At 36.0% G+C, this 72,089-nt stretch overlaps 1 protein-coding gene across 2 annotated transcripts; it reads right to left on the bottom strand.

Annotated features, from left to right (window-relative positions):
• Positions 1-25,053: 25,053 nt before the first annotated feature.
• On the bottom strand, positions 25,054-31,720 carry SDE3 (P-loop containing nucleoside triphosphate hydrolases superfamily protein). Of its 2 annotated transcripts, XM_089833326.1 has the most exons (6): positions 31,591-31,720; positions 28,975-31,230; positions 28,707-28,865; positions 27,132-28,592; positions 25,624-25,810; positions 25,054-25,150 (listed from the first exon to the last, which is right to left on the bottom strand). In XM_089833326.1, exons 2-5 carry the CDS (start codon positions 31,153-31,155, stop codon positions 25,631-25,633), a joined length of 3,981 nt encoding a protein of 1,326 aa, XP_089689452.1. In that variant the 5' UTR covers positions 31,156-31,230; positions 31,591-31,720; the 3' UTR covers positions 25,054-25,150; positions 25,624-25,630. The 2 variants fall into 2 exon arrangements, with proteins under 2 accessions (XP_089689452.1, XP_089689451.1); XM_089833325.1 differs by lacking the exon at positions 25,054-25,150 and having other exon boundaries at positions 25,425-25,810.
• Positions 31,721-72,089: the final 40,369 nt, after the last annotated feature.

Raw genomic sequence — 72,089 nt, 5'->3', positions numbered from 1 at the left:
GAAGATGGATGTAAGAGTCATGAGTGGGCTTGTAAGAGTCTTTTATGGTTTGTAAGAGCACTCATGACTTGGTGGTTGGGATTTTTGAGGGGAGACTTTGGTTTGGTTTAGGAAAGTCTTAAACTTGTTTAGGGAATGTGACAACATTAGGGGGTGGATTAGGCTTGGGTTTAGGATTAGATTAGGAATGTTAGAGATGTGCAAGTGGATGGCATTAATGAGAGTGGGTGAGTTAGTGGCTAAGCTTGGTTAGTATGGGTGGATGGGGTGGATTATGCTAAATGGAGGATTAGGGATAGGTTAGGGGTTTTTGGATTTGAAGATTTTATTTATCAAATAGATTTATTTAATAAATGGGGATTTTTGGAATTAGATAGAAGAATAGGATTTAATTGATAAATAATAGGTTTATTTGATTTATCAATTAGGACTATAGATGATTAATTAAATTAATCAGCTAGGGATGGCAAAGGATTAATTAAATAAGAATTTAATTAATGATGCTTTTAGAGATGGCTAAATTAGATTACCAAAGCGGTGTAATCAAATTTAGGTGTCTACATTTTGCCCCTCTTTGACATAGTGTTGAGACAACACTATTTCAAAGAAGTTTGAATGAAGACGACACGAAGAAGATGTTTTAGGAACAAGGTTTCCCCAGTCTTGGATAAGAAGAAGAGAGACTAGACTTAGATGATGCCCCCTCAAGAAGGCGGCGAAGAGATAAAAGAGGCTCGACGACTTCTTGAAAAGTACAAGAATCCGAGATGAGCAAGGAGACTCAGATTGGCCTAAGAGAAGAGGTTTAGTTAGCTCAAACTCTCACTATGGGAGAATGATAAAGGGAAAATTAGAGGCACAAGAGTAAAGCAAGCTTAAGACTTTCTAGGATTAGGGGGGGGATGGAGAAGCGGAGCACTATAAAAGGAATCCATGGATAGGGGGATGAATGATGGAATGATAAAGCTGATGCAACAGGATTTCAAAGAGTCAGATTGGCAGAAGATGGGTTTTCAGAGATCCCTAGGACTAGGATTGTGGATCTCGAAAAATAAGGCTTGATGGATTAATTTGATTGGTGGATCCCTAAGACTAGGATTTTGGATCCCTAAAGCTAAGTTTGAGGAGTGATCCAAAGAGATACTGATGCATAAGTTGGGATAGGTGCTAGATATGGATGGGGGATAATGGAGATGAAGGGAATCCATTGAAGCTTTTTGAGCGGGGGGATACTTCAAAGAGAAGTACCACCATGTAGTTGAGTACTAGATTTGCTATAGGACTGTTGGTTAATTGCCAAGGTTACCAAGAACATCAAGGCTTTTTCACCAACCGTCCAAAGGATTGACGAACTGACTCGAAACAAACACGCAAGGATTTCCCCAGTATCACACATGAATCCCAAAGGAAGCAGCATGGAAATGACACTAGGTAACCCACAAGCAAAAAAAGAAAACAAGCAAAAGACCTGATCAAGACCTTATGCTCTAATTGTCCCATTCATAGCATACCATGATATGGAAGATCGTGGCAACCTTGAGGAGGGAACAAGGAGATTTCTTGGAAAAGATATTTTAAGACCCAAAACAAAAGATTCCAAATCAAAAGAAAGTGAAAATCCAAAAGAGAACCATTTTCCCACAAGATGGGTAGGACGAGGTACTAACAGACCAAGATCAGACATGAGGAAAGCTATATCCTACAAGGACCTATCGCAGAGCACCTAAGCTGGTGGATTTGGATGAGTGATGCATCTGGCAAGCTGAACTAAGAAGGATAACACGTTGGTGACAAAAAATCTAGCTAAAGGATGCATTGGAATAGCTAACCAAGGGTTGTGCGATGTGTGCAAGATGCTGATCAAGGAGGAACTGACACGAAAGCTGGATAGATACAATGGTACTAAGCTAAAAAGGCTGTACAAGCTTATGGACCAAGATATGTTACAAATGTACAAGTTTGTTCATGTTTTGGTTTTTTGTGAGATGGAAATGTTTGTGAAGGATGGGATGTCTGCCATAGTTGATAGGTGGATAGTTAGATGATTTGTAAAAATCTTAAGTGAAAATGGGGTTCTTTGTGTGCATGTGATAGGATACAAGCTAGGATACAAGATTATTTACAAGTTGGAATATGTTACAAGCTTTGGACAAGATTCGGATATACAAGGTATGATACAAGGGATTTACAAGGTATAATACAAACTTTGGTACAAGATTTTACAAGCTGAGGTACAGGATTTACAAGCTGAGGTACAAGATTTACAAGTTGTACAAGAGGTATTTACAAGCTCCATCAGATTTTGGATATTTGGTTGGAACACCAAGGGAACAAGCAGGTATTTTATGGGATGGTGGGTGGATGGATGAGGGATAGGATAGTGATAGATAATGGATTAGTCTTTAGTACACAAGGTGCCTGAATTACCAAGTTTTCACCAAGGTACCTATCCAAGGCACCTAAATTGCCAAGTTTTCACCATTGGACGCTTATTTCTCTTTACTATTTTTTTGTATTTTTCAAAAGCTGGGTATACCAAAGATCTTCAAGCATAGAACTTCTTGAGATGAATGATGTTAGTAGGATCATTCAAGAGTTCCCCTTCTGGTGTAGATAACTAATAGGCTCCGGAGCCAAAGGATGCAGTGACAACATAAGGACCGAGCCATGTGGATTCAAACTTGCCTTTCTTTTCTCGATCTGCTTGGACTTTCATGTTTTCTTTGAGGACCATGTCACCTAGCTAAAAGTGTCGTGGGAGCACCTTTTTATTGAAATTTCTTTTGAGACGAGTTTGGTAGACTGTGAGATGGTCATAGGCTTGTTGTCTCTTCTCATCTAAGAGATCTAGCTTGGTGAGACGAGCTACTCTGTATTCTTCATCTAATATTTGCCCTCGCAAAGATATGCGTAGTGAGGGAAGTTCAACTTCTATAGGTAATACCGCTTCGGCACCATAGACTAGGGAGTATGGAGTTGTGCCTGTGGATGTACGAAAGGAAGTTTGATAGGCCCATAGGGATGGATTTATTTGTAGGTGCCAATCACGGCCGGAATCATTGACAACTTTCTTTAGGATTTTGAGGAGGGTTTTGTTAGTTGCCTCTGCCTGGTCGTTACCTTGTGGGAAATATGGGCTAAAAAAGCGATGATGAATGCGGAGGGAAGTGCATAATTCTTCCATGTTGAGATTTTCAAAGTTACCTCCGTGGTCAGTGAAGATGGTGGATGGGATGCCGAAGCCACAAACAATGTGGTATAAGATGAACTTGGAGACCTAAACTCCTGTAGCTGAGACTAGGGGGACTGCTTCCACCCATTTAGTGAAATAGTCTGTAGCTATTATTATCCATTTATGTCCATCAGATGAGAGAGGTGTGATAGTTCCAACTAGATCAAGGCCCCAACAAGCAAAAGGCCAAGGTGGTGCAATAGTCTGTAGATCTTGTGCTAGAGCGTGCACAAGATTTGTGTGCTGCTGACATGGGAGACACTTTCTAACAAAGTCACAAGAGTCTTCTTTAATGGTAGGCCAATAGTAACCTGCTCTAAGGATTTGTCATGCTAGGACAATACCACTCGTGTGGGCACCGCAAAGTCTGGAGTGTACTTCTTTTAACGTCATCACGGCCTCATTTTTATCTAAACATCGAGAGAGAGTATCGTGATAACCTCGAAGATATAGGGTATTGGCTATGATAACATAGCGGGATGATTTTCGGATAAGGTTTTGGCGTTGGGTGTGTGTGAGATGAGGGGATATGATACCATCTTGTAAGTAAGCGTGAATTTCATGGTACCAAGGGGATTGGGGACCAACCAAGATACAAACATGGTTTGAATCCTCATTCGCATAAGCGGGTGTGAGGAGCTACGCGACTAAAAACTCATACTGCGTAGCTTCTTGGGGAATTTCCAAGAGCGAGCCGATAGTGGCCATGGCGTATGTTGCCTTGTTCTATATTCGTGGCACTTGTGTAAACTAAAGCTTTGTAAAATGCTGAGTTAGTTGATCAACTAGCTCTTTGTAGGGTAATAGCTTTTCGTCTTTGGTTTGATATTCATTTAGGACTTTCTTGATGATGAGCTAAGAATCACCAAAGATTTGTAACTCGGTGATATTCCATTCTGCAGCTATCTTTAATCCTGCTACAAGAGCTTCATATTCTGCTATATTGTTGGTGCTAGGGAATTGTAGCTTGAAGGCTTTTGAGATGTAATCTCCTTGAGGTGTAACCAACAATATTCCTGCCCCTGATCCATGAGATGTGTATGAGCCATCAAAATAAAGCTTCCATGGGGGTTGTTCTTCAATTAGGTAGATATTCTTGTCTAGAAATTCGGTGAGCAAAGGATATGCATCTACTAGAGGTGCATCAGCTAGGTGATCTGCTATAGCTTGCCCTTTGATTTCCTTTCTGTCCACATACTGGATGTCAAATTTGCTAAGGAGCATAACCCATTTGGCCAAATGGCCTGTAAGTGCTATTCTTGAGAGCATATACTTGAGAGGGTCAATCTTGGAGACTAGTTGGATGGTATGACTTAGCATGTAATGGCGAAGCTTTTGAGTTGAGAAAATAACTTCCAAACAAGCTTTTTCCATAGGAGTGTAATTGAGTTCATAACCAACTAGGGTTCTACTGATGTAGTAGATGGCTCTTTCTCTATTGTAGTCATCGAGCTGTGCTAGAAGTGCCCCTAGAGCAGTAGGTGTTGCTGATATGTACAAAATCAAGGGACGACCAAGAACTGGTGGAACCAAGATAAGGGGATTAGCTAGATACTGCTTGAGCTGATCGAAGCTGCATTGACATAAAGCATCCCACTTGAAGTTCTCATTCTTCTTTAGCAAATGTGAAAATGGTGTACACTTATCTGCAAGCTGGGAGATGAAGCGCTGGACAGATTGAAGCTTTCCCTAAAGAGAGTGAAGCTGTCGCAGTGTTTGGGGAGGAGGCATGTCTAAGATAGCCTTGACCTTTTTGGGGTCGATCTCTATACCTTGTTTAGAAACTATGAAGCCTAGAAGCTTGCCAGATGTGACCCCAAAGACACACTTCTTGGGATTTAGCATGAGATGATATTGGGCTAACCTATCAAAGACTTTCTCGAGGTCAGCAAAATGATCCATGAAGGTGTGAGATTTGACTAGGATATCGTCCACATAATCTTCCAAAATGCTATGGATAAGATCATGGAAAATGGCTGTCATAGCTCTTTGATAGGTAGCCCCAGCATTCTTTAGGCCAAAAGGCATCATGGTGTAGCAAAAGGTTCCCCAGGGGGTAGTGAATGTTGTCTTATGATGATCCTCTTCTACAATCTTGATCTGATTATACCTAGAAAATCCATCCATAAGGGACAGAATTTCATGTCCAGCTGTAAGATCTACAATCATATCTATGTTGGGCAAGGGAAAATCATCCTTTGGACAAGCTTTGTTAAGATCTTTGAAATTAGTGCAGATTCTGATGTCACCGGAAGGCTTAGTGACAAGGACCATGTTGGAGATCCACTCTGAGTAGTCGATAGGTCGGATAACCTTAGTAGCTAACATTCTTTCTAATTCAGCTTTGACAAGTAATGCCACCTTGGGGTGCATTTTTCTAAGCTTTTGTTTGACGGGCTTGATCTTTGGGTCGACTGCAAGATGGTGAACTACAAGCTTTGGATCCAATCCCAGCATGTCCTGATATGACCATGCAAATCGGCCAATATTCTCTCTTAAGACCTCAAAGAGGAGGTCGGCTTGGTCTTGTGATAGGGATGCAGCAATGTGAACAAGTCTAGGGATCTCTAAAGAACCGATGTTGACTTCTCTAGTATCCTCTATTAGAATAGATGACACCTCTGGACGATTATCTTGAGGAGGCAATACTTAATCCTCATGTTCTGCTTGTGGCTCTGGATTTTCTCGCTGAGGGGCTTTCTTCGTTGCATTAGCTAGTGCTAGTTTCACCTTAGTTCCAATTTTGGGTGCATCGGAACTAGGTTTGGGATTTTCTTCAAAATACCCCTTGGGATCTAGCTTATAGATATAGGGAAAATCTGGCTTTGTCTACTTGTGAGGTGTTTCAGCTCCCATAAATCTTGGAAGCACTTCCTCTGATGTGAATCCATCAATGTATATGATGCTTGGTTGGTCCCAATCTATGAGTTGTGGATGAGCGAGTGGTAGGTCAATGAGATGGATGGATAGTTCTCGGAGAACAGAGTCTCCTAGGAAGATTTGGTCTAGGATATCGTCATAGGCTCTCTTTTCAACTTCCTCGAGAATGTCTTCGATTTCGACAAGGTCGTGGTGAATGTTCAAAAAAGCATGACCACTCTTGTTGGTGCCCCCAGTTGTGGGTATGCCAAAGCCAAGACCTGACTTCATTTCCCACTTATGTGCTTCGATGGGACATTGCATGCCCCTTTCTTCTGGTCCTAGTCCACCACCTTGATAGTTCCATTTTTCAGTGATGAGCTTATTTTCTTGGGGATACTTCAGGCTGAAGTGATCAAGGCGTGCTTGATTTCTTGGAGGTGCATCCTTATGTAACCAATTGTTGATATCTGGAGTGAGCTCCTCATGAAGAGGGGTTTTTGAGGATACAAAGGTTGTTGGGCCAAACTGTTTGTATCGAGGAGGTGGAATCTCCTTAGCTTTGTGATATGTCGGTCGTCCATGGGTATGTGGATAAAGTGGGATTGCTCCGACAGCAAATGCATCTGACAAACTATATTCTCCACAACCTTTGTTGTTGATCTTTACGGTAGATAGGGTGGAGGCGAGGATGGTTTCTGCATCATTACAAGTGTGGGATGAGCTGGCGATGGTTGTGCCGATATCAATTCCAGGGCAATGATTTGTATATGAAGCTTCAACCGCATTGCAGTAAGCAAAGGGTTCTTGATCGGCATGGATGGTCACCTCAGTGCCTTGATGCGAAAATTTGATGCACTGATGGTAGGTGGATGGAACAGCCTTCATAGCATGAATCCATGGGCGACCGAGGAGGATGTTAAATGGTAGGTTTAGATCAAAAACATGGCAAACTATCTTCTGGATGACCGGCCCAACCTTGATTGGTAACAAAATAGTCCCTTCTATGGTTCTTTCCAAGTTGTCATAAGCTTTGATGGTGATAACCTCAATGATCATATCTGCCTCAGTATACCCAGCTTGTTTTATGAATTTTAGGGTGCAAATGTTCAAGGCTGATCCATTATCTATCATTACTCTTTTCACGGCGAAATTGGATACCATGATGGCTATGCGAAGCGAAAGGGTGTGATCTAGCTCAACTGCAGGTATGTCGGTGGGTTTGAAAGATAGGGCACATGAGGATGAAAGGTGTCCAACAAGATTACGAAAATCAGTAGCATTGATATCAGAAGGGATGCGGGATTCTATGAGAGCACTGTCAAGGATGTCTTTGTACACAGGACTAGTGCGGAGAAGGTCTAAAATGGAGATTTGGGCTGGCATGTTCCCAAGGTGTTCCAAGATATTGTACCAGCTTTTTGATGGAGCTGATGGTGCTGATGAACTTGGTGGGCCTACGATGTTAAATTGCGCTCTTCGAGTGGTAACTGCACACTCATTGTCTGGTCCTTGGATATTGATAACATTGACAGAAGGCTCTTTCTCGGATATACAACCTATAAGGCTACCATAGTCTATATAGGATGAAGTGTGGTCATTGTTCTTCTCATGTTGTTGGTTTGGCTGGCGGTTGTTGGTGTTGTTTTGGATAGGTGCTTTTCCAAGACTTTGGTTGTTGTGTGGAGGAAAAGCATTTTGATAAATTTGTAAGCCTGCATTGGGAGAGGTTTGGGCACCAACAGTGATTTCTTTCTGATCAATGAGGTCCTACACATAATCTTTCAGTTTCATGCATCTGAGGGTGGTGTGACCATTTACCCTATGGAACTTGCAATACTCATTGTCTTTGTACCATGCAGCTTTGGATTGGCTTGGATAAATTTGCTGGGTAAGAGGAAATTTGATGAGGTTTTCCTTAGCCAATTTCTCAAAAATAACATCCAATGGCTCACCAAGGGGTGTATAGTTTCAAGGTGCGGGTTGGAATCTGGGTTTTTACCCTACAGCTACATTGATGGCATTAGCTTGATTGTTAGACCATTGAAAGTTGGGTCTTGTATTGTGGTTTTGATAGCTTTGGTTATTCTGTTGTTGGTAATTGATAGCTTGTTGGTTGTTTGGTTGATATGGTGGGTTAGACTGGTTTTGAGAAGGACCAACAATATTCACATGTCTGGTGTCAGTAACCCCATCTGTTACAACATGCTTGTTTTTGTTCCAATACCTAGACTTGTCATTGGAATGTGATTGATTTTGGTTGGCCTCTTTGTAAATCTTGACCACACCATCTTTAATGAGTCCTTGTTCAAGGATCATTCCTTTCTCTTTGATGTCCTTATAGGTCTGCAAACAGTTCATGGTCATGTGGTAAGCCAAGCTGGGATGGGCATTATCAACAAACATTTTAACCACATGGCATTCTGGCAAGGTGCATGATATGCGGGTGGTAAGGGTTTTCCATCTTTGCAGGTATTCAGCAAGGCTTTCTCCACCTTTTTGCTTGGTGTGGACAAGATCAACTATTGATAGCTCTGTTTCAACCAGATGGGCATATTGGGCTACGAATGCCTCAGATAATTCAACAAAGTTTTTAATTGTGCCATAGGGGATTCTATAAAACCATTCAAGAGCTGGTCCAGCCAAGCTTTTGGGAAAAAGGCGCAAGAGGAAGACATCATTGTATGCCACGTCCTGGCAATGCATGTAAAATTCTTTGATATGTGTGACATGGTCTCCTTTTCCTCTGAATTTGTCAAATTTGGGTACTTCAAAGTGTTTGGGAAATGGTGTCATGGTAATGGCTCTGTCAAATGGGTAAGGACACACATTCTCAAACTTGAATGTCTTCGGATCATTCCCTTCTTGGATGGCTTTCAGAGCTGTCTTCATTTGCTCCCATTCTGAATTGATAGGTGGCGGCTGGGGTGCCCCCAATATAGGAGTGCCTTGAGGTAGGTATGCACTAGATGGGGCCACTGAATATGGATGGCTGTGAGGGATTTTCTGATAGGGATTGTACATTGTTTGGGCAACTGCATGGTGGATGACGGGTTGTTGAGGGGGAGGTGGCGCATATTTTTGCATGTGTTGCGAGGCTTTCTGTTGATATGGGATTTGAGGTTGGGATTGAGGAACATAAGCTAGCTGTGGGATAAATGGATTGCTTTGTGGAGGTAAGGTATAAGATGGTTGTGAAGCTTGGGGAAAGGATCGGGGGGCTTGTGGGGTTTGACCAATATATGTTGGTTGCGCCCCCATTTGGGATGGTACCTGCAAATAATTGGTGGTTGGCTGGATTGGTGGATTACCTCCTAGAAGTGGCATTGAAAAGTAGTTGGTAATAGGAGGTAATGGATTAGTTGGTGGTGGGGGTGGTGCAAATTGAAAGCTTGGGAATGGAACTGATGGGGTTTGATAGCTTGGTGGCTGCATTTGGAAGCTTGGTAGAGTGGTGGCGGGAGCTGGGGTCACTTGGGAGCTTGGTAGAAAATTGGCAGTAGCTTGTGGGATTTGATAGCTTTGTAGAGTGAAGGTAGTAGCTTGTGGATTTGTGGCTGATGGTATTGAGCTCCCAAGACCTAATAGAAATGATGAGATTGTGCTTTGAGCTGTGGTGAACAAGCTGGGGGTAATGAGAGGTTAATTACTTGGCCCCATGGGTGGCATCCCTGTTGTATATTGTTGAGGTTGGCCAAAGATACTAGCACTGATTTGGGAGATGGGTGGATTTGGAAGGCTAGGTTGGGGAGCAGCAGCAATAGTGAAGGGGGTGAACGGCGAGGTGTTTTGGGTAAAGGGGGTTTGAAGTGGAGAGGTATGAACCAAGGAAGGAGTGGTGGTGGTTGGGTTTGCTTGCGGCATGGAGATTTCAACTTGGGTGGATGATGGTATGTTTGGGTCTGTTGGATCATATGGATTGGTTGGAGGCTCTTCTTTTGGCATATATTGAGGATGATTTGGATCATAAGAGCCTATGGGTGGTGGCAGCTACCCAAACAATGGGTGAAATGGATCTAATAATGGAGGGGGTCTTCCAAAGTCAAAGGTTCCTACATTGTCCCTTCAAAAATTAGCCATGATTATCTCTTTGTTCTTGTCTATAATGGCATTTACCAATACTGCATTTTCTGGTTGGTTCATGAAAGCTTCAATGTCAGTAGGTGATGGCATAGCTTTTTCTGGGCTGAAGGATGGTTGAGTGCTCAAGGGGGGTGATGTTGTTCAGTCCAAATGATAGGGCTCCATTGTTTCTTTCTTCTTGGCTAAACGAGTGACGGGTGGCATGAAGATGCAGAATGTTCCTAGGGATGAGATGCAACAAATGTTGGTGGATGCAAAAGGGGGGAAGGCTTTTCTATGCAAATGATTTCCTAGGTTGAGGCAAAGCTATATGAAAAAACCTAAGGAGGATTGGGTTGGGGATTCTAACTTCAAAGATATGTTGCCAAAGCACAAAAGGTTTTCTTTCCTATGTGCAAGCTTAGTGGTGATTGTGTCAACTTAAGGATAGACTGATGATCCTTTAGGAAGAACACGAGATTGACCACTTGTGGATCCCAACCTTTAGCTCAAGGTGATGAGGGATAACAAGTGACAAAGCTAGATTACCCTAGACAAAGCTTTTTCAAAGGGATAACCTTGGTGAGATTGGTGGATTTGAAAGATTTTAGGAATGGCAAACTTTTGGCAAGGTGACAACAAATTTTGAAGGCTTGGATGTGCAGATTTTGGATTGCTGGCTAGATGGTTTGATTCTAAATGAGATGGATGAGCTAATAATGCTTAAGGGGATAACCTAAGATGGCTGGCTTTTCTAAAAATATGACTCTAAAGTGAAGCTTATCCAAGAAGATGTGGAGAAACAAGGGTGTCTAATCATAGAAATCATGCCTAGTTGGTAAGGTATAAGCAGGATTAACTCCTGGATGTTGGCTAAATTTGATGGTGCGCTTTAACCAGGCCTCTTGAAGTGCTTCGTCGACAGCTTTGTCTTCTATTTTGTGGAGTTTGGCAATTCGTGGGCTTGGTGTTATTTCTTTTCTCTTGGCTGAAAGTTCTTGGTATGCCAAAGATGGCTTGATTTTGACTTTGTGAAACTTCTGTTTCAGTTTGGGTTGTTCCGACATAAATTCTTGAATTTTCTTGGCTTTGAGAGATCTCAGTTGTTTTGCTTCGACTCATTCAACTTCTAAAATAGGCAGTGACTACGCTAAGTGTGCCCTAAGCTAGTATTGACCAAGTTTGGCAAACATTCATTCAACAAGTAAAATAAAATCAAGCAATAGATAGGAACATTCAGATAGAAGTTTGTGGCTCTCAGAATGTGATACTTGCGCTGAGGAGTGTGTATGTTCTACAAATGTTTTGATCAGTCATTTCAAACACATTAACATCCTAGATGGTTGTCTACAAGGCTGACAGTTGGTTTAGGTAGGGAGTCCTCGATATACGCAAGGTACGTGAGGCCCAAATCCATAGATGAGACCAAAAAGATGTCACACAGCCAAGAGGAGCGGTAACCCACTTCTCCTCTTTCACTTCTCAAGGGTATAAAGTTCCTTGAGGCTTAGCCCGAGTGAGAAAATCTTGATCCCAAGAGAGGTGTCTTTCGATTCACCTCCTGATTCTTATACTCCGCCGGAATGCTGGAGTTGAGGTCGTCCAAGGGGTGATGAAATCCCCAAGTTGGCCTCCTAAAAAGAAACAAAGTTTTGGATCCTAATCTTATGCACCCAAGATGGCTTCGAAAGACGACAAGGGGAGAGAAGACTTGGATGACCTTGGGCTAAAAAAACTGCTTGTTCTTTTACCAACTGACTCTTATGTGTGCTAATCTAGACTTTGCAAGCACTCATGTTTAAGAGACAATGTTCAATTCCAACTTGAAGCGCCAACAAAAGTAAATCGATCGAAGAATGCAAACAATAAGAAGAGTTACGGTCAACAAAAGAAAACTCGCGTGCCCGGAGGCCCTCCACGTCAAGTATCGATTAATTTTCTTTAAGGCATTCAAGATTGAGTGTGAGTTTGTTTTAAACCCAAAACAAAAGTGTGTGAGATTCGATTTCAAGCGCGCGCCCGGAGGCTCTCCACGTCAGTTGTTGTTCAATTTTAGTGCCCAAATTTGAAGTGTGATCGATTTAATCTAGAGTTTTGGTCATTTAAGAATTTTGATAAAGTTAAAGCAAACGTTCAAAGACCAAGTGAGTTAGTTAGATTGTGGAACATTTAACACATTTTTCAAGTAGAACCATCCCCATAAATGGCGCTGAGATTGCAACCAATGGTTGAATTGATGGGTGATTAGAAAAGAGGTGAGTCCAAGGAACTACTCAAACTGATTTTTGCAAATTTGTATTTAACTTAACAAAGTTTCTTAATTGTCCAAAAATTAAACTTTACCTAAATTGCATGTGAAAAAAAGATTTGTTTTGTTCAATTTTAGAAGATCCAAATGAAGTGTTTGATATTGCAATGGTTAATTGATCCTTGGCATTCAAGATTGGATTTGTTGTTTTAAGTATGCATTTCAAAGAAAATTGATTTTAATCCATGGCATTCAAGAGTGTGTTTTGAGCAACATTCATTCAATGAAAAATGTGTTTAACCATTCAAGTTCATTTTAGCAACATGCATTCAAAGACAAATGGTTAAACATTCAAGTTCATTTTTTTAGCAACATGAGAACCTGCAAGAAACATGGTTAGTGGTTCCATATGTGCTCCAACCTGCAATGAGACAAAAAAAAAGAAATTTAGTTAGTTACCCAAAATCTTCAAAAATGAAAGCTTAACTATGGGAAAAAAAATTCAACTTTTTTTGTTGTTTTTCCTATGCGTAAAAATGCTTAAAATGGTCTAAATCCTACGGAACCACTAAAAGTCAAATTTTGATTTATACACTTTTTTTTATATAACTACAAGGTGCAGAAATAAAGATTTTAAAACAGAAGTGCAACAGAGACAGGCGAAGATGACAGTTCATCAGGTGCAGACGCCAAACTGCAAAGACGCTGATCTGCGGAGACGCTAATCTGCAGAGACGACAGTTTGATGGCTGGCGACAGCGAAGACGGAGATGACAGTTTGACTGATGGCGACAGCGGAGATGACAGTTCAGGTTGCGGAGACGACAAAGTAGCCGACGGAGGCGCTGATCTGCGGAGACAACAGTCCAGGATGCGTAGACGACAGTCAGAGACGTCAAACTGCAGAGACGACAATTTGGTTGTGGAGACAATAGAGTAGCTCACAAGAGAAAACACTCCATACTTTCTTGATTTTGCAAATGTGTCCTTTGATGTGGATGTATGCTCAAGATGCTCAAAGCTACTTCAATGGAGGTGGGTAATGGAAAATTGGTAGCTTTGTGAGCTCTCAATTTGGCATTATAAAGGTAAGATTGATGGCTTTGGTTCTCAAAATAGCATGGTAACTTTAGCTCAAAGATTGTTGTTGAAATGGCTTGGGATGGGATTCAATTTATAGGCCAAGGGATAGAGGGATGGAGGGCTTAGATGCAAGGATGGGGAGATGGTTAAGAAGAGTTAAGATGCACTCAAAGGGGAGCACATGGATTGTGTTTTTTTAGCACCAATGGAAAGGTGACACTTGTCACAAGGAGGATGAGTGTGAGAGGGTAGGGTAAAGGGTTGGTTAAAGGCATGATGAGTGGGGTTGAGCATGTAAGAGAGATGTAAGAGGAATGAGTGTTGAAGAGGGAAGAGTGTGGAAGATGGATGTAAGAGTCATGAGTGGGCTTGTAAGAGTCTTTTATGGTTTGTAAGAGCACTCATGACTTGGTGGTTGGGATTTTTGAGGGGAGACTTTGGTTTGGTTTAGGAAAGTCTTAAACTTGTTTAGGGAATGTGACAACATTAGGGGGTGGATTAGGCTTGGGTTTAGGATTAGATTAGGAATGTTAGAGATGTGCAAGTGGATGGCATTAATGAGAGTGGGTGAGTTAGTGGCTAAGCTTGGTTAGTATGGGTGGATGGGGTGGATTAGGCTAAATGGAGGATTAGGGATAGGTTAGGGGTTTTTGGATTTGAGAATTTTATTTATCAAATAGATTTATTTAATAAATGGGGATTTTTTGAATTAGATAGAAGAATAGGATTTAATTGATAAATAATAGGTTTATTTGATTTATCAATTAGGACTATAGATGATTAATTAAATTAATCAGCTAGGGATGGCAAAGGATTAATTAAATAAGAATTTAATTAATGATGCCTTTAGAGATGGCTAAATTAGATTACCAAAGCGGTGTAATCAAATTTAGGTGTCTACACTTTCCAGTTTGTAACTCAACCATTGCTTTAAATTCTTTGAAACGACTGAAATCTTTAAATTTACTCCTAAGAAAATAAACCCATGTTCTTCTACTGAAATCATCAATGAAAGAAACATAATAAACTGATCTACCAATAGAAGGAACATCAATTGGACCAAATACATCCGAATGGATTAGATCCAAAATACATGAGGACTTATGAGAACTTGAGTAAAACTGAACACAATTTTATTTACCATAGATACAATGTTCACAAAAATCAAACTCAAGATTGTAGTCATTCAACCCATCAACAAGATTTTTACTTTTTAAGGTTTGTAGACCCTTCTCACCTATGTGACCAAGTCTCTAGTGCCATAACATAGTCTTCTCTGCAGGCAACTTTGATTTAATAGATAGAGCACCCTTGGGTACCCAAAAACCATGACCATATGTTGAAAGAGAAACCCTCTCCTTCTCCAAAAAAGTAGTCCTCTTCACAATCTTATTAGAAGTACTATTGTACTCAACCGTGCATGCATCAAGCTAGTACAATGTACCCAATTTGCTTACTTTTTCTATTACCATAGCACCTCTCACAATTTTCACATCTACTTTAGAAAATTGTACATGCAAACTCACATCTATTAGTTTGCTAACAGATAAAAAATTCCTCGCTAGTCCTGAGATATGCAAGACACCATCAAATCTTCTAATTCTACCATTAGAAAATTTCACACAAATACTTCCACGACCAACAATATCAAAAATTGAGTTATCACCCAAATACACCTTACCACCATCAAACATTTCATACTTACTAAACCAATTTCTATTAGGAGTCGTGAAAAGATGCACCTGAGTCTATCAACCATGCATTGTCACCTACATGAGTGGCCAAGGCTGGGACGAAAACATTTCATCTTCCTTCTCAGACTCATAATCAAAATCTTGCTTCTTCTTTTTCTTCTTCTCCTCTTTGCTGTCCTTTCAGAAGTGCCCAGGTTTGCCATAGTTCCAGCAGATCGTCTTGGACTTACCAAGAGATCTTGATCTCCCCTTATTCTTGGACTTAGAATGGCCATGCTGCTTTTCGTTTTTGCCTCTTTCTTTTGGTCTTCCTCGAACACTTAAAGCCTCTTTGGCATTCGGAGAGACCTTCCTTCTCATCTCCTTAGAAAGTAGAGAACCAACAATGTCCTCCATTTCAAGACAACTGAAGTACTCCCTATGGCCATGACAAGGTTGTCCCATGAGTCTGGAAACAAACATAGCAAGATTTGGCACCTTTATTCTTCATCCATCAATGTCATGTCCCCTTTTCAAATAATTAAAAAATAATAATCTTTGCTAAGACAGGCAGGCCCAAGAAAGTGAAGTTTCGGAAAAAGGGAGTTAATCTTTGGAAACCGTTGGACTAATAAATGATAATTATTATTAAAATATGTTTCATTAACCTCTCTTGGACATGAGTTACAGTTATGCCCTTTTTAAAGAGGTTTGGAGGCATTTTGGGGGGGGATTCCAGAACTTGATTTTTGCTCATTCTTTGTTATTCTTCAGAGGCTACCAAACTTGTGGAGAAGGAGACCCAAGAACGGGAGTTTGCAGGTTTCCAAGGAGACCCAAGAACGGGAGTTTGCAGGTTTCCAAGAAGGCTAAGGATGGGAGTTTGAAGCCATTCCATGTGCATGCTCATACAGAGTTTGCCTTTGTGCTGAACAGTGCAGATTTGTGAGTTTTCGGGTGTGTTTTTTGTATGAGTTTGGTGTTTACAGTTGAGTATTTCATATCATTTTGGGTTGCTGCTGTATATCAGACTTTTAAATGTTAAAATAGAGCTGAATATATATATTGGGACGTGATTAAACTTCTGAGATAGATTATTAGTGTTTTTGTGGTGTTTTCGGGCATATTTTGTGCTATTTCGGGAGCCCGATGAGCATAGTTTTGGTCCTACATTTTTGAGCTATTGTGTAAAGGCTATACGGATCTGGAAATGTCAATTTGTAGGCTTTTATGCTGCTGAAAGTTCTGTAAAAATTTCCATTTTCAGATTTATTAATAATTTGTGAAGTTGTGAAGCTTTTAGCACTATTTTCAGCATACCCGATTTGGGGTTTCTTGAGGAATTTGGTGGATCTTTGGGATATAAGTTGTTTGATTTTAAAGATCTGATTTGAGGCTTGAAATACCATGAAAAATCAGAAAAGGGACATTTCAGTGGTATCAGAGCCTTGATCTTGCTAGCCTAAGGGTTTGTAGAAGTTTGCAGGTCAGTTTTGACAACTACCCAGATCTTGCATTTCAGTTTTGAGAACTACCCAAATCTTGCATGTCATAATTTATGATTGCATGTTGCTTCTAATCACCTACATATCAAAATTTATGGTTGCATGCTACTTCTAATCATTTTCATGTTAGTTCTTGGTGAATTTGGTGGTTGTAGAAGTTTGCATTTCAGTTTTGACAAGTACCCAGATCTTGTATGTCAGTTTTGACAACTACCCAGATCTTGCATGTCATAATTTGGTGGTTGCATGTTGCTTCTAATCAGTTGCATGTCCAAATCTATGGTTTCATGCTACTTCTAATCATTTTCATGTTAGTTCTTGGTGAATTTGGTGGTTGTAGAAGTTTGCATGTCAGTTTTGACAACTACCCAGATTTTGCATGTCAGTTTTGACAACTACCCAGATCTTGCATGTCATAATTTGGTGGTTTCATGTTGCTTCTAATCAGTTGCATGTCCAAATCTATGGTTGCATGCTACTTCTAATCATTTGCATGTTAGTTCTTGGTGTTTGAAGAAGTTATATCCTATTGGGGTTACACTCTACTTTATCCAGAATGGACAGGTATAGTATAGAGTCTCAGAGGGAACGATCTTGGACAATTGATAGCCAGAGTCAAAATAGTAGAAAGGATGGTTATTTAGACATTCGAGATAAACTTATGAAAATAAGCCATGACATGTCTAAACAGTTGGTTGAGCACCACCGTATAATGAATGACATGTTATCTGACCCAGCTAAGGTGGATAAGTTGACTGGATTTCTATTTGGCAGATTTTTTCACAGGACAGATGATACAATTCCCAAGAACTTGCATGAGGAGTTTGAGAAACTAGCTGATAGCCAGGTAGAGGTCTCAGATTCTACTTTGCCACAGGAGGTGGTGGGAAAGGATATTACACAGATTGATAGTAATAGTCAACTTGATACTCAAATTGAGACAACTGTTTACAGGTTGTCAAAGGGTGATGCCACAGGTATTCAGGATGGTATAGTTACAACAGGCAGTGACTACAGTGTAGTGGGTTCAGATGATGATTATGAGGATGTTGTTGTGCAGGATGGTGAGATACCTGGTAGAGATGAGCAGACATTGAGCATTCATGACTTTGCTGAGAAAGAGTACCAGGCGCAGTTAGATGCTTCATCACATGAGGTTGAGGCAGGTAGTACTTCACATGATTTATCCCGCCAGCTGAAGGTGAGTGAAGATAGTATTGTGACTTCATTACCTCATCATGACAAGTATGTGGAGTTAGTTGGTATTGGTCATATTACTCAGGTGAGGAGTTTGCTTGAGTTACCAGTTGATTCTAGTTTACGGATATGGACTCGAGATTGTTATATTGGTGTTTGGGATTCAGTTGACTGGAGATCTTTAACACTTTTTGGTAGCAGTGTTTGTTTGGGTGCTATCATGGATTTGATTAGCAGATTACACGGTGTTGTCTTTTCTTGTGCCAGTATCTTGTCTGATGTTGGTATTAGTTTTTATACACCGGTGTTGGGCTTTGTTCATATATCCAGTCGACTATACTTGCTGGAATGTGTTGATGATCTTTCATATTTGGCAGTGTGTACAGATGAGTCCCAGGATCATATTGGCATTGATGACATCCAGGAGGATGTAGTGGGCAATTTTGAAGACTTAGTTTCTTTGGGTATAGAGGAGTTGGACAGCAGTGCTACAGTTTTTGATACTCTGTATGTTGATATGAGCTTTAGAGTTGATTCACGGGACATGGATGGTAATACTCTAGAGACTAGTAACTTTGAGGATACTCCTTTAGACAGTGCATCAAAGGAAGTTTGTAGGAGACAGTCAAGCCAATGCCATCATGTGTCTAATCAGTTGAGAGTTAGTGACCGAGACATTGCTATCACTTGCCAACATTTTGATGCTGCTCGTCAGTTATTAGCAGTTTATGGATGGGGTTCTCCTACTAGTGATGAGCAGGAAGGAAGTTATCTTTCCTTGACAGAGATCCACTCTTTATGGGAGGCTATTCGGATTTTGAGACAGAATTATATGCAGTTGGTAGCTGACAGAGATTATCTTATGGAGTGGGGTAGTACAGCATATGATGCATTGTTGGCCAAGGAAGATGAGGTGAGTGAGCTTACTGAGCAGCTTGAGGTGACTTCTGAGATTCTTGAGAGTACACAGTTGGCTTTCAAGGAGTCACAGTTTCATTTGGCTAAGGTGACCATGGAGTTAGAGCGACTACAGTCTTTATCTGATTCTATACAGTCACAAGCTATGGTGTTTGGTGATTCGAGGATGTCCATGGCTGAGATTGTCAGAGATAGTGGAGATGGGGATGCATCCATCCTTGATACTAACATTGGCATATCAGGTTCATTCCCACTAGAGTCAGGTTTAGTTGAGTTGGGTATTGTAGCAGATTATTGTATGCCTGACAGGGTGGTGGCCTCTAGTACTGAAGGCACAGAGACTAGAGATGTATCAAAGGTCATGTGTGATGTTGGTGAGTCAACAGTTGGCATGGTTCCTGCTAGTAATACTACTCCCTTGGTGATATCTTTGGAGGTAGTAGTCAGTTCCAACATGGTTGATGATCAATTGCAGTTAGTTTCATCTGGATTACAGTCTGAGCCACTGACTGAGATTGGCGCATTCTATCAGCATTACACTGTGAGGTACGCTCATCAATTTACCTTTGATGACCATGTTGATGAGATTATGATACAGAGATGTACTTTGGTTCCTAGTGCTTATCATCAGTTATGGAATAGTTTGATGCCTCGAGATGAGAGTTGTGATGGGCACGACATGGCGACAGGTTCTGTAGTTGATAGCTTGATAATACATGACTTAGAGCAGGAGTTTTGGAGTGATGCTTCAGCAAGTGTTGTTATTGATTCTACTCCTTTGGCTATGACATCTCCTGACTTAGCTAGTGATCAGTCATAGTGGGTTGTATCACTTGTTCATGGTGAGCTATTGATTGAGGTTGGTTTTTTTAATCAACATTATATTGCAGGGTATGTACATCAGTTAACAATTGATCCTTATGCTGAGGAGTTGATGGCAGGAAAATTTGGTTTGGGTTCCATTTCTTGTTGTTTATCTTGTGATGGTTTTTCACCATCAGGGGGGCATGGGAGTTATGGTTATGAGACAGTGGCCAATGATCTACATAGTTGTGTTGACTGCAGGAGTTGTACAGTGTGTGGATTCTCCATACTTGGTATAGTTTCATTTGAGAGCATTCACCATTGTTGCAGAGTTGGATTGTACATTCCATATAGGCCAGTGGAATGCATTGATGGTATTTACTATGTTGGTAGTCCACTTTACTTGGGTTTTGATATTCTAAGAGTTTGTGTCTCATGGGTTTTTGACTGTGGTAATGGTGATTTTGGAGTTTGGTTGAGCTATAATTGCCAGTTTGATTATGGATTCCTCTTGATCATATTGCAGAGGATCTTGCAGGAGTCTGTGTTAATTGGTAGTAGTATAGTTCATGACTACATTTGGGATCCAGGAGGATTGATTGGTTTATTGTTCAGCCATTGCTTGAGGACAAGCAATGTTTGGGAGGGGAGGACTTGTCATGTCCCCTTTTCAAATAATTAAAAAATAATAATCTTTGCTAAGACAGGCAGGCCCAAGAAAGTGAAGTTTCGAAAAAAGGGAGTTAATCTTTGGAAACCGTTGGACTAATAAATGATAATTATTATTAAAATATGTTTCATTAACCTCTCTTGGACGTGAGTTACAGTTATGCCCTTTTTAAAGAGGTTTGGAGGCATTTTGGGGGGGATTCCAGAACTTGATTTTTGCTCATACTTTGTTATTCTTCAGAGGCTGCCAAACCTGTGGAGAAGGAGACCCAAGAATGGGAGTTTGCAGGTTTCCAGGGAGACCCAAGAACGGGAGTTTGCAGGTTTCCAGGAAGGCTAAGGACGGGAGTTTGAAGCCATTCCATGTGCATGCTCATACAGAGTTTTCCTTTGTGCTGAACAGTGCAGATTTGTGAGTTTTCGGGTGTGTTTTTTGTATGAGTTTGGTGTTTACAGTTGAGTATTTCATATCAGTTTGGGTTGCTGTTGTATATCAGACTTTTAAATGTTAAAATAGAGCTGAATATATATATTGGGACGTGATTAAACTTCTGAGATAGATTATTAGTGTTTTTGTGGTGTTTTCGGGCATATTTTGTGCTATTTCGGGAGCCCGATGAGCATAGTTTTGGTCCTACATTTTTGAGCTGTTGTGTAAAGTCTATACGGATCTGGAAATGTCAATTTGTAGGCTTTTATGCTGCTGAAAGTTCTGTAAAAATTTCCATTTTCAGATTTATTAATAATTTGTGAAGTTGTGAAGCTTTTAGCACTATTTTCAGCATACCCGATTTGGGGTTTCTTGAGAAATTTGGTGGATCTTTGGGATATAAGTTGTTTGATTTTAAAGATCTGATTTGAGGCTTGAAATACCATGAAAAATCAGAAAAGGGACATTTCAATCAACACCCCAACTAAAGTCAACTGATTCACCAACATATTAAAACTTTCAAGATGCTTAGAGATTCATCAACCTTCTTCCATTCTCAAGGAATACAACTTCTTCCTTAAGAAAAAATCTTGTTCACAAGTGATTTTGCTTGATAGATCTCACTTAGCTTCTTCTAAAGCTTCTTCATGGTAGGTTCTTCATGGACATTAATCATAATCGAATCTACAAGACACAATCTAATGAGACCCTTAGCTTTTCTATCTGCCACATCATATTGTGTGGCTAAAGTTGAATCTACTTGCCTCAGCTTATTGTCATCAATTGCATCCCATAGATTCTAAACAATCAATAGATCTTCCATCTTCAGCTTCCACATCTCAAAGTTTGTACTAGAAAACTTCTCTACATCAATCCTCCCTTATATGCTTGCCATCTTTGCAATCTTGCAATACAGAAATAAAAACCTTTGCACAAGCGCCCACTCAAACCTTGATTAGCTTAAAAGACCCTATACCCAACAAATGAAACCAAAATTGGCCAAGCTCTGATACCACTTGCAAAGAAGCAAAGGTGTGCGAAATCACTTGCTACACTAATCTTTGAGAGTACGATTATGCAAATTCAACTAACTATTGCAGAGATCTCAATAAATGCATAATAATATAATCAAAATAACAATGAACGCATAACACAATAATTACCATGGGGAAACCCTTCTGGGAGAAAAACCTCACCCTCCAAAACTCACACAATGTATTTCAAATCAAGAAGATTACAATACATTTGCAATGCAAGTTCTTACAGGAGCGCATCACCACAACTCAAACTTGGACTCAGACTCAGAGATACTCCTAGCACCCAGTCTTGCAAACAGAACTCTATGATTCAAACAGCTCCCCAAGCCCTTCTTTTATAGTGATTTACAACTTGGAAACCATTTGTGGTCTTACAAAACCATTAGGCAAAACAACCATGCCATATGTTACCCACTTGTCATTTGTAACTCCGAGAATATCATTTTCGTCCATAATTTTGTCCTCTAGTTTAGACCCCTATAAAAATCATATAATAAGTTGTTTATACTCTAAAAATAACCCTCCTATATTGTTCTAGGTACAAGACATATTTTTAGCTACTCATACACCTTTTTCCAACTCATAAATATGTGGAAAACTACCACAAACAAATTCTAAAAAATTTCGGAAAAAGCTTGCAAGGTTGAGACACAATTCTCAACATGGGTATGTGGTTAATAAAGTTCGCATCATGACTTTTTTTATATGAATTTGTGGAGATCCTGATCAGCAGTTTGTTAATCAGTTGAAAGTACACCGAGATTCTATCTGCCTTCAAATTGGTTCCATTTAGTTATGATGAGCACAGATATAGTTAAGTCATGCTAGAATCAAATTTAATATAGCATCATTCATTAATTTGATCAGATTGACAGTCCAATTGAAATCATTAGCATACTCCTAGCAAAGCAGTACGAAAGAGCCCTGAAAGCATGGGCGTGGAGCAACCACTATCCATTCATGCAATGCTCTTAGATAGTTTTTTATATGACTACATGTTTTTTTTCTATGGAGATATTACATCATCTCCAAGATCAGTTCTGCTCCTCAATACATGAGCACAAGCTTAAGGCTGGAAACCTAATTGGTTAGAAAGTTCTGCTCCTCAATACATGAGCACAAGCTTAAGGCTGAAAACCTAATTGGTTAGAAAGTTCTGCTCCTCAATAAGTGAGCACAAGCTTTAGGCTGAAAACCTAATTGGTTGAAATCATTTTGCATTAGGCAATTGCAGATTTATTATAATCATCAGCTTGACCAAGAAGGAGAATTTCTAATAAACCTTTCTGATTTCCTTCAGTGTACACTGTTAGCCACAGTAGGTCCTACCGCTCTAGTTAATTTAGAGTTCAAGAGTCTAATTGAAATTGACACTCAGCCATTCAGTAATCTAATTAGTTGGGTCCTACTCCTTATTGATCAAATGTCCATTGGGTTGCATCCCTGAACCCAGGTACAGCAATCAAGGTCGTAGATATCCTAAAGATGAGATGAACAAGTCCCTTAGTGTCAACGGTGCATGTGCCCCAACAAGGGTCTGTCACCAAAGGCCTCTCTCTTTTGAGGGGCATGTCCTGGCATCCCTTGACCATTCTGGTGATGTTCATGGATCCCTCAATTATCCCAGATATGTCAAGCCCTAGAAGCTAAAAACAATTAATAAATAAATAAACTAATATAAATCTTTGGCACCAATTTCACTATACAAATGTAAAAACATAAACAGGAGAGCATATCTCATTAGGAGCAAGGAATAAACTATAAAATAGACAAAAAAATAGTCAAGGACCAGTTGAATGTAAAGCTCAGATCTCATCATTATCAGTTGTGGTCAAAGGTATATGTAAATGACAACTAAGAGCCTTGTTCTCGAAGGAGCTTTTCATCATGAAAGTATTAAAACTTTGGAGGCTGCTCATAAGTTTCAAGGAAAGAACCTTGCACTGTGTGCCTTCAAGAAGATATAAATTGATCTGTTCAAACTTTGGCAACGGTGTATTAAATGTGTCTTTGAGACTAGACGAATTTCATAAGCAAATTAAATAAACCAGCATCATAACTGAATCTCCAGACTGATATTCTATAGGTTCATGCTTATATTTCCAGTAGATTTATCATTTCAGCTTCTTTTAGTTTGTCCAGTTTATTGTTTATAGTTTTAATTTATTTGTATTTTGAAGATTCAAATATTATTTTTATGTACAGTAGACCTGTCATCACTAAAACCAGTCCCTTTGTCCGTGTTCCCGTATTCATTCTTATTTTTAGCAAAGAGTGATGGAAAAGGTAAAATCCAATTTGAAATCATTGCCTGATAATTTTTATTTATATATATAGAGCAATTACCTGATTTGGAGCAAATATCTTAATCAGGCGTTGGCAGTAAAGAACAAGGAGTTAATAAAATTTGAGCTCTTGCCAATGAGAAATAAAATCCTCATTATAAACAGATTTCTCATTGTGCTTTTGAAAATATTATTAGATATTGCACCATGCATGAAGACTGCTAATATGATAACATAAAAAACTGTAAAGATATAATTGCACAAGCATATCTCACTTCTGCCCAATTTCATAATCTCCCTTGGAGCAAATAGAAATTATCACCATAAGTTACTTCCTCCTTAGCAGGCTTCGGATTCATTTTAAGACAGCTTTTTCTCTAGGACAGATCATGAATTCTGAATCCAGATGTCAGTTTCCATACAAGTGCACCAAAATAATATCACATGATGGGAAAAAAACATATTTCCAACAGGCTCACTATAATAAACACCTAATATAGAAAATTCAACAATAAGAAATGAAGAATGTATCCCACACTAGTGCAGGCTACCCACATTAATCTCTATGGAGTTTCTGAAAACTGATTTTTACACATTCCGAAAAATTTGTTGATAACATTAAGAAATTCTATACCTATCTCATTGAGTTCCTAATCAGTTGTCAACATGCATTCACTATTTACTGAAAAACTATACAATTAATGATCAAAATAACTCATTTATTGTTTTATCATTTTCCTTTGCAGAGTTGTACAATTTTTGTTGGCTACGCTTGAATTAGCATGTACCATCAGCCCATTCCATATCCTGATGGGCAGTGATGGCGCTATTAGTACCAACATCATATGACAAGCCTCCAGGAGGAAACTCATTGCCATAGTCTTCTGGAGGTAGTACACATCCAGATGTGGGTTTGCATACAGACGCACCAAAACTGATTTTTACACATTCCGAAAAATTTGTTGATAACATTAAGAAATTCTATACCTATCTCATTGAGTTCCTAATCAGTTGTCAACATGCATTCACTATTTACTGAAAAACTATACAATTAATGATCAAAATAACTCATTTATTGTTTTATCATTTTCCTTTGCAGAGTTGTACAATTTTTGTTGGCTACGCTTGAATTAGCATGTACCATCAGCCCATTCCATATCCTGATGGGCAGTGATGGCGCTATTAGTACCAACATCATATGACAAGCCTCCAGGAGGAAACTCATTGCCATAGTCTTCTGGAGGTAGTACACATCCAGATGTGGGTTTGCATACAGACGCACCAAAATAATATCATGTGATGGGAAAAAACATATTTCCAACAGGCTCACTATGATAAACACCTAATATAGAAAATTCAACAATAAGAAATGAAAAATGTATCCCACACTAGTGCAGGCTACCCACATTAATATCTCTGTAGTTTCTAAAAACTGATTTTTACACATTCCAAAAAAATTGTTGATAACATTAAGAAATTCTATACCTATCCCATTGAGTTCCTAATCAGTTGTCAACGTGCATTCACTATTTACTGAAAAACTATACAATTAGTGAACAAAATAACTCATTTATTATTTCATCATTTTCCTTTGCAGAATTATACAATTTTTGTTGGTGACACTTGAATTAGCATGTACCATCAGCCCATTCCATATCGTGATAGGCATTGATGGGGCTACTAGTACCAACATCATCTGACAAGCCACCAGGAGGAAACTCATTGCCATAGTCTTTTGGAGGTAGTACACATCCAACATATGATTTGTTAGAAACGCAGTATTCAAGTAGCTCATTCCAGTACGTGTCCTGCAAAGAATTAACAGTGCATAAATGAGACACATCAAATTATGTAAACAAACCAAAAAAGAAAGGGATACATAGTATCTCTGGGTTTAAATATGGCTCTTAAATACATACCAAATAATATTAACATTTTTAACTGCTGTGGCTCTACACAAATCAAGTTGGTGATAATAGCAAAAACTCAAAAGGCATTTATTTGAAATGCAACAAAAAGCCCCTATATTAACTCTAAATAATGAAACATTGAAATCATATTATATCTGCATTTATAACATTTTTTCCAAATGTAATTGCCTCACCAAAGCACAAAACTAGAACTGTCAGAATGGATTTAAATTTTCATGTAAAATGGCCTTGACTGATTTTCATCTTAGGATGTGATGTTTTCTACACTATTCGAATTGCTTAGCATCAGCTTCAATGTGACTCACTCCCAGAATGCCCTTGCTTTGGACTTTTGGTGAGGATTTAGATTTAAAAGAAAAAAATATGACCTGAATTCAATTCCTTTCCAAAAAGTTGTTAGATCTGTAAACCTGGTATTTTAGAACTGTTGATACTCTGGTCGTACATTGATATTTTTTTGTTAAAGCGGTAGCTCCATATATTGTAATCTCTTTCTGTGAATGATACCTAATTTTGAAAATAAATCCTTTCAAAACAGTTGTGTGTTCTATGCCAATGTGAGGGTACCTAATCTGCTTGAGGGAAAAAATGGAGTGCAATTGAAGTGTATGCTTTGTCAAATACCCCAGTTTGGTCTTTTGGTGTGGAATTACACATACAAGTAAACTGTCCAAGATTTTCATGATCAGTTTTTTTATTCCTCTTAGTTTCATACCTTGCACTTATGACACATAGAAAAACAGCAGAGCTATATGTAATGAGGAAATGAATAAAGGGAAGACAAGGCTACTAAGAATAATAATCTTCATTGCAGAAAAAAAGTAAAGAATCCCATAGCACTGACTAAAGAAAAGAAAACAATGTGGATGTTGAGATGAACAATGACTTAGTTTGTCAAACCTAGAGAAGAAACCAACTTGTTTAATGCATAGCAAAAAGGAATGTAGGGAACTTAGGTAAAGCTTAACAGACTTTGGTGCACGAATTCCTTGAGAGTGAAAACATGCATAGATGTGGAGGCCTTGATTGTTTAAAACTTTGAACAGTTCATTTAATTCTATTAAATTAATATTTAGTACACTAAATAACACAATCTTAAGAAAAAATAAGAAGAGGACGAGAGTAAAAAGTGATTGGAAATAATGAAATCACATGAAAAGTTTAGCTTAAAAGAAAGAAGATGAAGCATTAGAATTACCTTACTAAGTACATATGGATTCCCCACCACTACAAGCAGAGACTTGGCACGTGTAATAGCAACATTAAAGCGTTTCGGATTTACTATGAACCCCAAGTTAAATTTCATATCATGGTCCTCATTCTTGAAACTAGACCGAACAGTTGATATAATAATTACAGTTTTCTCATCTCCTTGAAATTGCTCAACACTTCCAACCTTCACATCAGACATATTGTTTTTCCCAAAGGCTTTCCTTAACTTGACAACTTGCTGACGATAGGGTGTTATTACTCCTATGTCCTTTCCAGTTACTGAGTTTCTCTTGTCATCTTTTACCTTTTTAACAATCTCCAAGACTTTGCTTATCTCTATTGCATTAAACCATGACGGACTTCTGCCTTCCCTTTCGTCAATGCCCTCTACGCCAACAAAAACAACTGGAAATTTTTTGTTTGGAAGTTCATCAAAAGCACAATGTAATTTCTTAATCCTTTTTCCAGCACAAGCAATCAACTCACTTCCATAGAATAGTCGAGAAGGAAGCTCTACAATTGCAGGATGAGAACGATAATTCCTCACAAGCTTTGTTACAAATTGCATATTTTCTCCATCAGGGGAATAAAGGTGGAGTTCTGAAAGCCTCTCAAAATATGACTTTCCCAGTCCCATCTTTTCACCTATAGAGGAACAAATGATTGGACCCAACTGCTGTGGATCGCCTGCAAGAACAACTGTTGTTTCTTCATTAGCAAAATTAGCAATAGGCACCATTGTTTCTGGCTCTGTACCTTGAGCAGCTTCGTCCAAGAATATATGAGTAAAATGACCACGTGGAACATCTTGAGCATTAAGTGTGGCAGCACTTAAGCATGTTGATACAATTATCTTAAATTTCAATAAGCCTTCCACAGGTGGGCAGTAAAACATTGAATCGCTATAGCAACAGCATGGTAGGATACAAGGTGGCACATCTTGATATGGGCGAGACAAAGCATTCAGTCTTAATATTTCTTTTTTTTCAACAGACCCTAGCAATCTCTCCACTAATATATCAGATGCAGCATTTGAAGGAGCACACGCAAGAATACAGGCCTTTGAATTGTTTTTGAGGATCTGCAATATGGCTTCTATCACTGTTGCTGTCTTTCCAGTACCAGGTGGTCCATAAACAAGGTATGGTGGTGACCCATAGCTATTTATTATTTTATGTACAGCAGAAAACTGCTCTTTATTAAGATTCCTATTGAAAGGATCAATCTTGGAAACATTATTGTGTGATTTTCTTGCCAAAGATTCCCCTGGAAAAAGAAATTTCTCATCAATTCTGCCTGCTGCTTCTACTGCCTGATGGCAGCGACGGAGACTGATCCTACTAAAGGAGAAGTGAACATCATATTGAAGCCTTGGAATAAATTTCTTATGGAAGGACTTGTCAAATTTTACAAATATTTCATTTGCTTCTATCTTATGGATGTAACCCTGCTCAAAAAATAAATAAGTACATAAATAAAGATTATAAACAAGAAATACAAAATCTGGAACATGCAGCATTATGTAAATCAGCAAGTTTTGCTAGACTTAAACGAAACAAACCTCATAAGCAAAGCCTTCTCCTCCAGATTTTGTCACATATATTTTGTCTCTATATATAAGTGAAGGGCGCTTCTCTGACAAACCGGGGACCTTCAGAACCAAATATTCTCCATTGCTACTCATAGTTACATTATGCATGTCATATACATTTATATCTTCCTGTGTCCACACAGTAACATATTTGTGAGCTTGACCAAAAAAGTTGAATTAGTAGAAAATGCTGGAAAAAAAACCTAACATTTACATGTTTATCATAGTATATGTTTACCTGCATCTGCAACTCTTCCAAGTGCAATAAAGTAGAGAAATATTTGGAATATGTTTTCATGGACAGACCATCCCTAAGAGCCCTGGGTAACTTTTTCTCATCAATATTCTTCAAATGAAGTGGAATGGGATATGATTTTAGTTTCTTTCCAAAGCTGGGCAGCGGAGGAGGCACACCATCAACAATTCTTCTTAAACTTCTTGATTTTCTCTTTTGAATTTTGGAATAAGGCTCCTGTGGGGCTAGTTGTTCAGAAATGTCATCCTCAGCAAGCAAAGTAGCATGCAAAACAACTTTTTCCTGGTCCTGGAAATCAAAGACAATGGACGATCTCTGTAGGCCAATATCTTTTGCTGAACATGAGAGATGAATGATATGATGATGCTTTGGTTCAATTATCCATGGACCTCTGACCACAGAAGTAGACTGTGTATCCAACTGTGATATATTCATTGATTTCATCTTGACTTCAAGAGAACCCATGCTATACAAGCATGATTTGTTCTCAGCTTGTATAAAGTTGACAGGTTCTACTGATGGAGAAAGACTGAAGGAATTTTTGGGTCTCACTTTATCAAGTTCTACTGCAGACAGTTTCAGAGAACTTTTTCCATTGTTCGTAATTGTGATTGCAGTCGTTTGCCTTTCACCCTTCTTAAATGACTGTGGCCTGCCATTTTCAATAGGGAAAGGCAGAGAAATATCAATTCCCCCTTCTTTGATCTGACTAAATGCTACATCTTGATTTTCTATATGATTCAGATTAACACCGCCTTCCACATCAGCTACACTTCCGAGAAAGCTACGCCTTCCATTTTTATATTCATCTTGTCTTTGTTCAATTTTATCTGAAGCATGCTCCTTATTTGCTTGGGGTTTATTGACTTTATTACAAACTGCAAGATCATGTTGTTTTGAAAAAGAACATCGTATCCCACATCCCTTGCTGGTCTCAGATTCTTGCAAACTTTGTAGTTGCTTTAATGGAACATATTTTGGAGGAAGAGGATCTTTATCTTTCACACTTAGGTCTGGACAAAATTTATCAGATTCAGAGATGCCCCCTTGTCCAACCTCTTCCCATCCAAATTTCGCACCTTGCAAATCAACTTCACATTCACAGCCACTCCCAATTTCAAAAAGAGCATGGCTTACATTTACCTTGCTTTCAATTTCTTTCAAATTTCCAAAACTCTCTTTACTATGATTCGGGCTCTCAGTATTTCGTTTAGAAACAGAGAGTCGTTTAGGTTTAGAATCTTCCGAGTTAGGGCAAGTATCCACGCTATTTATATTTCTGCCTGGCTGAGGAGATATTTTTGCGCGCCATTGAAATTTTATTTTTCCCTTACAGGAAGCATCCTCTGCGATGCTTGTCAGATTTCCGATTACAAGCTGTTGCTTAGACATGTCTCTTGATTTTGCGGGAACATCCAACGCCACTATTCTGCTGTGACATGATTCTTTGGCCTTCTCAGAACTATGATTGAAGGAAAGTGATATGCCATGTTTATCTGAGTGCGACCCACCTGGAAGCTTTGTGTTCCCTTTCCTGGAATCCTGAATTTCTTTACTGTGTCCTCGTCGTTCTATGTTCCGAGTACTCACTCCAACACTACCATCCAACGTTCCCTGTATTGCATGTTTCTCCGTGTCATGCTGTCTAGCACTTTTAGCCTTAGATGCCTCTGAATTCTCACTTTGTATTTGTTGATTTTTGTTTGAAACCCCAGTTTGACTGACCTCTGCCCGATTTAGAGCCCCACCCACAATTCCCTTATCCCTACCAGCTCTCTGCTCATTCATATGTAGAACCTTATCCTTGTTCCTTTGATACTTTTGTTGAGTCCTTCGTATTTGATGTTTTGAACCATTTTCTGCTTCGCTTGAACTTTGCAATTCGCTTACCAATGTATAGCTTGGAGAACCCCAATCATTCACTTCCCCAATTGGGTATTTCACATCAATCCAACCGTCCAGAGATCCAGAGCACCCCCTTGCAGTTTGCACTCCCTCTGTCAAATCCTTGTTCCCACACCACACAATCACCTCATCAGGGTCCGTTGACGACTCCTCATTGTCACTTGGTTTCTTTCCCACTTTCTTTGCTCCTGCTTTTCCTCTTACCCTGGCATCAATCTTTCCCCCAATGCAGGTTTTAGAATGCTTTTCTGGATTCATATTGCTTTTCTTTATATCTTCAAAACGCACAATTATAACCAAGAAAATGTGGCTTCACGACGATCGCTTTTACAACTGAAATTCAAGATACTAATTAGGTTAAATGCTGAAACACAGTAGCATTGTAAAAATTATTTGCACGCTGCGCGCATGGATCAATGAAGCCTTTGAATTGTCATGCAGCATTCGGATTTGTTTAACAATTAAAATCAAGATAGGTTGTTACAACATCGCAACAAATCAGCTACCTATCAATTGAACAGAAGGAAAATTTTCTATTTTCATTTTCTTTGCTGCCGAGTTTAGAAGATAAACATAATTGAAGAGAGAGAATTTGAGCAACCCCCCTTAGAAAATTGAAATGGCAATTCGAAAATGTATAACATGCAGAAAACATAATTTGAAATAAACGAATTTGGAAGATGAAAGTTTTACCAGTAACCAATTTTAGCCAGTCTCTGTAAAATTTCGATCCATTTGCGAAACAAATATTCGTTTCTTCAAGGCCTTGAAGCATGCGTTGCAAGTTTCAAAAAACTTCAAATCTGCTGTATTTTCAATGCACGGAATATTAGTACTTGCTTTTTCCTTTTTCTCTTTACTTTTTTAAAACAAGTCGGTTAATTGGAAAGCTGCTTGCCCCAACGCCAGCGGAGTCGTCTCTGTAATATTTATTATTATTATTTTATTTATATTGGAAATGTTCAAACAAGAATAATAATGAGGACTATATAATTATGAATTAAATTAGGTTTCTTTTCCACCAAGTAAAATGGATATTTTTAAAATTAGAATTTGAAATATGAATAGGATTTTGAAAACATATTTTAATAATTTATTAAGATTATCTGATTTTTTTAATAAAAATAGTTGTATCAAATTATATTAATTAGTAAATAGAGAGTAAAACAAAATGTAGAAAGGTTATGTGGTGGTTAGGAAGAATCATCAATTATGAATCAACACGGAGTTAACCCAATGCAAAAATCATCAAAAGGGTTGAGTCTTGGAGAACATTAGAAACAAAATATAAACAAAAGGCTCAAGGCTAGCCAAAGGTGAACTCATACTACAAGAGTAATGCCTAAGGGCAGTGGAGCATTAGATGTACCATTGAAATCTTCTAATCCATAGACCTAAGAGGGTTCCAGATCAAGGAGTTTCCAACCATCAACATTATCATCTTCAACCTCCTTCTTAGTATCCAATCGACATGAAATGGCTAATGAGAGCAAAGGGAAATCCTTAGTGGAAGCCCAACCAGTCCACCAATCGACCAACTAGAAGTGGACGCTAGTGGCCAAGTAGGTATTGGGTGAATGTGAAATTATACAAGAGAGGAATGATAGCCAAATGGAGTGTGGGAAGCACGTGGTCAATGGTAGCGGGAGGAGTGGGTTATCGAGGAGGCTTGGGGTGAGAATTGCTTTGCCTACTGGAACTATTATGCCCTTGACACCTTCAAAATGTGAAGGGGCACCAGAAGAAGAGCCATCAAGAGGCACTTGAGCCACAATGCAAGGAGCATTTCCCCAGTGTTGGACGAGCTCTTGTAAATGAGCTATCTCAAAGGTGACTTTATCTACTTGAACTTGAATATGAAAGAGAGCCTTCTTATAGATACATGCCTTAGCAATAACAGATACATTAGTGTCAAAAATTGTAAAGATTATATAAAATTTTTTGAGTAGATTGTGTTGGAGCTTTATTATCATTATTCTATTAAAGTTTTAATATTTTCTTGTAAAGTATTTTTTATTAGACATATTAATGATGGTTGATTGTTGAATTATATAAAAAAGTGTAAAAATATTGAATGGTGAATTACTATGCAAAATTAAAATGTGAACTGAAATAAATGAAAACAATGCAATGCAAGATCTAAATTCACATTCACACACATTCAATGAAGCATATGCATAAATCTATGATCAACAATAATAATCTAGACTCACTCATAGTTCAATCAATACACTTTGAAATCATATTCTAAATCCAACTTTCTCATGGGTCATGTGAATATATGGCCTCTAGATTGTTTTGGGGAACAACTTGTCTCCTAAGGAAGGTGTTTTTACATGGCTTGCCATACAAGACAATTTTTTTACTGAGATGAGATTAGATAGGCTTAGAATTACTATTGTTTTTCCTTCTATTGTATCCTAGGTATTTCATGGAATCTTTGAATTATTTATTTCTTCTTTGCCCATTATGTATGGCTTGTTGGTATTGGCTTTACTCCAAATTGGGTTGGTCTTCTATGGTGGGGCCTAATATTTTATCCTTCCTTCAAAGATGGCCTTTCCTCTATAGATTTGTGGTCTTTGCCTCTTTATGGGAGGTAAGTTTTAAGAAGTAAAGTCCACACACAACTTTGGGGGGGGGGGGAGGTAGGGAATCAGTTGTAAGCAAATATAATTAAATCTAATTTATAAAACTAGTCACCAACAATTACAATAATGGTACACAACAACAAGAAACCATACACCATAACAATATTTTTGTTGACTAGGGAAGCCCTTGATCAAAGGTAAAACCTCGATGGGGATGGTACCCACAAGATAGTGTACTATTATATAAATTTCTTGTGAAAGGATGTGACTATGCTAGGAGTCAAATACAATTCATTCAGTACAACAGTCCTTGTTAAAGGATAAATCCTTATTAGGAGACCTCAAACCCTTGTTAGAAGGTTCTAACCCTCTTAAAGGTTAATAAAAACAAGTAGACACACTTTCCAAATGCTCTAAAAAAAGTGAAAGATTAATATTTAAGGATAAAACATCCAATTATCATGAACTTGACTAATCCACAACTTACTTGTTAAAATAGTAATTCCTTTGAACTCAACTAATCATCCAAACAACTTCTATGCTTTGCTCTAATAATCTAGCATCAAGGCTCGTATCATATGTATCTAGACATAACATACATTCCATACATACATCCCAAACAAAGAAAATATCTTTCAATTATACCCTTTACAAATAATTAACTAGGTCAACTTAATAAGCTTCCCTAGTGTATAATTAATTACATAGGGTCATGCTAAGATATGTACATCTTCATATACATCTACACAACCATTACATTAAATATCTCATACATTACAATAAAAACATAACATTTATGAAGGATGATTCACACACTACAACAACTTAGTCAACTGTTAGTAAAATACATTGCACATTACACACCAACGACCTTTCCAAAATAAGACAAATAACTCAAAATTTTGAATATATGCACATGAAAAATTCTTCTACCATCTTCCACACTTAGTAATATTAATTTATGCTCCTCATTAAGATACAGTAAAAACTCTACAAATTCCTTTGTCACATTTTCTTGCTCACTGCTCTACTACCAGTCTTCACAAAACAAGCCATAGCTCATCCAAAATATCACATAAAGTATACTGAACATAGACATGATTTCTATACTCATTCTTCTACATAAATGTATGTAAGCTCACATATCTAAATATGTCAACCATTGTCTATGTTGAACTATTAAGTAGCTTGCAATGTACAAAATTTGAGTTTGTCATCAACTAGAGAGTATTTGTTGACATTAATGACAAAACCTATCATCAATACAACATCTTCACTACACTCCCAAGTGCCAACAATATCCTCTCTTCCTAACAATCTCCCCTTGTGTCATTGATGGAAATATAGGATGAAAAAACATCAATCCAAAAGTAATAATCATGATACGATTTTGTTGAATATCCTCAACATATACAATCTTCAAATTTCTTATGCATGTACCTTCTTGGATGAAAGGTTTGTTGGAAATATTCAAGACTATGCTAGGTTACTAAGAGGGGAGGGGTGAATTAGTAATCTCAAAAACTTTTCCAAAATCATATCTTAATTGCAATAATCCAATAATCATTAAATCATTAAATCAGATCTAATTTGCATGCATGAGAAATTAAAAACATAAACATTCATGGCACATGAACACAATAATTTGGTAACCCAAAAACCTTCCAAATAGAAAGTAAAACTGGGGTGTGGATGATACCCATGAAACTTCAATACTGTAACATAAAGTTGGCTTGTTAAGGCTTACAATGATCACTTCTGATGATCTGCCCTATTAGGAGCAATTAGGACTACTAAGTCCACCTTGTTAGAGGATTTGCAAACATACAACAAAGTATGCACTCAGTAAAGAGATTTGAAAAAGACTGTTAAGTCTACCTTGTTAGAGGATTTGAACTGGTTCACTTGTTAGAATGAAACAGTTGATCTCTGACTTACAACTAATTTGTTGATAGAGACTCTTTGAAGTACTGATCATCTTTATGTGATAGATATGACTTTGTTGCTCCTTTGCTGATATGGCCTTACTATATACTTTGCTACGAATTCACATTTGCATACATACATACATTCATTTATTCGTTCCTTTTCACACATTGGATATGACGCAATATATATATGTACATACATACATACATACATACATACATACATACATACATACATACATACATACATACATACATATATATATATGTATGTATGTATGTATGTATGTATGTATGTATGTATGTATGTATGTATATGTATATATATATATATATGTATGTATATATATATATATACATATATATATATATGTATGTATATATATACATACATGTGTATATATACACATGTATGTATATATATGTATATATATATATACATATATGTATATATATACATATATGTATATATATGTATATATATGTATATATATATACATATATGTATATATACACGTGTATGTATATATATGTATATATGTATACATACATATGTATGTATGTATATGTATACATACATATGTATGTATATATATGTATACATACATATATATATGTACATATACATATGTACATATACATATATATATATATATGTACGTGTACATATATATATATATATATATATATATATATATATATATATATATATATATATATATATATATATATGTATACACACACACACACACACACACACATATATATATATATCAATCCAATTTATAAAACTACAAAGTCGGCCAATATACAAGTTAACACCAATAATACAAAGTCAGCTCGAATGAAGACACTCAGGTTCTAAAGACTGACTTGGTGAAGTTCTGATACACAATGTCCACTATCATTACTCGACATCGTCATGCATTCGGTAGAAGTAGAAGCTTAGTCCATACTAATCATCTCAGAGTAGTCTCAAACTCGGTCTATACCGGTGACTCGGTAGATACTGTGTAACTTGGTAGAAATGTTTACCATGTTTGCACTCAATAAACACTAACTTCACTTCACATGAACTATTGGCTCGGTTTGAATTGTGAAGCTTGGTAACCATTGAACTGCTCGGGTTGAATTGTTGGCCTTCACACTGCTTGACTTCACTTGTTAACCACTAGGATGCTCGGTAGGAACTGTAAAGCTCGGTTGCTACTGAATTTCATGGCAAACACTGTAGAATGTTTAATGAGCTTGGTAACCATACAGAATCTGAATAAGTGTTGTCACTAATAACAAATTTGACTTAATGTAAACAATCTCCCCCTTTGGCATTAGTGACAAAAACACTTATCAGCCAAAACTTATATACATCACAGTGTGATACTGGCTTGGTACTATTTTTGAGATTTTACAAATTTTGTCTTTGTAAGTATATACAATATACTTTCCTTTCCTTTTGCATGATTCTCCCCCATACAATATACATACTACTTTTCTTACACATACTATCTCTCTTATACTAATTCTCCCCCTTTTTGACAATAATGTCAAAGATTTATTCAAAGCTTATTCACATAGAGACACCAATATAGGAAAGAAACTCAGAAGGTAGTATGAGTGCTAAAGTCTTATCCCAATTTTCTTGCAAAACTTTGCACGTATGTAGAGCAACTTGGACTTTTGTAGAGAGTTGTATCATGTGATCTACAATTGAGAAATTGTTGTCATGGATCAATGTTTTTGTGTGAACAATGTGCTTCTGCATCATGTCCATGATGGGAAGGATCATATTCTGAATATCTATCAGTGAAGACTAGATCCTTTCTTTCTCTCCCAACAACTCTACCTACATATCTGACAAGAACCTGATTTTCATATAGTGTGCAAAGCTTGAGCTAGGGTCAAGTTGAAACTATTGTGCACTAACCTTCAGATCTTCATCAATCTTTATTAGTTTGCCCTTTATTTCCTTTGTGAACTTGGTAATATTACACAATTTCCCAAAAAGTAATGTTACATTTGTGCAAGAGTTTTCAAGATTGGTCAAAATTGAGGAAAAATCCACTTGTTGGATGGCAATTTGTTGAGCAATGTGCTCAAGCACTTTGTTATCAAATTTCTTCTCTGCTTTCTTAATCAAATTTTCTTGACCACTGGAGTCCTCGTTAAACTTTTAGATTTCTTCTTCCAATTGAAACAAAATGTGTTGAGAAGTGTCAACTTCAACACCTATTACCTCAATCAAAATATTTTAGCACTTTCAATGATTTTATGTTCTCTGTCTCTTTCCTCTCTTAATTTCTTCTGCTTTGCTTTCCTTTGGAGGAGTTTACTAGCTATTTGCATTTGATCTGCAGTGGCATTATCAAAATCCCACTTTGGAATCTTAATCTCCTCATCTAGATCAATATCCTCCTCTATCTCCTTTCCACTCAAAAGTATTATACTTGGTTGATCCTTAGGTTCAACTGCCTTTGTACATAATGCCTTAGAATCTAGAATGGAAACAATAGTAGAGATAGTAGGACGAGCAGTAAAAACTAATATTGTACCAACAGATGGAACACTGACTAGTATGCTTACTGAATCCAAAACTAATATACTTACAGAAGTATCTAAAGCTGTAGAAAACAAAATTGTAGAATCCAAAAATGTAGAACTCAAAACTGTACTTACTATTGAAGAACACAAAATTATAGAACATGTTGTACTCATTTTTGTTGATGCTAACTCAGAAATTGAAGAAGAGGGAGGCTACAGCTTGGTAGATGAAGTGGTAGACACTTCCATTAGTGATGTGTTGAGCTATGAGGGAGCAGAGAGTGATTGGACATTTGATGTATTTGTTGTGGTCACAATCAAACTTGCTGAAGCTGTCTTCGAACTTGATGGAGTTGCTAATTTGCTTGGAGAATGAGGAAGTGAGGCAATGACTGTTGCTACTATCTTCATAGGATTAGTCTCCTCATCATCTTCTTTGACTTCCTCAGAAACTTCTTCCTCTTTATCTTCTTCAACTTCTTCATTGTCAAACTGTATTGTCTCAAAGTGTGTTCCTTCTTCCTCATCGTCACTATCATCATCCTTGACTTCTATTGGAGAGTCAATTTTTTTATGCAAGTGATAAATGTTATTCCACATGCCTATAGCATTCTTGACTACATGCTCAATATTCTTCAACAAAATTAAACAAGTATTGAATCTAAGAGTCATCTTGCCTTCATTTTTCTTCAAAGACTCTTTTACTTCAGCATTAGTAATGCTTGGTAACATCTACATTAGGGTTTGCTCATAGATATCTATTGCTATCTGCATAGATGAGTCCCATCTTGTCTTCAATCTCTCTAAAAGTTCATTAGAAATTTGAGAGGCTATATGATCAAGGGAATACTTCCATTTCCCCATCTTGGTTAGCACCAATTCTTCAATCTGCTTCTTCTCAGCCTTTGTCCTAGTCTCATACTTCAATGATTTGAAGTTGGTTATGTCTGTACCTTCTTCTAGTTGTTTCAATTTTTCTTGGAAGGTGAGAGGAGGCTTGCTAAACACAACTTCACTACCTTTCTTCCTAGATCTCCTGGTAAACACTACAATGGATGGCTTGGGAGACTTGGTGATGATTACTTTTCCTTTCTTTTTTACTTCTTCCTTTTCTAACTCTTCTTCATCCTCTGCATCATCATCATCGTCTTCTCCCTCACCCTTGGTCAACATAAGAGGTATGTTGGATTTGAGTTTTTCTATTCTCCTCTTACCTTTGTTAACCGCCTGTGGAAGCTTGATTTCAAGCTCTATTCTCGCCTTAGCCTAATCATATGTTCCAAAGTGTGGTGCATTTGGATCAATAGGTTTTTTTATCAAGGCCTCAATTATGTCTTTTACTTCAATAATGTTTACTTCATAAGGAAGAGGTTTTACCCATACAACTCTTGGAATCACTGCCTAAACATAGACTTTGTCACTTTCTACCATGAAACAAACATCATCTTTGTAATCTTCAACCAATTTCCTAGGAATCCTAAATATGTTATTCATTTTCTCCTCGAAGACATCAAAGTAATAATCCATTATGTTGTCAAAATTCTCACCCATTTCTGCAATATATTTGTTAATTTGATACAAAACTGGCACATTCTTTCTCCATACAACTATACCTTTAGAAGGGAAAAACTTTTGAACGTACAAGAATAAGCATGTCAATAATGAACCAAATTTGCAAGGGTTATTCTTGGATGTCCTAATACTAACCATTTTCTTGTTAAATTGTTTCAACAACAAGTCTGCAAGATCAAATGACATATTGTTCTTCACAACTTTGAATGCCAAGTCTACTGCTTCACACGACACACTATTTAGATGACTAGAACTATAGATCTTGTGTGCTATCACATGTATGCCAAATTTTAGTTCTACATTTGTTACACTACTAATCTTCATACCTCTACTATCCTAATCAGCTAGGGTTTTCTTCTGTAACTCTGCTCGACCTAGTGTTTTAGAAGTTTTGGCTTTGGAAAGCATGGGAATGCTAGTGATATGATGAATCATTTTCTTAGTGATAAAAATTGGTTGCTCAAGGCATAACTGACTATTGTGAACTTAGCTTAGGATGTATCTGATCCATTTGTTTTGGAAACTTCGAGGCAGGTGGGGAATATGGGTTAAACCCTTATCTACCAAGTGCTTATGCTCAAGTTTAAGAACACCATTCACATATAATTCTCCTAGGGCATCATCCATCTCTAGGGTTCCAATTTCTTGAATTGCACACTTAAAATGAGTTCAAATTTCATTAATGAGTAGTACCTTAGGAGGGATTTGCAATTGTGTTCCATTTGGATCAAGGGTTTTCGCAATTGCTGGTACAAGTTTAAAATCTGGTGGTTTCAATTTGACTCCTCGAACCAACATTTTTTACCCTTTCTTTGCCTTGCTATTGCTTGATGCTGCCATGACTACTCGGTAGGTTATGAAAAACTTTGAAAAAAATTACTGCAAATTCTACTCGAAATCACTTGATCACTCTATAATTCACTTGATCGCAACAATACTTTAAAATTTTGGGTGAAAAATGAGTTTGATCTTTTTCCTTTTGATAATATTTCACCATTAATGCTTAGTATGAAAGTGTCATTATGCTTGACAAGTTGTCATCCAATATCTGCTCAGATTGCTCGGTGAATGCTTCATAACTCAGTAACTAAACATGTGTGACTAGTTACTCCTGATCTTGCTTGGTAGAGTCCATGACCCAACCTTACTCGGTGATAACTAATTTGATCTTTTGTGATCCCTTTGTATCTTGAATGTTGATTTGGATCTTTGCTTCCTTTCAATTTTGGAACTTTTTAGATGTGATCATGATAACACAATTCCAATTCTTTAAGAAGCTAGTTGGAAATGGTGGAGTCACCCACTCCTTGAGTGACATGACCATCATTACTTGGACTAGCTTCCTCAGTGGATTTAGGAATCCATTGCTACCTCATTTGCTTTCTGATGTTGTCTGCCTTAGCTTTCTTTTCATCTTCAATTCTACCTGTATTCATGCAATTTTTGGCTAGATGACCAATTTATGTACAAGTGTAACATCTTATGATGGTATCTCTCTTCCTTGTGTGATGTTTAAAATAGTTGATGCCAATGTGTCCATACTCTCCACAGTAATGACATCTGCACCAAGTTTTGTAGTCCCAACCAAATATTACTTTCACAATTTGCTCTGTTGGATTGAATGTCTTGGTTCTGTAGTTTGATGCTTTGTGACCTTGTTTCTTGCGTTTGTGACATTTTCCTTCAAATTTTGGTTTCTCTTTACATTCATTAGCCTTGTGACCATGTTGATTGCAATTGTAACATTTACCATTGAATTTTTCTTTACCATTACTCCAACATTTGTTTGATGTATGACCTATCTTACTACAGTGATTGCAAGTAGGTTTTTGATTTCTTTGAGCACCTTGTTTGGAGGATTCACCTTCTTCTTCTTTTTATCCAATTCTTGATTTACCCTTTTTTCTATAGAGATACTACTCATTTAGTTGATTCAATTGATTCATGTCTTCTTGGGATTTCATCATTCTCTCATTGATTTGATTTTCAGTGTTTAGATCATTTTTCAATCTTTCACTAATTTTCTTTTTAGATCTCAACTCACTTCTTAATCTTTCATTGATTTGTCTTTCAAAATTTAGATCATTCCTTAATCTTTCATTGATCTGTCTTTGACTCATGATTTCTTCATTTGCACTGGAGATTTGATCTATAAGATCTTCATGCTGAATGGATTTGTTCTAGATCTCATTGTTTCTTCCATCCATTTCTTCTTTCATCTTATTTCTTTGCTCCAAGATTTCACATAGCCTTATTGAATGAATCTCTTGTTCTCTTTTGAGCTTTCTTATTTCTTCTTACAGGGAACCATTCTTTTCTAAGAGTTCTTTGATTGCATCATTTGCTTCATCTAAACTGCTTGAAGGGAAAAGTTCTTCAATCTTTTCTTCAATGTATGGGTGACCATTCATCTAATTTGGAAGTTCCTTCCTTCTTTTTAGGGATTGGGAAAGTTGCTTCTTGGCTTTCTTGAGTTGTACAATGGCCATTTCTAAATCTAACTTTTCATTGTCAATTGCCTTATCAAGTCTGAATATCTCCATTGTCCTTGATCTTTACTAGAGTTGTTAAGCTTTATCTTGAGAACCACAATTACTCTGATACCAATTATTGGAAATATTCAAGACCATGCTAGTTTACTGAGAGGGGAGGGGTGAATCAATAACCTCAAAAATTTTCCAAAATCATATCTTAATTGCAATAATCCAATAATCATTAAATCAGATATAATCTGCATGCATGAGAAACTAAAAACATAAACATTCATGGCACATGAACACAATAATTTGGTAACCTTGAAACCATTCAAATAGAAAGTAAAACTAGGTTGGGGATGATACCCACAAAACTTCAATACTACAACATAAAGTTGGCCTATTAAGGCTTACAATGATCACTTCTGATGATCTGTCCTGTTAGGAGCAATTAGGACTGCTAATTCCACCTTGTTAGAGAATTTTCAAACATACAACAAAGTATGCACTCGGTAGAGAGATTTGAAAAAGACTATTAAGTCTAACTTGTTAGAGGATTTGAACTGGTTCACCTGTTAGAATAAAACAATTGATCTCTACCTTACAACTAATTTTTTGATAAAGATTATTTGAAGTACTGATCATCTTTATGTGATAGATATGACTTTTCTATTCCTTTGTTGATATGGCCTTACAATATACTTTGCTATTGATTCGCATTTGCATGCATACATACATTCATCTATTCATTCCTTTTCACACATTGGATATGATACAATACATTACATATATATATCAATCCAATTTATAAAACTAAAAAGTTGGCCAATATACAAGTTAACACCAATAATACAAAGTCAGCTTGAATGAAGACACTCAGGTTCTAAAGACTGACTTGGTGAATTTTTGATACATGGCATCCACTATCATTACTTGGCATCGTCATGCATTTAGTAGAAGTAGAAGCTTAGTCCATACTAATCATCTCAGAGTAGTCTCGAACTTGGTCTATACTGGCAACTCAGTAGATACTGTGTAACTTGGTAGAAATGTTTACCATGACTGCACTCGATAAACACTAACTTCACTTCACATGAACTGTTGGCTTAGTTTGAACTGCAAAGCTTGGTAACCACTGAATTGCTCAGGTTGAACTGCTGGACTTCACACTGCTTGACTTCACTTGGTAACCACTAGGATGCTCGGTAGGAACTGTAAAGCTTAGTTGCTACTGAATTTCATGGTAAACAGTGTAGATTGTTCAATGAGCTTGGTAACCATACAGAATCTGAATAAGTGTTGTCACTAATAACAAACTTGACTTAATATCAACAAGGTTTTTCACATATTTTCTCCCCCTTTGACATCAATGAAAAAGGAGCTAACATGCCAAGTACCAAAAATCTCTCCCTCTTAAATTTATCTCCCCCTTAAGGAAGTACTCTCCCCTTGTGATGATAATCTTTTCAAAGTATATGCATTGGATGAAGCTAATTTACAACCAAAAATAATGTTAACTGCCAACAAACATTGTTATATAGAAACTATCACATAGGAGCTCTAGGAGTAGCTTTGCACCATGCGACCACTCTCCCTATAGAGCAATATCAAACATCATGTCTAGGTTAATGAACATGCTCTAAATATATTGGATTAATGCATACCTACACCAATTACTCTTCATAAGGTGAGGTCATCACCCTAAGCATACCTATGAGATATTCAAAGGTGTCCTTAGCCAAATGTTTAGTAAATATATTTGTTACCTACTCTTTTGTACTTACATGTTCCAATATGATTTCATTCTTATTTTCTTTCTCTCTCCAAAAATGATACTTGGTAGCAATATATTTAGCCTTTGAGTGAGATACAAGATTCTTTTGTTGGAAACTACAATTGGAATAATTGTTATGTTGTCATTGATGTCAAATCTTATTGGTGAGAAGTTGCTACCTGAGTACAGTGTCATATCAAGATGATTGATTCAGATGATTTGAGAAGAAGAGATAAAAAAATGACCTATTGGAAAGGTTGATTTATGAGGAATTATATTGGGCACTTAGTCAATTGGACTTTGACAAGATAATGTGTTGTTTAATCATAACACTAAGTGAAGGCGTTAGTTGTGTTGAAGCCTAGAAGAGATGATCAATGGAGAACAAATACATAGGCTAAGTGAAGCTTTAGAGAAGAAGATTAAGGAACTTATAGTTGAAGCCAAGCTATGCTAGTGCTGACTAAGTGAACTGTAGAAGTCGAGAAAATATAGAGTCGATGGAGCACTAGTAAAGACTAAGTAACAAAAAAAGTTGGACCGAGTGCTAGTAAAAGGATCGAGTGAAGATAGTGTAAGACGAATGAGAAATATAGTAATAATTGAGTTTTCTAGTGATGACTAATGTCAAGGAATACAGTTTTGGCCCAGTGTCAGTATTTGTTATTTTGTGAAGGAATTGAGATTCCTAGTTGGCATAGTTGAATTCTTGAAATATGTAAAGCATGTTAAAGATAAGGATTGATGAGATGGAAAAATTAATGTAAGGAAAAACCATGTTTAAGTGTTTCTAAGTGTGGATTGAAAGAGAAGTTATGAGAAGTTTCTAGAAGGAGAAGGAGGAAATGAAAAGATGGAAGGATACAATATATTTGATCTAACCCTAAGATCAATGGCAGTGAGTGGAAAAAGATCAAAGCTACCTATTTAAGGAGGCATAAGGGATAACATTGTAAATTTGGAGCATTTGTTGATTCTATTGATTAGTAAACTTGAGCAGAAGTCTGAATAGTGAAGAGTGATTGCTTGAAGGGTTACCAATCAAACAAGTGATGGAGATGATAATGTTGGAAATATTATGACAAGCTAAGTTAGAGGGGATGGATGAATTAGTAATTTCTAAAAAATTTATCCCAGTTAGCAATTAATTCTTTATATGAAGTTTGATCTAACTTCATGTATGAGAAACTGAGAAAACATGAAAGCATATGTAACACTTTGACACAAGATTTTGTGACCTAGAAACCTTCCAAATAGAAAGTAAAACTGGGGTGGGGATGATATCCACAAGCTTTAGTATTGCAGTATAAAATTGGCCTGTTAAGTCCTACATTGATCACTTCTGATGATCTACCCTGTTAGGAGCAATAACGACTGCTAGATCCACCTTGCAAAAGGATTTACAAACATACAATGAAGTATGCATTCGGTAAAGAGATTTACATAAGACTGTTAGGTCTACCTTGTTAAAGGATTTGACTAATCCACCTATTAGGATGAAACAATAGCTAATCTCTAATTTGCAACTTGGTTTGCTAAATGAGATTCCATTGAGTGTATAAATCACCTTGTTGTGATAGATGAATCTTTGTTGCTCCTTATACTATTGTAGCCTTTGTAATTCACTCTTCTACTCTTCTTTGATGATTACATTACTTCCTCTTCAATTCCATACATACATTGGATGTGATGCAATACATTACATATATATCAATCCAATTACATAATTACAAAGTCAGCCATAATACAAGTTTACACAAATATTACAAAGTCGGCCAAAGTGTAGAAACTTAGGCTCTGAAGACTGGCTCGGTGAGGTTCTAATACTTAGCATCCAGTGTCACCACTGGACATCATCATGCACTCAATAGATGTAGAAGCTCAATCCATACTAATCACCTCCAAGTAGTCTTGAACTCGATCTACACTAGTGATTTGGCAAATACTGTGAAACTCGTCATATAAATTGAATCATTTGGTTAACACTGAATAGCTTAGTAAACACTATCACCTTGACCTCAATATAAACTAAATTACTTGGTTAACATTGAGTGGCTTGGTCAACACTAGATTCACATCACATCAACTGTGAACTCGGTAAGCACTGCACAACTCAATTTACACTGGTAAACTTGGCATACACTGTAATGCTTGGTTTACACTGTTGAACTTTGACTCTGTAGTAACTGCTCAATTCAAATTGAAATCTTTCCATAGGACTCGGTAGCAACTGAAATGCTTGGTTAACACTGTTAACTATACAATATGCTTGGCATGAACTCACAATCTGAATAAGTGTATGTCACTAATAAAAACCATGACTAGAATGCCAACAATCTCCCCCTTTGGCATTAGTGACAAAAATACTTATCAGTCAAAACTAAATCATCCATCATCTTATATCTCTAACTCGATAGAGTATACTATTGTTGAGATTTTTCAAAAAAAAAATTGTAAAGGATACATTTTTGTACAATTTTCTCCCTCTATCTTTTTACATTTTTCTTCTCTTTATATCATTGTATATCTTTTCAATATCTTCTCCCCCTTTTTTGACATTAATGCCAAAGATTTATTCTATATGTATTTACATAGTAATGCCAAAATGAGATAAGAAATATGAATGTACCTTTAGTATGATTGCCAAACTCTTGTCCCAGTTCTCTTGCAAGACCCTGCATGTGTGCAATGCCACCTGCACTTCTACTAAAAGTTTAATCATATGGTCTGCAATAGAGAAATTATTATCATGGATGAGAGTTTTTGAATAAGAAATATACTTCTGAAATGCATCCATGTTAGGGACTATCATATTTTGAATATCTACCAATGTAGATTTGATTTTGACCTCTTCTTTAAGCAATTATGCATGCATGTCTGTCAAAAAAATGATTCTTTTGAAATGGGCAAAGCTTCAACTCAGGTCAAGCTAAAATTGTTGAGCACTCACCTTAATATCTTCATCAATCTTAGACAATTTGTCTTTTATTTCCTTTGCAAAACTTGGAATATCACATAATTTATCAAAAAGTAAAGTTACATTTGTACAAGAAGTTTCAAGATAACCCAAAATAGTAGATAACTCTACTTGGTAAATGGAAATCTTTTGAGAAATAAGTTCTAAGACCTTATTCTCAAACTTCTTTGCTTTTTTTAATAATTCATCTTGTCCATCTAGATCCTCATTATACTTCTGGACTACTTCTGCCAACTAATACAAATCTGGCTGAGAAGAATCAATCTCTATACCTATAGCCTCTACCAAAATATTCTTGGCATCCTCAATGATTTTGAATTATTTATCTCTTTCCTCTATTAGCCTCTATTGTTTGGCTTTCTTTTGAAGTAATTCTCCAAAGGTTTGCATTTGATCAAGATTGAGTTTTGAAATATCCCAATTAGGAATCACAATTTCCTCATCAAGATCTACATCCTCCTCCTTTTCTTTACCTTTACCCAAAAAAAATTTTCTTGTTTGAGGCTTGGTCTCAACTTTCCTTGCACTTATTTCTTGTGTACTTGGAATGGAAACAATAGTAGAAATAGTGGGGCTTGCTGCAAAAATTGATACTGCACTTATTGTAGAAATACTAGTAGAAGTACCTGTTAAAGCCAAAATTGATTTATCCAAAACTGTTGGAGAGGGAAGAGTCTGTAGCTCAGTAGATGAAGTAGTTGACACTTCAGTCAATGATGTGCTAAGTTGTACAGGTGCAAAGATCGATTGGATGCTTGTGCTTTTAGTGCTAGACACAATCAATCCTACAGAGATTGTCTCAACAATCTTGACTGGGTTAGTTTCCTCAACATCTTGAGTTCCTTCCTCGATAGCCTCTTGCTCTTGTTCCTCTTCATCATCCTCATTATCAAAATGTGTTACCTCATTATTGTAGAAATACTAATAGAAGTACCTGTTAAAGCCAAAATTGATGTATCCAAAATTGTTGGAGAGGGAACAGTCTGTAGCTTAGTAGATGAAGTAGTTGACACTTCAGTCAATGATGCGCTAAGTTGTATAGGTGCAAAGATCAATTGGATGCTTGTGCTTTTAGTGCTAGACACAATCAATCCTGTAGAGATTGTCTCAACAATCTTGACTAGGTTAGTTTCCTCAACATCTTGAGTTCCTTCCTTGATAGCCTCTTGCTCTTGTTCCTCTTCATCATCCTCATTATCAAAATTTGTTACCTCTTCAACATTTTTCTCTTCATCTTTTTCTTGATCATCATCATCATATTTGTCACTTATGTTGACTGGAAAATCACTTGGTTTATGAAGAAGATATATATTCTTCCATGTATTTGTTGCATTTTTCACAACATGCTCTATTTCATTTAACAAAATAAGACAAGTATTGAATCTTGAAGTCAATTTTTCTTCATTTTTATTCAAAGGTTCCTTGACTTCCTTGTCAGACAGATTTGACATCAATTGCCTTAGGGTTTGCTCATGCATGTCGTTAGTAGTTTGCATTGCATGTTCCCATCTTGGCCTAATTGTATTCAATAAAGCATCTAGAATTTGCTAAGTGAGCTAATCAAGTGAGTATTTCCATTTGCCCATTTTAGATATCAGAATATCTTCAATCTATCTTTGCTCATCAACTATTTTGGTCTCATATTTTAATGCTTTGAAATTTTTTATCCCAGAACCTAATTCCAATTTCTTCATCCTCTCTTCAAATGTGGGTGGAGACCTCTTGAAAATTATGTCTCCCGCTTCTTTATTTGTTTTCTTCCTAGAGGATCTCCTAGGGAACACCATAGTGGATGTTTTGGCAGGCTTGGTAATGATTACCTTGCCCTTTTTCTTCAGTGGTTCCTCTTCCTCTAATTCTTCATCCTTTGCATCTGCATCTTCACCTTTGCCCCGATTAACAAAAGAGTAGAACTTGTTTTTAACTTGACAGTCCTTTTCTTACCTTTGCTAACTACCTGAGGGAGCTTGATCTCTAGTTCTATCTGGGCTTTAGCCTCATCACATGTTCCAAAATATGTAGCCTTGGGGCCAAATGGTTCATTAATCAGTGCCTCAATAATATCTTTTGTTTCATCAATGTTTACCTCATATCCTAGATGTTTTATCCATGCAATTCTAGGCCTAATTGCCTGAATGTATACCTTATCACTATCCACCATAAAACATACATCATCCTTATAATCTTCAACTAGTTTCTTGGGGATTCGGTACCTATTATTCATTTTCTCCTTGAAAGCATCAAAATAATTATCCATAATACTAGTGTAATTTTCTCCCATCTCAGCAATATATTCATTAATCTGATAAAGTATTGGCACATCTTTCCTCCAAATGACAATTCCTTTTGATGGAAAGAATTTTTGAACATAAAAGAATAAACATGTTAACTGAGAGCTAAACTTACATGGATTATTCTTCGATGTCTTGATGCTCTCCATATTCTTGTTGAATTGATTCAACAGTAGCTTGACAAGGTCAAGAGAAAGGTTATTCTTGACAACTTTGTGTGCTAGGTCAACGGCTTCACATGACGCACTATTTAGCTTGCTTAAACTGTAGATCTTGTGTGCAATGACATGGATACTGAACTTCAACTCCATGTCAGTGACACTGCTAATTTTCATTCCACTACCATCCCACTTGGCTAGGGTTTTCTTCTCCAGTTTGACTCGACCTAGGGTTTTTGTTATTTTAGCTTTAGCCAACATAGGGAGAGTAGTGATCATATGAATCATCTTCTTTGTAATTAAAATAGGTTGCTCCAACCACAACTATCCATTGTGCACACAACTGAGAATATACCTAATCCATTTGACTTGGAAATCATGAGCCATGTGAGGAATATGGGTTAAACCTTTGTCTTTGAGAGTTGGTGCTCAAGTTTCAAAATTCCATCAACAAATAATTATTTTAAACATTCATCCATTTCTAGGGTGCCAATATCTTGAATCACACATTTAAAATGAGAACAGATGTCTTTGATCAACAATACCTTGGAAGGGATTTGTGATTGCACTTCACTCAAATCTAGGGTTTCAATGATTGCAAAAGTGAGCTTGAAGTTCAATTCCTTCCATTCTACACCACGAACTAACATATCTAACTCTCACTTTTCCTTGTTGCTAGTAGTTGCCATCTTCACTTCGTAGGGTTTGAGAGAATTCAAAATTTTTGACAATAATTTGCTCAAATCACTTGAATGCTCTTGAAGATCGTTTACACAATTTGCTCTCAAAAATTCACAGTAAAAATGACTTCAATTTCATTCCTTTTATCAAATTTTTCCATAAATGCCTGGTACAAAAGTTAGATGAAGTTGATAGACTATCATCCATTTTTCTTACATTGATTACTTAGTGAAGTCCTTCATCATTTGGTAACCACATAAGATTTGGTTACTCCCAACCTTGCTTGGTAGATTCTGTGACCCAACCTCACTCAGTAAGGAAGATAACTTGATAGTAACTGGTACCTTTTACTTGGTGATCCCTTTGTATCTTGAATATTGATATGGATCTATTATGCTGTCAACTAGAACTTACTTAGATGTCTCTTTTGGTAGCCTAGTTCCAGTTCTCCTTTGAGAAATAAAGTTGAAATGGTGGAGTCACCCAATTCTTGAGTGACTTGATCATCATTGCTCGAACTTGCATTCTCGATAAATTTTGGAACCCATTGTTGTCTCATTTTTTTAATGATGTTATCAACTTTTGCCTTCTTTTCATCTTTTTTTTAAAAAAATTTTAAAGAGGGGTAAATGCTTTGACCTAGAGCTATGGCCACAAACAGGGGACCTCATCCCCATGAGATTTGAACCTTGATGACAAGGATAACAATACAACAATGTAATTATCACAACATGCCACTATTGGCTCCTTCTTTTCATCTTTTATTTTTCTAGTATTCATATAGTTCTTGGCAAGGTGACCAAGTTCTATACAAATAAAACATCTTTTGGTAGTATCTCTTTTCCTCATGTGATGTTTTACACAATTCATTCCAATGTGTCCAATTTCTCCATAGTAATGGCATCTACACCATGTGTTATAGTCCCAACCAAATATAGCTTTCAGAATTTGTTCTATTGGATTCAATATCTTGGTTTTGCATTTTGATGATTTGTGCCTATGCTTCTTACATTTGTGACATTTTCTTTCAAATCTTGGTTTCTCTTTGCATTCATTTGTGCTATGACCATGTTGATTACAATTGTATAATTTTCCATTGAATTTTGCTTTCCTATTGCTCCAACATTTGTTTGAAGTATGACCTATCTTGCCATAGTGACTACAAGTAGGTTTTTGGTTCTTTTGAGTTCCTTGCTTGGATGATTATCTTTCTTTGGTATATCTAATTCCTACTTTTCCTTTTTGTTTGAAGTGACTTTTTTCATTCAACTAATTCATGTCTGCTTGGGATTTCAACATTCTTTCATTAGTTTTCCTTTCAATGTTTAGATCATTTTGTAATCTTTCATTCTCTAATCTCAAGTTCATGATTTCTTCATTTGCATTGGTGAGTTGATCAATGAAGTCTACTTGTTGAAGGGATAGGTGCTGAATTTCATTGTTCTTTCCTTCTATCTCTTATCTTATATTATTTTTCTCTTCCATGACTTCGCACAATCTTACTGACTAAATTTCTTGCTCTCTTCTTAGTTTTCTTACTTCTTCTTGGAGAGTATTATTCTTTTCCAGTAGTTCTTTGATTGCTTCATCAGCTTCATATGAATTGCTTGAATGATATCTTCAATTCTTTCTTTAATGTAGAGTGAGTCATTCATCTGGTTTGCAAGATCTTTTCTTCTTTTTAGAGATCGAGAGAGTTGCTCTTTTGCTTTCTTGAGTTGTCCAATGGCCAATTCCAAATATAGCTTCTCATTGTCAATAGCCTTGTCAAATTTGAATACCTCTATTGCTTTTGATCTTTTCTCAAGCTGTTAAACTTTTCACTGAGAACCATAATGCTTAATACCAATTGTTGGAATTATTATGACAAGCTAAATTACTGAGTGGGGAGGGTGAATCAGTAACTTCTAAAACATTTATCCCAATTAGCAATTAATCCTTTATATGAATTCTAATCTAACTTCATGCATGAGAAAATGAGAGAACATGAAAGCATACATAACACTTTGACACAAGATTTGGTGACCCAGAAACCTTCCAAATAGAAAGTAAAACTAGGTTGGGGATGATACCCACAAGCTTTAGTACTGCAATATAAAGTTGGCCTATTCAAGCTTACATTGATCACTTTCGCTGATTTGCCCTATTACGAGCAATAAGAACTACTAGGTCCACCTTGCAAGAGGATTTACAAACATACAATGAATTATGCACTTGGTAAAGAGATTTACATAAGATTGTTAGGTCTACCTTGTTAAAGGATTTGATTGATCCACTTGTTAGGATGAAACAATAGTTGATCTCTTATTTGCAATTTGGTTGAATGAGATTCCTCTAAGTGTACAAATCACCTTGCTGTGATAGATGAATCTTTACTGCTCCTTATATTGTTATAGCCTTTGTAATTCACTCTTCTTCTCTTCTATAATGATTTCATTACTTCCTCTTCAAATCCATACATACATTGGATGTTATACAATACATTACATATATATCAATCCAATTACATAATTACAAAGTCGACCACAACACAAGTTTACACAAACATTACAAAGTTGGCCAAAGTGTAAAAAATCTTGCTTTGAAGACTGACTCGGTGAGGTTCTGATACTCAACATCCACTATCACTACTTGACATCATCATGCACTCAGTAGACATAGAATCTCGGTCCATATTAATCACTTTCAAGTAATCTTGAACTCAGTATACATTGGTGACTCAGTGAACACTATGAAACTCATCATATAAACTAAATCACTTGGTTAACACTGCATAACTCAGTAAACACTATCACCTCGAGCTCAGTATAAATTGAATTACTTGATTAACACTAAGTGGCTTGGTCAACACTAGATTCACATCATGTCAACTATGAACTCGATAAGCACTGCACAACTTGGCTTACACTGGTAAACTCGGCATACACTGTAATGCTCAGTTTACACTTTTGAACTTCAATTCTATAGTAATTGCTCAGTTCAAATTGAAATCTTCCATAGGACTTGATAGCAATAGTAGGAATTGGTAGCAACTAAAATGCTTGGTTAACATTGTTAATTATACAATATGCTTTGTATGAACAAACAATCTAAATAATTGTATGTCACTAATAACAAACATAACTAGAATGTCAACAGATAATAGAGACCAATTAATTAATTAGATGTCGAACTGAATTATGATATGTATTTATAAAGTGAGTTGTATTTATCAAATCAACCTGTTGTTACTTTCTAAGCATTGTATTAGTTGAAATCCTTTAATCAAGGTTGACCTATTTGTCATTTGTAAATCCTTTAATCAAGCTGACATTCTAATGGGATGTTCTTAAGTCCTCTAACAAGACCAATCCTAACAGGTTGATTAAACGTTTAGCAAGGTCACACCTAACAATGTGTATTGTAACCTTTAATAGGGTTGGCTCCTAATAGAGCTCATTTCAAATTATTGAAAAATTGGTGACATGTTACTAGTGGTTTTTTTCCAAATTGAGTTTTTGTGTTAAATCATGTTGTCTTACTTATGTGGATTTTATTTGAGATTTTAGTTTATGAGCATCCTGGGTGTAAGAGAAATCTTGAATCACCCAAAAATATTTCCTTTTTGTTTCTTATATAAGGGTTGTCTCAGTGTAGAGTTATTGTTTCTAGTGACTTTCTACTTAGGAAGTCAGTCATACGAGCTCAGAATGTCCTAATATTAGAGGTGGATGCTCATCTTGGATATATCAGCCTACTAGTTGAGGCTCAGTGCCATATCATGAGTATTTTTGGATTTATTATAGATTTTTGGTGCGCAATTTTAGTATAAAAACTCCAAGATCATCATTGAAGACCTTGGAGTTCCCAGATGGGCTCCAAAATGAGGTCCATTAGAGTGTGCACAATTTAGGCCATGTAGATCAGAAGCTAAGGATTCTGAAAAGTGGTTATAATAGCCAATCAAAGAAACGGTTTGAAAGTTATTGCCTTCCCAAGTTGGGCCGACTAGATTTTCCAAAATAAGTGTCAAAGGTGTATCATGCCGACTCTAAGTGTAATTTTAGAGTTAGTTAGTCTCAAGGGTTAGATTTTGATGTCTAGAAACTTCTCGGGCGGTGTAAAAATGCCTATTTAAGGAATGCTCGTACATTGTCCAAGATAGGTCAGGGTGATAGTTTACAACATTGTGTTGCAAATTACTATAAGGAAGGCATCCATGTGGGTTTGCATATTGTATTTCAAAATTCTATAATTTTGTATTTGCTATGATAATAAGAAGCCCATATTTTGTTCTTGCCAATTGTTGTTTTTTCTTTGTTTATGTTATGTGTTTGTGGTATTAAGGGGAGCACCCTTCATTAAGTGTTTAATGTTAATGTTTTAAATTCTACAAGTTAGTTTTTATTGGGATAGTAGATTGCAAGTTTGTGTTACTGACAAGTTTTTATAGAGACAGAGCTACTTAATGATTAGATCTAAGTTTTTTTATGAGTTTAAGATTCACCCACCCTCCCCCTCTCAGTTATTCTAAATCATTCTAACAATTGGTATCACAACATTTGGTGCTTGTGAAGGAAAAGTTTGAAGGGACTTAAAGCTAAAATATTCAAATGTATAGAAAGGAGATAACCAAGTTGAACAAGGAGAAATTCCCCGTATGGCAAAGTCTGATGAAGTTTCACATTGCTAGAATGAGAGATTGAGTAGTATTCTATTTGAAAAATGAGTATGTAACTATACCTACACCTATGGAAACCCAATAGATAAAAGAGAAACAAGATCACAATCATGCAATGTTGGAGATTGCATTTTCCTTAAGCTATTCAGAATTTAATGATATAAAGGATTGCAAAACTGCAAAGAAGATGTGAAATGGTTAGAAAATATCCATGGAGGAGATAAGAATGTACTAAGAGCCAAATCAAAACTCTTGAGAGGAATTATTGATGGCATGAAGATGGTAGAAGGTGAGAAGATTGCTTAATATGTTGGAAGAATCAAAGAAGTTGTGAATGCTATAAAGGAGTTGATGGAAAGATTAGTACTGAGACTATGATCAACAAAGTATCGAGAACTTGACTTCCTATTTATGCTATTAGAGTCTGTGCAATATAAGAAGTGAGATGTACTCTTGGTAATGACCTAACCTTAGATAGTCTAGTTGATAGACTTGCTAATTTTGAATTGTCAAATTTTGATAATTTTATTGCCCTTGCTATTGAATCTCCTTTCAAGTCATAATTGGTTTTACATAAGTCCAAAAAAAAAAAAGGAAAGTATGGAGCCAGTGAAAGTGAATCTTTTGATGATGATCTTGAGGATCTTGAAGTATTAATGGCTAGGAGATTACCAAGAGGCAAAGGAAAATTCAAAGATAAACTTCCTATAATCTAATTTTCATGCAATAAAGTTGGTCATATTATTTCAAGATGTCCTAATAGGGATGACAAGGATGAAAGGAAAGACAAAAAGCTCAAAGGAAGAAGAGATGGAAAAGACAACAAAGGATACAAGGACTACAAAGGTAAAGGTAAGAAGTCTTGTTACATTGTTGAATAAGAGACTGATAGTGATTTTGATAGTAATGTTGAAGAATTTGTTTATGTTGCTATGAAAGATTATTGTGATGAAGATGAGAAAACTACACTTATTTCATCTGTGAGTAAAGGTGATAGATGGATAATTGATAGTGGTTTCTCACATCACATGACCGGTGATAAAATTAAGTTTGAAATCTTAGAACATTTTAAAGGAGGTAATGTTAAGTTTGGTAATGATGCACCATCTCTTGTGAAAGGTAAATGGATCAATAAAATTGATTGATAAAATCATATGTGATAATGCTTATTGGGTTGAAGGACTTAACTACAATTTGTTGAGCGTAGCACAATTGAACAATTTAGAGTACAAAGTTGAATTTGAGTATAAGAAGTCCAAGATCTATAATATTTAATGATACATGTTCATTTGCACATTGTGATGACATTTGGTTATATTATTAGAGGCTATGTCATTTGAAATTTGACAATTTGGTAAACATTAGTAAGATGAAGAAAGTAAGAGGGTTACCAAGATTGAAGAAACTTGACAATGTGATGTGTAAACAACATCAATTGGGAAAAATGACAAAGTCTAGTTTCAAGAGCGAGACCTATACTTCTAATGTTATTTTAGAGTTGGTTCATGCTGACCTTTAGGGACCTATTAGTGTACAAAGCTACTGTGGTGACAAATACTTTATTCTATTTGTTGATGACTAATCTAGAATGATCACTGTGATGTTTCTTAAAGAAAAATCTAATGCATTTCAAATGTTTTAAGTGGTATTTGGCTAAAGTTGAAAAGGAAATAGGTAAAAGCTTGAAGTGTCTGAATTCTGATAGAGGAGGTGAATTCATATTTGGGGAATTCACATTTTGCAATGATAGAGGAATTAGGAGACAAATGTCTATACCAAGAACCCCTCCATAGAATGGTATAGCTAAAAGGAGGAATAGATCAATCCACTACTACATTTGGGCCCGAATTGTGACAACCACCCATCACCCAAGTGATAGTACCACAAATTGGCTCTCATCGGATGAACATTAGACTCTTGTTATTACAAATTACGATAGCAAGGATGTTCGTCACAAGTGTAATGGATTAAATTGTCATAACTTGGAAGAGGGCAAGGGAAAGAGTTCATCTTCACACCATCCCAATTGTGAAAGTAGACCATCATTGTAGTGCCTCTCGTGTTTGCAGTCTGTACCTTATTTATTTTGATCCGAGAGATACTTGTTACTCATGTTATGTTTATATTTGAGATGGCATGAGGGTCAAATTTTATACTTTGATTTCTAGTATTATAGATGTTAGATTACTATGTTGTTTAGTTGATCATATTTACATGATGATGCCATTTTGAGATGATAGTATATTTTATGATGATATTTGGTTATCCGGTATTTGGACATATCTCTAATTGTGTTATATGTTGGATTTAATGTTATGGGTATTTACTTCATTCATGCTTTGTGATGCTTTATGTGAATGTGAGTGATGCAAATGAATTATTTCAGTATAATGGAATAAATGATTAAATTAGGTTATTTAATGCATTTATTGCTCTAACTATGTTATTATATACAATTATACTTGATCACGTGTTTTAGTGTGTAGAATTTATATCCCTGGTAGTGTGTAAGGCCTTACCATGTGACCCAAAATAAGCTAACCTAAAGTATTACTAAGTTTGTCAAACATTTTTAAAAAAAAGTTAAAGATAACAACTTAACAACAACAAATGTAATATAGCAGAAGCAAATAACATTGACATAAACACATACCATAAAACAAATTACAATTCTTAAGGGTCCCATGATGTTGAATCACATTTAAGTTTAATTAGTACTAAAACCAATATATAATAAATCCATATTAAGAATAACTATAAGTACAAATCTATTTAAATAATATATAGTCATCTTGAATGCCACTTGGCAATAATCATAGTGCACCATCATCCATTGTACAGATCATAGGGTGTGAAGGGCTAAAATAATATACATCATGAAATAGATTACATCATCTTGTAAGATCCATGAAATCAAATACAATACACTAAAGTATAACCCATCATAGAAATACAAGATCATATAGAAAGGAACATCTACACAAACACATCCAACAACGACATTTGACAGTTGGATCTCAATAATATAAGTAAAAGCACTACCACTCGACCTCATGGAACCCAAAAGGGTCCACTCCCACTACGTTGAGGAGATAAAATCAAGTCCCAAATAGGATAACAAACTCACAAGTCAAAACCAACATCTAAGTTCAAGGAATCACCTAAAGGCAACTATCTCAAAGGGTACCAAGACACAAGTATCAACTAATTCAAGAGGCAACACAAACACATAGGAAATCTATTATGCATGTGGGCAAGTGTCATCCTATGAACCAGATCTAAGGTTACCTACTTAGTCTTTTAATCCTCCGCCCCTTAGTGACTCCATGCAGCACTAGTATCCTTTCTACTCCCATCTTAGCCTATACTAGCACTTGAGGCATGGGCGAGGAAAATAATGACTCTTTTAAATTCATTTAAAACCCATTCAATGAAACATTATCACTTATTAAATAACCTACAATGGGTTACCTATCAGCCTCTTTAGGGCCTCGACCTCCATCGCAAGCCACTTCCCAACATGACATACAGATAACCTACCATAAGCTGAATAAAATCAAAAGATCACAAAAGACCACATACCATACATCAGTTCTTAAACAAGAAATTGACAAGTACTAAAAATCACTAATTATAATCACAGATTCCACCAATACGATCATCCTAACAGGACTGATAAAAAATCAAGTATTCAAAAACCAATCCAAGTCATAACATGACATCACCAAGAACAAATCTTACAAACATCTCAGTCTTATACAAGTGACTGGAAAGCAATTCCAAAAATAGTTGATCGAAGACTCAAAGGTTATATCAAATAGGTTACACCATTCACCTTAGTTTCACCCAAAAATATGGAAAGCAATAACAATCAATACATCAAAACACCTCATAGAGCATACCAGACACATTACCATGGTTGAGTATAAAAAATTGAGATCAAAACATCATCATGACATCAAAAAATAGAACTCTCGAGCCTTTGGTAAACAACTTGACTGGTCAAAGCTAAGTCAATCTGACACCCAACAACAAAATCACACGTCATAAAAAAAGTACATACAAAAGTAACTTTCACAATTTAGGTTTTGAAAACACCAAGGTTTAATTTTCACTTACAAGTTTTCAAGTTCTCATTTTTATTTTCAACACTTGCAATTCATAATGTTTTCGATCTCAATCAGGGTTTTAGTTTTCATTTTCTCAAAGTATTATAATTACTAAGGTTTTCAAATAATAAAATTTCCCTAGTATTACAAATCATTTTAATATATCTAAACCATATAAACACATCCAAGTTTACAAAATAAAACATTAATTCTCCCAATTAATTTCTTTGATTTTTAATTTACTTTAGAATTATATTTAAATAATAAAGTAATAAATCAAATTTTCAAATAATTAAATTTCAAAATTTAACAATACTTATTAAAATTATTATTAATAATAATTATCAATCATTACCATAATAATTTTAAATTTATTAAACTTAGGAAAAACTTTCCCAAAAAGGAAACTTGCTAAAAATAGAAACTTCCAAAAGTAGAAACCTACTAAAAATAGAAACTTTCCAAAAATAGAAATTTTCTAAAAATAAAAAAAATTCTAAAAATAGAAACCTACTAAAAATAGAAAGTTTCCAAAAATGGAAACCTACTAAAATGGAAACTTTCCAAAAATAGAAACATGCTAAAAATGGAAATGTACTAAAAATTTTTTCAAAAATAGAAACTTACTAAAATGTAAACTTTTCAAAAATAGAAGCTCAGCAAAAATGGAAACTTACCATAAATGGAAACTTGCTAAAAATGGAAACTTTCCACAAATGGAAACTTACTAAAAATGGAAACTTTCCAATAGGAATATGGTAGAGAAACCTAATCAAACAGTTAAAATATATAAACTAAAATAAATTTTCTTTTCAAAATCCAAATCTTGATTTCAACATCCAATTACGAAATATCAAAATAGTCAAACAAGGGTTTTCAATTTAACTCTTTCTCAGATGTATTCAAAAGTAGAGAACAATAAATTTTAACATGAGGGTTTCAAATCTCTATTTCTCATATACAAATAATTGAATGAGGAATAATTAAAATATACAACAAGGGTTTCAATTTTCATTAATTCATTATCTCTATTTCTCATATACAAATAATTGAACGAAGAACAATTAAAATATATGACAAGGGTTTCAATTTTCATTAATTCGTTTACAGATGTAATCAAGAATATAAAATAATAAATTTCAATCACAAGGGTTTCAAACAATTCTAAAAGTTCTGAAAACAGATTTAGCCAAACACGAAGAAGATAGGAAAATTGAAGAATGTAAATCTACTGCACAAATTAACCACAAGATTCTACCTGAATTTGATGCTAATTTGACAACACAGGAAGCATGCAAGAATTTATCTTTCTTTTTGAAAACCTCTTTTTTCAAAGTTGCTCCTCCAAAACCTGTGTAATTGCAAAATCAGCTCTAGATCTCTGATAAAGAGTTCTCCCTTAATTTGTGGCTCTAATTGTACAATCACGCGATATTTGATAAAGAGTTATCCCTTAATTTGGGGCTCTGATTGTGCTATCATGTGAGGGAACTGATGAGACTAGAATATGGTCTGTTTTGTCATTTCATTTTCAGTTTAATTTGCAAACTTTCTAAAGACTTTGATGTTCAAGAACATGATGTTTATGACGATTTCAGACAAATGTGTGCATAATTACTTTTCAGGATCAAAATGAATATGTTGTGAAAAGATATGTCATTTAATTACAAAATAGAGAGAATGATGCTTTTTCTTCCTTAGCTAGGTTGGGTAGTTCTCTTGCAACAATGTGACATAGGGTAAACTAATTTAGATAACATGTTTTTAATAAGTCTTAATGTATGTTATTGTTTTGGAGGTGCTAATATTTTGCAGATACAAAAGCAAAGTCAACTCAACCAAGCAGGAGTCAAAGTGGTTGCTCCCATTAATAGACTAGCCTTGAGTGGAGGAAATTTAGGGGTCATGAGCTCCTAAATTACTATTGTATTGGGCTCCAGAATTAATAAACCTATTGTAATAATCAATGCAATCGTTTGTTTCGATAGTTGATGAGTCTTGAATCTGGGAATTCTATTCCTAGTTTATATTTTAAATAACTAGAAGTCTATGTTCTAGAGGTGCTAGGTTTTAGTCAGTCATTTTTCAATAGAAAGAAGAAGTTGTTGAGTTTTTAAGTACTGAATATAATCTTGTTGTTCATCAATATGTATGTTTTATTATTGTTATGATAAAAAGATCATTTCAAGTTTTCATCTCTGAGTTATCTTACTTCACTTCTCTATGGGGGCCCACCCAGGGAGTGAACTAATTAGTTAGCATAGGATTTATATTTAGTTCGAAGAATTAGAGTAGACTATGTTGTTCCTGCAACCACTAATAATAGAATTAGTGGAATGTTCCTGCAGTAGAGGTAGTTGAAGTAATTCTCAGTTGTATTTTCATGCTTTATTAAAATAGATTTGGTTCTCGGCTTTAGCATAAATTTCTTATAGTTTAAGCACTTAAATTTTTGTAGAGTAGTTCTTAAGTTGAGATAAGTTTAAAGCATATATTTTACAAACATCATTTCAAGTATATGTCCCTGGTTGATAAATTAAATGATTCCAAATGAGTTGGATAAGAACCACTTGAGATGTCCAATCTTGGGTTAAGTAGCCCATTTTTGTAGGATTTTGATCCCTTTCTTTGGCCGAGCATTTTTGGCGCCATTGTTGGGGATGGTGTTAATTCAAACTAGTCTTTCTAGTTGTATTTCTATTTCTTGTAGAATAGATTTTAGTAGTAAAGAAGCATGTTATGCATAGAAGAAGAGACCACTTAGGGAGGTTCCTTCCTCTTGATAATCAAGAAGAACCATTCAATTATTTTCAACCTGAACTAGATGAACCCCAAGGAGAGAATGATGTAGACAAACCCTTTGAAAATCCATTTGTTGACATTGATGCTGAATTAGAAGAATCACTCCACTTGAATGAACTTTTTAATGAGCCTGAATATCAAGATAATCCACTAGGCATTGTTATCTATCAAGCACCATCTCTTCCTCCAAGAATGGTTATGCCTACCTTTCCTTTTCCTATCCCACCTCAGCAAGGGAACCAATATTTGAAGAACATACCTGCTGCTACACTTCCAAAATTCTATGGCCTTATTATAGAAGACCTTGAAACCTTTCTCTGAGTTTGACATTCTCTATAGGAGCTATGACTACACAACTAATGCCCATAAGTTGAAATTGTTTCCCTCTACTCTGAAGGAGGCTACTCTTTGATGGTTCATGGGGTTGGGTGCAAATGCTATAGCAAATTGGATAGAAATGAGTAATTTGTTTCTTCAAAAATACAAAGAATATTGCAGAGGTCAAGATATGAAGGGGGATGACATTTTTTAAATGTCATAGGAGGGTGAAACCTTGGAAGACTATGTTTCCAAATTCTTATTTAATGTGCAACAAAATACATAGCATAACCTAAATGAAAAATCTAAAAAGCATCTTTTTCTTAGAAGTGTGCATGAAGAAAGCATGGAAGCCCTGGACCTAATGGCTGGAGGAGATGTTACACAAAAAACTTGGAATGACATCAAGGAGATATGTTAGAACTATTCAAGGGCTATTTTGAAGAAAGGTAGAGGACTAAGGAACCTACCACATAAGACCAATGGTGGGTCAAGAGTAACAAAGATGGAGTTATCTAATCTATTGTCTGACTTCAAGAAAGATATCATTAATTATGTCGCTACTCAATTGAATACCATGCAAGCCCAAAGGAAAAATGATGAAGTTGATGCTATGTTGATTAAATTTTGCTCTTGTTGTAGAGAAAGGAAGAAGAACTGTACATGCAAGACCATTGCAATAGTGAATGCACAACCAATGCCAATTGAGTTCAAAGAAATTGATGAGGATATAGGAGAATTGATTTATGTTGTTTAAAGATGACCATGGGATCAAAGACAAGGTATGCCTCAAGACCCTTTGAATAATTTTGGTTATAATAGTAATCAGTGGCATGATAATATTCCCCCAAATTTTGCCCCTCAAGGATAGATTAGAACAATAATTGGCCTAGTCAATCACCTCAACAACAAGCCTTGATGCCTCTACCTTAGTAGCAATCCCTAATGCCTCTACCTCCTATAGCCAATGCTAGCCAATAGAAGCAACCACAACTTCCTGTCAGCCAACACCAAATCCCAACAATAAGTAGTAGGCTTATTCTTTGTAGATCAATGATATTCATCTTAGGTCTGGAACCAAGTTGCCTACACCTAAAGGACCTATAATAACTGAGGTCATTAATACTGAAAATGTTCCAACAAGTCAACTAGTTGATGCTCCAATTCTACTAGGTGTACAAGCACTTACTCCATTTCTACAAAGGTTAGTGCTTGTAACTCTATCCAAACCAAATCCTGTAGCAACTAATCTCCTAGACCAACTTAAGAAAATGACTATATGGATTCCCTTATTGGATGCTCTTAAGGAGATTCCCCTTTACAATACAACTTTAAAGGAAGCATGTTTCAAGCAGTCTGCTAGAAAGAAAAAGGGTCCTCCCATTGTCCATGTGTTGGGACAACTTTCTGATTTAATGTTGAGAAAAACCCTGACGCCTAAATATTCTGATCCAGGAAGTCCTGTTGTTACCATACATATAAATGACATCCAAATTCACAATGTTTTGATTTATTTAGGAGCATCAATTAATGTCATGAATAGAGAAGTCTTGTTAAGACTTAGCATTATTGGATTAATGGATACTCCTACAATACTTTAGTTAGCAAACAATTCAACTGTCAAACCTAATGGTGTGATAGAAGATATCATTATAACCTTGGATTCCTTAGATTTTCCTTTAGACTTTGTTGTGTTGTCACTGAGAGGCACCCTTGGAGGATATTCATTAATCTTAGGAAGACCATGGTTGGCCATTGTAGATGTATGCATTGCATGTCGATCAGGAAAAATGATAATATCAGATGGTACCAACGCTAAAAAGTTAACTCTGTACTCTCATGCACAACCTCAACTAGATCTTGACCAAGTTTCTTGGCGAGACCTTAGTGATGATCCTCCAGAATTTAATTCTGTTCAACAACTCATGATGCTAAAAAGAAACCCATTTTTTTGCATCCCAGGAAGAAGATGATAAACTAAAATCAATCCTTACTAATCAGTATGATACCAAGGAGTCTACTTTTGAAAATCTTGTCGGCTCCTTGCAAATTGTATTGCCTAAATATGATGCACCTTAATCTCCTCTAGCACTTGATTACCTTCATACATTATTACCCGATGAAATTAAATCTCTGTCAATAGCAAAAATTTTAATGATGGACAAGGTAAAGAAAGCAGAGATTACTGTAGGAAAAGAGATGAATATCAATAATGAACTTGTTGCATCTCAGATGACAAGTATCATTAAACTATTGCAAGATAATCAATAAGCATTTGCATGGGACTATATTGACATGAAGGGTTTAGATCCTAGTCTTTGTACACATAGGATATTTATCAACTTAGAATGTAAGCCAGTGAGACAACCCCAGAGGAGGGTAAACTCAACATTAAAAGATATAGTCAAAGTAGAGTTACAAAAACTTCATAATGTTGGATTTATTTCTCCTATTTCTGATAGCTAGTGGGTGTCACCTTTAGTTATTGTTCCAAAAAAAGGGGGGAAATGGAGAGTATGTGTAGACTATAGGGAGCTTAATAAAGCACTAAAAAGGATCACTTCCCTCTATCATTCATTGATCAACTACTGGATAACTTAGCGAGAAAAGGATATTTCTCATTTCTAGATGGTTTTAGTGGCTATAATCAAATCCAGATCTCTTTAGAAGATCAAGATAAGAAAATGTTCACCTATCTATGGGGAACATTTGCTTATTCTATCTTACCATTTGGATTATGTAATGCACCTATAACATTACAACAAGTGGTACTTAGCATATTTTCTGACATAGCTACTAATTGTGTTGAGATCTATATGGATGATTTCACTACTTATGCTAACACATTTGAGTAAGCTCATGCCAACTTGGAGAAAAATTTAAAAAGGTCTCAAGAATACAACCTTTCCCTTAATAGTGAAAAGTGTTATTTCATGATGGAAGAAGGAGTTGTTCTTGGGCACTACCTTTCCTCTATTGGAATTGAAGTGGACCTTGCAAAAATTGCTATAATTATTAATTTGTCAATGCCAATCCAACAAACAGATGTTAGAAGCTTTCTTGGACATGTCAGATACTATAGGAGGTTCATCAAAGATTTTAGTAAGCTTTCTGCTCCTTTATATAACTTACTTAAGAAACAAGCTGAATTTGAGTGGACAGAAGACTATGAAGCAACATTTTAGCAATTGAAGGATGTTTTGACAACAACACCTATACTTAGAGGACCTAATTGGAAGCTACCCTTCCACATTCATATTGATGCATTTGACACTGCTTTAGGGGTAGTTTCAGGACGAAAAGAAGGCATTGTTGAGCATGCCATTTATTATATTAGTAAAATTTGTAGGGTTTTGAGATGAATTATATTGTCACTGTAAAAGAATTGCCTATTTTTGTGTATGCACTTAATAAGTTTCAGCATTATATCACAAGCTATGAGGTTTTTGTCTACACTGACCACTTTTCTATAAAATACTTGATGAATAAACCTGCAATTTCTGGTAGACTAGCATGCTGGCTACTCCTCATGTAGGAGTTGAATGTGAAGATAATAGATCAACCAGGCTAAGCAAATGTAGTAGCAAATTTTTTGTCACGACTTCAAGTACCTAATGATCCTATAGCCATAGATGATAGTTTTCCTAATGAGCATCTATTTTCAATAGAAATTTATAACCCATGGTTCACAAGTATAGCAAATTACCTTGCTACAGGAAGAATACCACCACACTTTTCACCCAAACAACATTTTCCCTTGGTGGAAAAGTGTTTCAATTTCTCATGGATAGTTGGATTGATGTTCTACATTGGACCAGATCAAATAACTCGCCAATGTGTAAGAGAAGATGAAACTTATGATATCTTATGGGTATGTCATGATGCAAAAAAGTATACAAGGAAATGTGATCAATGCCAATGCATGGGAAGGCCCACTAAAACTAATGAAATGCCCCTATAGCCACAGGTGGTAGTCACATCTTTTGACAAATGGGGTATCAGTTTTGTCGGTCCAATAGAGCCCACTTCTCATGGAAAATTATACATCTTAGTATGTACTTATTATGCAACTAAGTGAGTTGAGGCACAAGCATGACACATGCACGAGATTACAAAGTAGCCAATTTTCTATATGAATGCATATTCACCAGATTTGGAGTACCTAGGGAGATTGTCACAAATCAAGGAGCTTAATTCACATCAAACTTGATTGGAAAACTCATGAAGAAGTACATGATCTATCATGGCACATCTTACCCATACCATCCTCAAGCTAATGGTCAAGCAAAAATCACAAATAGAGAAATAGAAGCAATCCTCACTAAAATAATTGCTATTCACAACCGAGACTATGTTACCAGGCTTCCTGAAGCAATTTAGGCTTACAAGACTACATGGAAGAGCACCACTAGATTTATCCCATTTGAATTACTTTATGGTAAATCTACTTCCATGCCTATAGAATTTGAACACAAGACTCTAAAAATTGCTTTAGAGGTAGATGATCTTTCCAAGGCTCAAGAAGATAAGTTATTGCAACTGAATTCCCTTGATGAAAATCGTAAATTTTCCCTACACAATATAGAGATAATCCAATAAAAGTGAAAGAAATGACATGATAAGTTCATCTATGACAAAAAAAAATTTGTTAGAGGCTGGGCCCTCCTATATGATTCTCATATCAGAAAACTCCAGGAAAATTCCAAACCCATTGGCTGAAATCATTTCTGCGTTTGACAATGTTGCAGTGCAACTCTCTATCATTGATTCATGTTTGCTTCGAATTACTTGTTAATGGACACTGCTTAAAACTCTACCATACATATAGTCATGAAGAGTTCTTGTAGAAATTCTAGTCATCTACTGATCCTACTATTCATGCAGCAACTGCAGATGAGTTTCCTGCTCATGTGCCATCCTCTCTCTAAAATAATTTCACTCATCATAATAAACTACTTTCTTTGTGAAATTATTTTCTCCTTAATAATTCCACTTCACTCCACCTTTTCTTATCTTGCACCTCACCTCACCCTTCATCAACTTGCATGACGATATCAAATGACAACACGAATTAACAAGTCCGTACGCATACTCAAGTTTAAATTTTTTCTTAATGTGTTGTTCTATTTTTAGTTACCTTTGTCACTAGAAATTGCACGAGCTATTGCCTAATTTAGTTGGAAGGAATGATGAGACCATAATATGGTCTATTTTGTCATTTCATTTCCGGTTTAATTTGCAAACTTTCTAAAGACTTTGATACTCAAGAACATGATGTTTATGATGATTTTAGACAAATGTGTGCGTAATTACTTTTCAGGATCAAAATGAATATATTGTGAAAAGATATGTTATTTAATTACAAAATAGCGAGAATGATATTTTTTCTTCCTTAACTAGGTTGGGTAGTTCTCCTACAACAATGTGGCATAGGGTAAACTAATTTAGATAACATGTCTTGAATAATTCTTGATGTATGTTATTGTTTTGGAGGTGCTAATATTTTGTAGATAGAAAAGAAAAGTCAACTCAACCAAGTGGGAGTCAAAGCAGTTACTCACGTTAATAGACTAGCCTTGAGCGGAGGAAATTTAGGGGTTGTGAGCTCCTAAATTACTATTCTATTTGGCACCAGAATTAATAAACCTATTGTAATAACCAATGTTGTCATTTGTTTCGATAGTTGATGAGTCTTGGATCTAGGAATTTTGTTCCTAGTTTGTGTTTTAAATAACTGGAAGTCTGTGTTCCAAAGGTACTAGGTTTTAGTTGGTCATTATTCAATAGAAAGAAGAAGTTGTTAAGTACTAAATATAATCCTGTTATTCATTAGTATGTACATTTTATTATTGTTATGAATAAAAAGATCATTTCCGGTTTTCATCTTTGAATTATCTTACTTCACTTCTCTGTGGGGGCCCACACAAGGAGTGAACTAATCAGTTAGCATAGGATTTATATTTAGTTTGTAGAATTAGAGTTGACTCTGTTGTTCCTGCAACCACTAATAACTGAATTAGTGGATTTTTCTTGCAGCATAGGTAGTTGAAGTAATTCTCAAGTGTATTTTCATGCTTTATTAAAATAGATTTGGTTGTCAACTTTAGCATAAATTTTTAGTAGTTTAAGCACTTGAATTTCTGTAGAGTAGTTCTTAAGTTGAGATAAGTTTGAAGCATATATTTTGAAAACACCATTTCAAGTTTATGTCCCTAGTTGATAAATTAAATGAGTCCAAATGACTTGGATAAGAACCACTTGAGATGTCTAATCTTGGGCTAAGCAGCCCATTGTTGTAGGATTCTAATCCCTTTCTTTGGCCAAGCAGGAACCTGTTGATCAATTTCTCTTAATATTTAATTATCTTTTTACCTTGTCATGTACAACTCTTTTAGATATTTAATTACAAAATATCTTTATTTAAATAATTAGCTTTCTCTCTTTGATTAATTTATTATATTTTAATTTCATGCATATGCTTTATGCAATTTAATTAAAATAGACTTTATTAAATAATTGCTTACTCTCTCTTTAATTAATTTTTTAAGCGTTTTTAATATAATATTTATTAACTTAAGTAATAATAATATGTACTATTTATTTAAAAATGAACTCCTAAATATATTATTATTAAATTAAATTAATATTATCACACCCAAAATTAGACATAAATTTATCTTTAAATGAATTCTTTTATTTAAATAAATTCATGAGACATTTTTAATAATATATTTATTAACTTAAGTAATAACATTATTTAGAGTTTATTATTAAAATAAAACATTTATAAAAGCTTTTAAATTTAATTATTTAATTTAATTAATTTCTCAATTAATTAAATATAAATTAATATCAAATTTTCTTTATTGAATTTTCATTAAATTAAATAATTAAATTATCTTTTAATTTGATTTAATTATAATATAAAATCACAATAGACCCACAAAACCAAATACGACAACTCAACTAAAGACAAAGAACATAATCAAACTCTAGGGTCAAAATCATGAATTCATGCCACTTGACGAATTCGGAAAGGTGAAACTAACTTAGATACTTGTCCTATTTTCTAGGACAATTGGCTTAGGGTTTAAGATTTGGACTTGAGAGTTATCTCTCCACTTATACCATTGAAATATTGTGGTAGGGTATGCTTAGCTTGATAATTCAGGGAAGTCGATACTCGGTAGCTACAATCTGCATAAAATCCACGCATGTACAAACACAATATTCTAAAATAAATAGAAAATGATAGGAAGTGGTTCATCATGTAGATCTTGACTAACAGGGGATTATGACTCCCTTCCTCAACCACATTAGAAACATCACAAACAAAGAAAACATACACGCACGCCATACACATGCAAGTATGGGGTAATTATCCATAGAAACTGCTAAAAAATCATTCATCTAACTAACATCATTCAATAACTGAAAGTCAGTGCATGAACATATATATCATCATTGAAACAATCATGCAATAACTAGAACAACTAGTACTAAAGTAACTCAACACATATTTTAACTGAATATGAAATACAATTAATCAATTATGGTAACCCAACATTGCTAATCCTAAAACATAATCATAGAGTAGGTCTTAAAGAATCCAGTCAAAATAAATTAGAAAAGTCAAGTATGGGTGGGCATTACACAATGGCACATCGAGTTAGTGATTTAGTTGTTCATATTTTATCAGTGTCATCAATGTATGGTCAATGTATCTTATTTTACAGTGTTTAAATTAAACCTTCTAAAGATTTAATAAATCCGGACTCATTTTCATTATGTGATCAGACCTATGAGCGTGTTTGTGCATTTAGAGGTCCGCATTGTCAAGAAGGTTGTTAAGAAATTTATGTGATTTTGGGTTTTCAAGCTTTATTTTAATTGATTTTTAATTTTGAGCAACTTTTCCATAAATGAATTCCAATTACTTGGAATAGCCTATTTTTTTTTGGGTTGATTCAGGATTGAACTAGGTTCCCTAGTTATTTACCCTAGTCAATTATTCACCCAAAAAGTGAATAAGTATCCAAAGAGGAAATTAATTCCTCACTTCTCACTTTTGGAAATTACAAATTTGAGAACTTTTTCCAAAAGCCTCTTTGGGAGGATTGTGTTTCTATTCATTGTGAGAGCTATGGCATGGGATCTTCGCGAGATTGGTCTCGTTGGATCCAACTCAAGGAGACCTTGCTTTGCCTTGACTTTCGACAACTTTTTCAGGATATTTATTTTATCTGGGTGATTCTCATTTTAGCCATTTTGGCTATCAGTTAGGGCTCTCCCATTTTTGTGTTTCAGCTTTGTTTCATCTTTCATTTCTAGTAGCCATTTGTTAGGAGGTTAAGCACTAGTGTTCCCTTCCATTTTTGATTGTTGGTTCTACCTAGTTGATTGGGTATGAACATTTTTCTATTTTTTGGGATGAAGGTTTGGGGTTTCACATCATTGTGCTGGCCATTTTTGCATATGGTGTCTAAACCTAAATTTAATTGAATTTTCATGGCTCTTGTACCCTAAGATCAAATGGGTTTTAATTTCAAAGTTTTTGAGTTTTGAGATTTTTACCTCAATTTGCATGCCACCCAGTTTTCTTGGGCTTTCTTGGCATGATGTTGGTCGTGGACTTGGATTATCCATAGGATGTTAGTTAGACCACTATTGCACTTTTATTTTTCATTTGGATGCATGCCACATTTGTACTCCCAACTTTGTGTTTGATTGAGTGATTTTTTAAATGATGTTTGTTTTTGTTGCATCATTGGGATTTGTGTAGAATCCATACTCCATACTCTCGGATTGGGGCCAGTTGAGTGAGTTCATGATGCTTGGTTTTATTGTTCTTTGGGATTCATGTATAATTTGTACTCTCAAGATGGTATTCGATTGAGTGTTATTTTTCTTATATTCTAGTCCAGCCCTTATTTTATGATCTTCATGATGGTGGTGCACCACACACGAGCACGTGTGCATGCATTTTTTGGGTGACTTTTGAGTCCTAAACTCCTGGTTGTATTTTGGTGAAGTTATGTTTATTAGGGTTAGGTTGGGAACTTGCATTGTTTTCTAGCACTCATCGTGTGATGAGCATGGGTATGTAGGGTAGATGTGTGGATTGGCTTCTCTCATGTACCTTGGCCCAAAAACAATTGACAAGGTAACGTGAAGATTTTTCATCAACTGATAATTAACTTAATAAATGGGTACTAAAATTTAATGAAAAGATAATATCTTGAACACCTAGCCTCTGAAGAGAGTTGATTGAAGGTGTGTGTGCCTGGCCTCCTAAGGGAATTAATCAAAGGTACATTATCTAGCCTCCTGCAGGAGTTGATCAAAGGAACAATATCTGGCCTCCTACAAGAGTTGATCGAGGATAATCTCTAAGTCTAGCCTCTTGAGGGAGTTGATCAAAGGCTTGAATTACTTGTGCTACCTGATGGAAAGTAATGACACTCCACTAGAGTCCTTGTATAGTTATCCATAAAGGGTCTGACTAGTGACCTGTTGTACTTACATTGCTTCATAATCTTGTTTTCAATCATCATTACTATCTAGTATGAGTGTTAGCCATGAATGTCTATTTTATGTGTGTTTTGGTTGGATTATTATCTCCATCGGCATGGTGGGAGTGGACATATGGGTTTTACATGGTTGAGAGGCATAGCTACCTATACCACTACTAGAGACCAGTGTATAGAGATAGTCTATTATTCCAGTGCAACTGGTGCTTGATGTTTCACTTGGTTTTTTTGAGATTTCGGAGTATGCTTCCTTGTGATTTATGATTTCATTGGATTGTATGGATATCATATTTATATGATGTTAGTTTATTTGATGTATTCTTGTATTATGATGTTTAGCATATGAATATATGATGTGGTTTTAATTAGTTGGGTTATCTATTGCTTTACTTGTTAGCATGTTAGACTTCCTTGTTCTTATGATACTATCACATTTTAGTAGTGATGCCCTCATAAGACAATTGTGATTATCTGATTGAAATTTTGGGATGTTATGTGTGGGGGATGGCTAGGACCTTTGAGGTCTAATGATGCTATTATGGTTGGAAAGAACTGTGCAATAGTGTAGTTCTTTTTGTACATTGCAATGTTGCTTCTATACATTTCATTTTCGGCTATGTTTTAGATGGTTAGATACAATTTCCGTCTTGCAATTATTATGTTTGAGTGTCTACACTTTGACTTGTGGATCCAATACTCCCCTGTGTGGAGGAAATGTGTTTTCCTATCTTTTCTTCTTTATTTCCTTTCTTTCTTTTGTGAATCCTAGCACAAGATTGTATTCTCTCC

This window comes from Cupressus sempervirens, chromosome 5 (genome assembly GCF_028749045.1).
Source record: "Cupressus sempervirens isolate cs-2001-9-10 chromosome 5, ASM2874904v1, whole genome shotgun sequence".
NCBI classification, from domain to species: domain Eukaryota; kingdom Viridiplantae; phylum Streptophyta; class Pinopsida; order Cupressales; family Cupressaceae; genus Cupressus; species Cupressus sempervirens.
The sequence above is the reverse complement of the archived record's forward strand: the minus strand, read 5'-3'. Positions and strand labels throughout refer to the sequence as shown.

What these genes read in the sequence shown, in the direction of transcription:
- SDE3 (XM_089833326.1), bottom strand. Translation starts at nt 31,155, where the DNA reads ATGAATCCAGAAAAGCATTCTAAAACCTGCATTGGGGGAAAGATTGAT. An exon ending in TGGAAGAGTTGCAGATGCAG is followed by an intron (nt 28,866 to 28,974) that starts GTAAACATATAC and finishes GTGTGGACACAG; the next exon opens with GAAGATATAAATGTATATGA. An exon ending in ATCCATATGTACTTAGTAAG is followed by an intron (nt 25,811 to 27,131) that starts GTAATTCTAATG and finishes AATTCTTTGCAG; the next exon opens with GACACGTACTGGAATGAGCT.